This window comes from Magnolia sinica, chromosome 7 (assembly GCF_029962835.1).
Source record: "Magnolia sinica isolate HGM2019 chromosome 7, MsV1, whole genome shotgun sequence".
In the NCBI taxonomy this organism is placed as follows: Eukaryota; Viridiplantae; Streptophyta; class Magnoliopsida; order Magnoliales; family Magnoliaceae; genus Magnolia; species Magnolia sinica.
In genome coordinates this window covers 63,863,084-63,935,172 of record NC_080579.1, presented here as the reverse complement: position 1 = coordinate 63,935,172, position 72,089 = coordinate 63,863,084, and the positions used below count along the sequence as shown (strand labels likewise).

General features: G+C 40.7%; 1 protein-coding gene, 1 long non-coding RNA gene and 1 other non-coding gene across 3 annotated transcripts; 2 read left to right on the top strand and 1 right to left on the bottom strand.

The window, feature by feature from the left end:
* Positions 1-30,099: 30,099 nt before the first annotated feature.
* On the bottom strand, positions 30,100-30,206 carry LOC131252480 (small nucleolar RNA R71). Its single transcript, XR_009174499.1, has one exon. It is a non-coding gene; the product is annotated as a small nucleolar RNA R71 (small nucleolar RNA).
* A 13,478-nt stretch (positions 30,207-43,684) lies between these two features.
* Positions 43,685-53,617, top strand: LOC131252101 (uncharacterized). Its single transcript, XR_009174181.1, has 4 exons — positions 43,685-43,809; positions 46,970-47,031; positions 52,720-52,791; positions 53,351-53,617. It is a non-coding gene; the product is annotated as an uncharacterized LOC131252101 (long non-coding RNA).
* An 8,254-nt stretch (positions 53,618-61,871) lies between these two features.
* On the top strand, positions 61,872-69,753 carry LOC131250648 (uncharacterized). The gene is made up of 6 exons (XM_058250932.1): positions 61,872-61,928; positions 68,332-68,535; positions 68,647-68,751; positions 68,845-68,916; positions 69,000-69,263; positions 69,357-69,753. The coding sequence occupies exons 1-5, from the start codon at positions 61,872-61,874 to the stop codon at positions 69,114-69,116; spliced, it is 555 nt and encodes a 184-aa protein (XP_058106915.1). The 3' UTR covers positions 69,117-69,263; positions 69,357-69,753.
* Positions 69,754-72,089: the final 2,336 nt, after the last annotated feature.

Below are 72,089 nucleotides of genomic sequence, written 5' to 3'. Positions count from 1 at the left end.
CAAGGTGGGCATTAACAATGGGCCTTAAATTATCTCCAAAATAGTTGGACAGTTGGATGAAACACATGCATCATGATGGAGCCCACACTAATGGAGGGTGTGGATTTCAATACATACATAGGTGGGTTCTAACTAGGACTCACCATAATGTTTATTCTCCACCCAGCCTAGGGCCCAATATGATGTTTATTTTCCACCCAACTTAGGGCCCAACATAATGTTTATTTTCCACCCAACTGTTCATAAAACCATGTGGACCAAGGTAGGGCCCACTGTAATCTTTATTTGCTACCCAACCTTTTGATAAGATCACACGTGACCTGGCCCCACTCTAATATTTATTTGCCACACCACCCATTCAAAGGGTCACGTGGACCTGGGGTAGGGCCCACTGGACTGGGGCCCACTGCAATGTTTACTTTTCACCCAAGCTGTTTATAAGGTCACACGGCCAGGGGAGCCCACGGTGATGTTTATTTGCATCCAACCTTTTTAAAAGGCCAAGTGGACTTGGGAAAAATGGGCCCACCAAATGTGGTTCCCAAATCCAGCCCACTCATTATGTGGGTCCCACTTGGCTGAAGGTTCAGACCAAGTTTCAGTGGCATCCAAATTTTAGGTAGGCCCCATCAAGTATTTTTATATGTTTAGGCAGGTCTTCACACGATTTTAGATGGTGTGGCCCACCTGAGTTCTGTATATGGCTGATTTTTGGGATGGACGGTTGGTCCGAGGGGACCCATCAAATGCACGGTGCTGATGGGCGAAACGCATCAAGGTGGGGCCCACAGTTGGGGCCGTGAGCCCAGCTCGGTCCGTCCATCAGGTGGTCCAGCGTAGGCACTGCCTGCGCCTACTGTCAGTGGCGGTAGCAGTTGCTGCTAATGTCTATTTTTTTAAAAAAATATCATTTTTCTGTGGTTTTCCATAGGCGGGGCCCACATCAGTAAGATCCACACCAGTCATTGGCCCCTGTGGCTCGATACAAATCTATCGAGACCAATATTGAATAGTTTTTTGATGTACAGCAGCATCGGGGTGTATTTCAATGGTAGGAAACTTGTTCACTATGTTATGGCCCACCATAAGTTCAGATTGAGATCATTTTTCGGCTCAATGCCTAAAATGATCTGAGGAAGAGGATGGACGGCTTGGATCTGACTTATACATCAACGTGGGGCTTGCATGAGAGGCCCACCACTTCTTTCTCTTTTTTTTTTAAAGTACACACCGATGGCAGTTAACACTTCACTGTTTGCCAACGTCCAGCGTCCAGGGACGCTGGACGACTTACAGAATAACATCATTGTGGTGGGTCCCACATGGACGTGGCCCACCAATATATATGCATATACATATAATATATATCTTATATTATATATATATATATAAATACATATTATATTATATATATATTATATAAAATATAACACACACACACATATATATATATATATATACATATATATAAAAAGATGCATTGGGCCCATCCAAACAGTGGATGGTGCGGATCATCACCTGTAATAGAGTGGGCCACACCGTCTGATGTAGATGGACGGGGTAGATGTAACACATATTGGTGGGATCCACACCATCACAACGAAAGAGAGAGAGAAATATACGGTAAGATAGAGAGGAGGGACCCTGCCACTATGGGCCCTCCATTGATACAACACATACATCAAAATGGGTCCCACAACAAGTGGGCCCTAAAGATCAAGATTTCAATGGTGGATCACCCACCTTTAAGCCTCCTCCTTGCTCCCTTGACCTCAAATGCTCCTTGCCTTTGCCTTGGACGGTGGATGATGGGAGATTAATGGTGTGGATGAGAGATGAGAGGGTGTAGATGGAAGATGAGAAGGTGGACCACACTTGGGAGGGAGAGGGAAGCTTGGACATGTGAGGCTTGAGTTTCTTGGGAGATTTGAGAAATGAGAGGGAGAGAGAGATGATATGGATGGGTGAGGTGTGATGGGTGATGGGTTGGGTTGAAAATTTATAAAAGTGGTATGGTTGAGGTTGAAATTTGGAAAAAGAGGAGTGGTGAGGTGGAAAGAGAGTGGACTATTGAAAAAGAGGGAATGGGTTGTTGTACTTAGGGTAAGGGATGCATTTATGGTTGATTGATGTGACTAATTATAGAGATTCCCTTGAAATCCGCAATGCTTGGTGTTTCTTCGGAATAAACGCAGATCGACATCTTCTTGCCTGGGTATCGGTTCGGTGCGCGAGTCACGGCGTTAGAACCGAGGCGACGACGCGGTCGCCAAGACATAAGTTTAGGATTGAGCCGACGTCGGTGTGCGGGACTTGGCTTAAGATTGCGCGCAAACGTTGGATATGGTGCGAAGGTTGCCGGAATTTGACCGGAAGGACCGCGGAAGCCAACGGAACCATACGGACTAGGACACGAGTCTTACAGCTAAATTCTACTACCCGGTACATTTTATCGTCCTAGATACTCAACCCATCATAGACATGAGCACTTAAATTTTAGTTATTCTTGGTTGCCCATTCATCGCTACATCAAACGCAATTATTAATTGTAAGAATGGAGTCATGAGTTTGTCTTTTGAAATTATGACATTGGAGTTGAATATCTTTTTCAATATTGGGAAAAGTTAGAGGAAGATGATGATTTCCACGACACTAACATTATTGACTCTTTCGTGGAAGATAGAACACTTCTGACCTTATCCTCTGATCCTTTAGAGATGTGCCTGGCCCACTCCCATGACTTTGATGATGACATGATTAGGGAGATGGGGACCATGCTGGATAATGTGCCAGTACTTGAAGTTAACCGGTGAAGGCCACAATTCATAGAATTACCCCAAACTGATATAGTGCCTCTACCATCTGACCTCAAGGCACCGAAGCTTGACCTCAAACTTTTACCCACTGATTTGAAATATGTCTATTTAAGTCAAGATGAGACATATTCGATGGTGATTTCTTTCCACCTTGAGTAAGAACAGGAGAGTATACTCATCTCTACTCTCATTAAGCACAAGGGAGCCCTTAGATGGTCAATTACGGAACTCAAGGGAATTAACCTTTTAATTTGTACTCACCGCATTCATCTTGAGGATAATATGAAAACCTCACGACAACCATAACGTAAAATAAATCCAAACATGAAGGAAGTGGTTAAGGCCAAGGTTCTTAAGTTATTGGATGTAGGTATCATATACCTAATATCCGATAACCAATGAGTGAGTCCAACTCAGGTGATTCTTAAGACGTCTGGAATCACCATCGTAACCAATGCCAACAACGAACTCGTGTCAACTAGGGTAACTATTGAAAATTGAATACCGTGATTAGGAAAGACCACTTTCCTCTACCCTTCATTGATCAAATCTCGGAAATACTAGTTGGTCACTCTTACTGTTGCTTCCTTGATGGGTATTCAGGCTACAACCAAATAGAGATAGCCCTTGAAGATCAGGAAAAGTCGACGTTCACATGTCCTTTTAGCACCTTTGCTTACTGAAGGATGTTATTCGGACTGTGTAATGCCCCTGTCACTTTTTAGCGATGCATGATGATTATTTTTTCTGACATGGTGGGGCAATATTTAGAGGTCTTCATGGATGATTTCTCAATCTTTGGTCCATCCTTCAGCAAATGTTTGGAAATTTTAAAAAATGTTCTGAAGCAATGTGAGGAAAAGAACTTGGTACTGAATTGGAAAAAGTGTCACTTCATGGTTCGTACAGGAACTTTCCTTAAACACATCATCTTGTCCCAGGGAATTAAGGTAGATAAGGCTAAAATTGATCTTATCTCTAACCTACCTCCACCCAAGATCATATGAGACGTGTGATCCTTCTTAGGACACGCTGGTTTTTACAGAAGATTCATAAAGGACTTTAGTCACCTATCTCTTTCTCTATGTAATATACTTTAAAAGGATGCACCATACGAGTGTACTGAGCAATGCCAAGCTTTTACTAAGCTCAAGGGCAAGTTAACCACTACACCTATCATGTAACCACCTGACTGAAGCCTTCCTTTTGAACTTATGTGCGACGCATATGACTATGCTCTCAGGGCGATTTTAAGCTAGAAAAAAGAAAAAAATCCCTACGTTATTCATTACGCAAGTATAACTCTAAATCTTGCCCAAGTAAACTACTCTACTACAAAAAAAGGAACTCTTAGCAGTAATGTTCGCTTTAGACAAATTTAGGTCCTACTTGATCGGATCTAAGATCGTCATTTACACAGATTATGTGGCACTCAAGTATGTTCTTTCTATGAACGATGTTAAGCCCTGCCTGATAAGATGGATCCTCCTACTCCAAGAATTTAATTTGGAGATAAAAGATAAAAAGGGAGTAGAGAACGTAGTGACTGACCATCTTTCCTGCCTTGATCTCTCTGATTCCCTTGAGACAACACTTATAAATGGCATGTTCCCTGACGAGCAATTGGTCAAGGTCTCTCATTCACCTTAGTTTCCTAATATTGCTAATTATCTTGCCATAGGTTTCACGGCGACCTAGACTGCACAAGATAATAAAAAATTCTTCGCTGAGGTTCGTAAGTTCTTCTAGGATGATTCGTATTCGTTTAAATATTGCCTAGACCAAATCTTAAGGAAATGTGTACCAGACAATGAATACCAAAGTGTCATCTCCTTTTATGATTCTCATGCTTGTGGCGGTCACTTTTCTGCCAAAAAAGACCATGGCCAAAATTCTATAATGCGGCTTTTATTGGCCCACTATCTTCAAGGACACTCATGAGTTTTGAAAAGCTTGTGAGCATTGTCTCATCGAAACTTAATGCCTTTGTACCCCATTCTAATCATTGAAGCATTTGATTACTGGGGCATCGATTTCGGGGATCATTCCCCAATCTTTTGGAAATATGTATATTTTGCTCGCTGTAGACTAAGTCAGTAAATGGGTCGTAGCGGTTCCATGCCGGAACAATGATCATCCAACAATCATTAAATTCTTAAAAGAAAACATCCTTTTCTGGTTCGGAACACCTCGAGCCATCATTAGTGATGGGGGCTCACATTTTTGTAATAGGCCATTCATGAGCTTAATAAAGAAATATGGCATCTCTCATAAGGTGAGGACTCCAAACCACCCACAAACAAGTGGGCAAGATGAGATTTCCAATAGGGAAATTAAACACATCTTGGAAAAGACGATTAACCCTGACCATAAGGATTGGTCAAATCGATTGACAGATGCTTTATGGGCTTACCGTACTACATTCAAGACTCCTACTGGAATGTCTCCCTTTAGACTTGTCTATGGGAAGGCTTCCCACTTGCCTTTGGAGTTGGAACATAGACCCTATTGGGCTATTAAAAATCTAAATTTCAATTTGGACAACGCTAGCTTACTACGCAAACTTCAATTAAATGAACTTGAAGAAATCCAGAACAATGTGTACAAGAACTCGAGAAATTACAAGGACATGATGAAGGTGTTTCATGATTAACATTATTTAAAAATCATTCACACCAGGTCAGAAAGTCCTCTTGTACAATTCTCGGTTGCATCTCTTTCCGGGTAAGCTCCAATCTCATTGGACCGACCTTTTCACTATTACTAATGTTTATCCTCATGGGGTTGTTGAGATAAAGAATCTAGACAATGGCAATGAATTCAACATGAATGGACATCGTTTAAAGTTATTTATTAAAAAAATTGATTGAGAGGGCATATCCATGCCTCTGAATGATCCTGTTTACCAGGGTTGACCTCCTAGTTTGACGGAGGTGTAGTTAGATTTACTACTTTCTACTATTTAGGATAGTTGCTTTCCATCATTTTAGGATAGTTTGTTTTCCATTATTTTAGGATAGTTTTCTTATAATCTATTGAGTTTTGTTTTTGCTAACCCATTTTTGTGCTGAGATTCTTTTGAAAAAGCCTCAAAATTCCTTCATCAGGTACTATCTTTTCATCCCTTCTCCTTCAATTACGTTGTCTCTTTTACAAATCATGCTTATTTCTTTTAAAGAGATTTTAGGTTGGGGATACGAGATTAGCAAACTAATCAGTGTTTTCTTAGTTTTGAGCAAATTTTGTAAAATTTTTCAATGTTTATCTGTTCGAAAGCAATGAATTGTGTATTTAAGATTGTTTGGAGTATGATGATAAGATATAGATTGAATTTTCAATTGTTAGAGTTTGATTAATTAAGTAATATATCAATTACAGTTCTTATGCTCAATTGATTAAGAGAATGTTTGAATATCATGTTAATCTAAATCACAAGACATAGTCGATTTGTCTTCTGTAGAATAGTACTAGATCTTCTTATTGTTAGTATGATGATCATTAAAAGATATTGAGAATCGAGTCTAGAGAATTTTATCCACCTTAAAAGAAGAAAAAGACCAGTTAAAAAAATAAGAGATCGACAAAAAGAACAGGAATAGTGAAAAGACTGAAAAAGTTTGAAAAAGAATGAAAAATATGAAAGTAAAGAGAAGACTGAAAAGACTAAATAAATACAAATGACCATCGATATAAAATAAAAAACTGGAAAAAGAAGGAAAGGGGTATAAGTTTGGAATTGGTACTTGAGTTTTCCACCAATCTTGAATTGATGAACATGACTAACATTATGAAAAGATAGTATTTTTATGAGAAGTAAGTTGATTTCCACTGAGCACATTGAAAAACTTGATATACGAACTATGCTCTGACTTAATGGATAAAGAACCTATTAAATTGATTGCTTATGTGATTCGACTCTAAGTTTTCAAAATCTCACTTTCTCGTCTTGAGTCTACTCATTCATACTTGATTACACAAAAGATTGTTTTCTGAAAAAGGCTTAAACATTGCGCATTAAAGTTCATTTTTTGCATACTTTGCTAGGGACTAGCAAAATGCTAGTTGTGGATTGTGTTGAGGGTCAAATATTTCATATTATCCCCCATTTATTAATTGGTTTTATGAACATGATAATGCTTAATGTTTTATTTTAATCATGTTTGTGTTGCAAGGTGAATTTAAGAGCTTGTATTGAAAAGGATGCCAAAAGCATGGATTTTACGCTAAAGAAACACCAAAGCGAAGGATGGATCTTATGAGTCCAAAAATGAAGAATTCACATGCCAAAGATCCAAGAAAACCAAGTAAAGAATGAAGAGAATTGAAGACTTGAAGTGAAGAAAAGGGACCTTAAAAAGTTATCTGCTTCGACTAGTCTAAGCCCTCCTTCGAACAGTCGAGGCTCCTGCTCAACTTGTCAGAGCTTCCTCGACTTGAACTCCAGCAACAAAATCCTCTAATTTCCCTTCATCCTCAACCAGTAGAAGGTGACCCTTGATCGGTCGAAGGTTGTCCTCAATAGTCAAGGGTAACGCAAATGTTGCGCGGACTGCTTAAATTTGAGGCAGTTTCTGAAATTTTCCAACTCGGTGCGAAAGGAGGTGATGCACAAGTATAAATTTGAGGATGTTCCTAGGCATCTTCTAGGGTTTGAGGAGTGGAGCAAAAGCGTGGAGAAGCCAACGTTGAGAGTTTTTCTTCATTTTCCTTAGTAATTTTTATGCTTTTCTTAAGAGATTTTAGTTCAATCATGTTTATGGTCGTTTAAACCTCTTAGCTATGGCTAAGAGGTGAAGCTTGTAGCATGATGGGATGTTTTCTCTTACCTTGATTCATGTTTAAGTTGAGCTATCTTTGATTCTATTTTGATATTTAAGAAATACTCTCAGTTTTTAATGGTTTATTGTGACTCAAATTACAATAGATCTGCGATAGCTTTGATTATGTTCTTTTCATGTATTGAGATTGTGAAATTAGGAAATCCTGTTGTTCACCATCGTCCCCTGGGCATGGTTGGGTGATGGAATCATGCCTAATCTTCCCAATTCTCTTATGATTGGTTGTGGGATTGGTAAATCTTGTTATTTACCTTGACTCCTAGGCATGGTTTTGTGATAGAATCACTTCCAGTTCTCACACCCTTCATCCATTGAGAATTAGGTCAAAGGAAGTTCATATTCGATTTTATTGAGATATCTTCCAATTGGATAAGATGAGACTCTGATTCTAGTTGTATCCTTGAATTAAGCATAGACCTCCCTAATCTCTACAAGTGGATCCTTGGAAACCCTAGTTACCACCTTTGAATTTGTTACTTTTACTCACTTTATTCATAATTACTCTCTTAATTAATTCAGATTTAGATTCACATCTTCTTCTAGTTCCAGTTCTAGTTACCTTCACAATACACACAAGATTAGTCCCTGTGGATTTAACCTCAGTCTCACGAAGATTATTACTACATTGCAACCTTACACTTGGGGTTGTGAACAACCAACTCAAATATATTTGATGTGGCAAGGGCAAGGCTTGTATCCAAGACCCCCCATAAATTCAGAAAGATCACTTGTAAGGAATATTATACTATAATCTCAAAGGAAAAATAATTGATGGTAAAACATATAATTGCAGGAAGAATTCAAAGTAACACGAAGGCATGTTAAAGGCAAGGTAGAAATAACACGAAAGCATGTAAAGGTAAGATAACACAACAGGATGGCATATAAGGGCAAGGTAAATATAATAACTTAAATTAATGTAAGCCTAAAGGATAAAACCCTCACCTGAATTCAGAAGGGTCACGTAAGAATCAGTCTCCACCCTAATCAATATCCCTAAAGGGTAAAGAATTGGTGCCAGTAGGTTAAGTATTATATTTGTAAGGAGAAAAGTTCAAAGCATGTGAGGGACCATAGTAGATTATGCTATCTTGAATTAATGTAAGCATTCAAGGGATCCCTCACCTTAAATGTAAGTGCATGTCAAGGAATTGAATCCCAGATTTAAGCTGGAAAAGAAGAAGGAAGAGGATGTGAGAGGAGGAAGACTCGGTATGCTCCTTTTCTCTCTCTTTCATTCTCTCTCTCTCTCTCTCTTTCCTTTTCCTTTTCCTTTCTTTCTTTCTTTCTCTCTTTCTCTTTCTCATTCCTTCTCTTTTTTTTCCCTTTCCTTTCCTTCTTTCTTTCTTTCTTTCTTTCTTTCTTTCTTTCCTTTTCTTTTCCTTTTCTAGGGTGGAATGTCCAGAAGTGCCTCACACACTCTCTCTCGTTCCCATTGTCTTTCTTTTCTTGTTTTTTGTCTTGCGGATGGTAGGTCCCCTTTTATAGGTTATTTGAACGAACAAATCTCCCTGCGTATCTTTGTTTACATAGTAAGAGAATCAGACACAACACCCTCGAGTTTCCCTTTACACAGAAGCTTCTTGCATAACTGGGAATCGGACATGGGCTTTCATTTGTCCACACGGTTGGGTCGGGTGTGGAAAGGTAGAGGTTCGGTCGGGTTTAACCCAGGGTTAAGATGAATGGCTCAGATCTCCCATCTTGATACTATTGGTGGCCCATGTCTTGTCCTAGTAGACAACCGTTCATGCGTTACAGTTCGCAACACGTTGTTGTGATCAATATTGCACACGTGTGACAGCTTGGAAGCACAGGGAGAGAGTTAGGGCCCAGTCGGTTTTGACCCATGGACAATGGATGGCCTAGATCACTCCATCGGATGACTGGGGTGGGCCACAATGTTCACAAATCGAACATTGTCCATTCGAGTTCTTGCAGGTGGGACTTCGTTGTGTGGTCCACTCGTTGTGTACCGCACAGCGGGCACCTCTAGTACTTGGGTCATCCTGAAGTCTAGATTCTTGTCTATTACTCTGGTGTTGTTCGAATGAATGAAATACAAAGGATAGTGGGGTATATATAGCCTTTCGCACATGTGAACCCCTCATAAGAGACCCATTGTGCGCACATATTCATTGTGCGGATATACCTTTTGTCCGCCGCACAATGCTATCTTAAATTATCTTTTATTCTGCACCACACAACGATACCTTTGTGGCAACTTCTGTTATGTGCTGCACAACATTATTCTTTAATTATCTTCTGTTGTGCACCACACAACTAAATGGTGTAGAATTTTGTCTTCTTTAGGAATCCCCTTTCTTCTTCTGATCGATTTTATGCCTCAACAGATGCCCCCTTGATCTTTCATTTTTGTCTGTCTTAAAGTGAAAATGTAGGATCAATGTTGATAAAATCTTACTTTATTCCCTAATGGTGCACAACTTCCAGTGCACAACAGAATTTTACGCACAACTCATTTCAGCGCACAACAGAACTTGCACACAACCCATTCTAGCACACAATAGAACTTCATGCACAACAAATTCCGCACAATCAAGACTTCTCGTCTAAAATTTCCTAAGTGTTCAAACTTCATCGAATTTTCTCTGACTCTTTAAAGGCTTATTCTAAAAGACCACATACTTCCCCTAATGAATATGCCGCTGGATCCTCACATCGTCTACCATTAGAAGACCATCCTCAGAAAAGAAGTATATCAACTGAAAATTGCTCTTCTTTCTTTAGGATACCAGATCCACCAATTATCAACCTTGCTGATCGAATCCAACGTCTTGTTGACCCTATTTGTCATGTCGTATTAATGAGAGAACTGGAGGGACCACCAACAGAGGGTCGAGAATCTGATTGGGAGAACTGGTTAAAGTCAGCTGCTAATTTTCAGACTAACAGTTCTCACTCTGCTCTTGCCGAATCTTCTCCTCTTCCCTCCATTTCAAAGAGTAAGAAGCAAAAGAGTAAAGATAAAATTTTCCAGGAGAATATAAGAGATCACAATAAGAGATGCTATCAGAATGTCTGGGATATGATCAAGTCTCAGGCAGATGTAATCAAATTCAAAAATCCTTATAAGGACAAGATTGTCATCATCCCCTTGAATCTTCAATGTCATCTTTTTATGATTCAAAGCGAACCTTCCGATCATATGATGCAAAACCAGTTATTATACGTAACAAATTAGGTCATAAAAGAACCGAAGATTTTAGAAGATTATCTCACAGAGAAAGGCTTAGTTCAGAAGAGCAGACAAATATCATACATGTGCTTCCTCACTCCATCCTATAATCCTCATACTCTGTATCCTACTCACTACTTTGAAATTGTTCAACAACTCATTTATGAACGAGATTCTTTATGGGGTAAAGGTAAGTTTAGAACATGTGGTCTCCTGTCTCATTATCAATTCTACAGCTCATGGGTCAAGGCCATCCTTCAGAAATATAAAGAAGTCCTTATCATAATGAATATATATGTTGTCATAGAAGCTACTCTGACTTTTTTTTTTTAAATAAAGATACCATGATTTATAAAGGATTCCTAAAACACTGGTCTTCTGCAACAAACTCCTTCCTTCTACCGATTGGTGAAGTAAGCATCACTTTATGGGATCTTCACCGAATTGTCGGTCTTCCCGTTACAGGCTCTTTTCTTGATGAATTTATCCCTACCAATGCGGAGTTTGCTTATGTTGCACCTGGAAGAGATCCTCACATCTCTGCCTCTATTATCAAGCTCTTTAGAGAGATGTCACTTTTTCCAAATGTTCACAAAATATCTCCACTTCAGTGGCTTGCACACTTCATAAGATATCTATGGTATATGATTTTGATATTCCTTCCCCTTTCCTCTTTCTCTTTCTTCTTAGGTTTTCTCGCAATCATTCTCCAGAGTTGGAATCTACTTGAAACTAAAGTAGCCTCTTTTCTCGCATATTGGCTAAGTTTAGTCGTCCTACCTAATTCGAAATGGTTAGATTCCATTCGTCCTACTTTATTTGTTGTTGCAGCAACTATGGCGGAAGGCAAGAAGAAGTATTTTCTAGCTCCTCCTATTTTATGCTCTTTGTATAGGGCTTTTGGAAATATTGCGGCACATTGCTCAAGCCCGACAGTTGGAGCCACATCTCATTCACCCCATGGCACTACTTTTCTGGCTGGTTTGGAATATATTTTCCATGGACATACAATGATCTTGAAAAGGCCTATGTCAATCCTGAGCATTCTTCCCTCTACTATTATCTCAAGCAAAAAATGGTGAAGAAAACATATGATTGGGTTGTTGACAAAATTGAATGCATGGAGTCTATCGACTTCTTTCCTTTCTCTCTGACTCATTGAACTGAAGATAGGCAAGTTGAAGACAATAATGACCTAGAACCCATTGAAAGAACTTTCTTGATTTGCATCAGGTCTTGTAGTTTACCTCTTCGAGAAGGAGTTGAATTTTGGAGAGAGCCCTACTACCCCAGTAGGTTCACAAGACAATTTGGCTATGACCAAATGGTGCGCTAGGCAAGAGAAGAAGTTACCCGTATAATGCAGAGCTATGAAGTTGATCCATGTGACTGGGCTTTGATATGGAAGTAACTCCTAGCTAAAAAATTTTGCTCTCACTTCGTTCTCCCTGGTTTCAATCATCAAGTGCAGGCTTCGTATGCTTGGATGCGTTGGTGGTTGCATCTATATTACTTGGTGCGCAATTGTCTTCCAGTTGACTGTCCTATTTGGATTCCTCCTCCTAGATTGAGGAATTATAGACCAGAGCAAGGAATAGGCTACTTTGTTGAGAAAGATCATGTCGCAACTCCTAGCCAAAATTTTCAGAGAATTTCTACAAAAGAGCCCATCAGGGAAATAAAGCCACCCAATACACTGGAGGGATGGATAACCTTTGGATCTCCCTTGGATCTAATAAAGCGAGTAGAGAGGCAAACTACTCATGTCGATGAATTTGAGACTCCTGGTGCTATTCTTTCTTCCCCTACTCGAGAAGCAGAAGGTCAAACTGTAATTATGACTTCTCCAATTGTGGATCTAACTACAACTGCAATTTCTACTATTGTGGTTCAGATTGCAGCTATGGCTTCTCCTATGATGGATCGAGCTACGACCAGAATTTCTCCTACTGTGGTTTAGACTATGGCTACGACTTCTCTTATGACCCATTCACGAGCCAAATCTTTATCTCCTCAAGCTTAAGCTTCACAAATTCCTTCTATCGTTGATGTTTACCTTTTTTCCTATATTCCTTCTACCGTTGATGTTTACCTTTTTCCTATCAAAACTAGCACTTTTCCTAAAGGTAAACAAGCAGTTTCTGAAGAGAGCTCATCGAAATATTTGGGAAAGGGTGAAACCTCTAGTACCTCTTCTTCCATAAGTTTAATTGATGAAGGAAATGTTTTAGAGGATGACAATCAAGAAGAGGATGTAGAAGTGGACATTAGCAAAGAAGGTGAGGTGAGGACTGATGTTTCATTTATTGAAATCTAGCCAGATCATCAAGATATTTCTTATCCGGTCAGGGCAGGTTCCCTTGAAGAGTAACGAATTGATTATGGCGGTTCCAGCTGTTCCCCGGGCATAAATATCTTCATTTCTTCTGATGCTTCATACTCTCCATATATTGTTGAAGCTACTGTTGTGATTGTGCAAGGTCCTACTACCCTTCCAACTATAGCGAAAGTCTCTGCATCCATAGAGGTAGAGATTCCCTTACCAGACAACCGCATAGAAGCAAAGAATTTATTTTCTCCTCAGAGTATAAAAGTGAATCAAGAAACTGTACAGGTCCCGTCAGTTGTCACTATAATTCACTGATGTTCTTATTCATATTGAGAAATCTCCCATCACACGTCCTTCTCCTATTCAACTAGTTGCTTCGATTTTGGAATTTCTTTTTGATCCTGTTGATGTCCCAACTCTAACAAACTTGGATTCAAGCACTGGAGTCTGCGAACTTTCTCTTAACGTTGCGATTGCTATTGCAGACATTCCTGTGTGTCTTTAGGAGCAAGAGTATCTTCTATACCAACCACTTCCTGAACTGCCCCTAGAGAGGGTATAATTTTTTTTTTACTCTTCCTGTTTTCACATATTCGACTTTTGACATTTCTAATCATGTTGTTTCTTTTCCTTTTCAACTACGATTGTGCCAACTCCAAGTGGATCTACAAGTTCTAATTCTGTAGCCACGACTTTTGATAAAATTTCTCTAGAAAAAATATCACCTCTTATGCTTGTGTTTTTCAAGAATGCTATTTTTGTCATTGTAAGTGCCCTCAAAGACCCTGTGTAATGGCCTTTCCTAGATAGTGCCTTAGCTGTTCTTGATCATCCGGGAAGGATGGCCAATATCAACGTTCTTCCTCTACACAATTATTTATCGCAATTCTATGATTATATAAATAATTAGGAATCAGCACAGAGCGTAGTTATTAGCCTAGATGTTTTGGATCGCCAAAGAGAATTGATGTCCCTTAATGAGAAGATTTCCTGAACTGATGACCTCATATCTGGTTAGGATGTTGAACATCAATCTCTTTACGATAGGCTGAAGGCTTCTGACTTGAATAGGATAATCAATGATAATCATATTGCCTTTCTCCAGAAACAGATTGCTTTGCTTGAAGTGAAGAGACAAGAAGAGGAATTGAATATTCATAAGATCAAGGAAGAAATTGAAGTTAATGTTCGTATTGCTGATATCAAAAGAGCTGGGCAAATGAAAAATAAAGAAGTTGCTGCCTCTGTGGAACAAGAATTGGCCGATATTCCTGATCAAGCCAAAATCATTCTCAAGGCTGAACAAATTAATATTGTGGCACAAGTTCAATTGAAAGAGGATTTACAAAGATACATGACAACTTTGGGCATGTTAGAAGATTTTTAAGAATTTTGCTTTTACATGTAATTTCTTTTGTCTTATAAAATTCCTGAATAAATTCTAATGTTTTGCTTAAAGCAAGTATATTTCAGAAATTTTACCAGTATAATCAATTTTGAACACATGCTTATACAATATTGCCTCTGTTAATTCACATAATCATGCATTAATTTATCATGTAATATAATGATAATCTATCATGATTGTTAGTACAACGTCCCCTATGTGGTATTTATTTTAATGGGCGGGGCTAATTTTGGTTTTAGTTAGTTTCACACACAGTTTTAGCTCATGAGTAGTAGAGAAATCATAATTTTTTAGATTCACAAGTAGTCGGAGTCGGGTCTCTCGTGAATGGCCTCTGTAACTCTTTAGAGTTCACTAGACTTACCACAGTTGGGGAGTTCACAGATAGTGATCCGTCAAAGGGGACCAGTGAAGCTACCGGGGTAGTGAACCCAGTGACTTTTACGCATAGGGTTGGCCATAGTAAATCTCTAGAGTTCACGGGGAGCGCAAGGCTACCTTAGGATACCAAATTCATGGCCACCGGTCCATCAATGAGGGGGTGATTTGTTTTAGAGACCTTATCCTCATTAGTTACTACTAAAATCAAGCTAGGAATATAGGGGGTCATACGTATGGTTTGACTATCTATGGACAATGGCCAAAGAGCATACACTGTAGCTCACTTTTTCTTCATCTACAAGATCGGACCCATTCACGACGAGCATTTTCTATCACCTTCTCTCGTGACACTGTTGAAAGCTATACAAATGGCATCGATCTCACGTGTGACTAGCCGTTGTGGACTTTTTAGCTACTTAGGGCTTTTAGTTGTTAGCTCCATCCGCTGCTTGCATGAGTCTAAGTATGCGATGGCCTATACGGGCTTTTTAAGGCCACTTGCTTCTCACTACTTGCCGGATAACTTTAAATACTTTGTCAGGAATAATAGATCTTGTCCATGGTTATCCTTTTGGGCTTATTCCATTGCTGTCATGAATGATAGATCGCCATCACTATCACACACGAGACTTGTGTGGTTGGTGATGTAGGCTTATTCCATTTGATGAATCAATAAATAATATATATTGCCATGTCGATAATAACATTTGTGATAGTGTCTTTAGAGTAGAGTATCAATTCTGGCAATAATATCGTTTTGACAATTAATGATGGCGATAATGATAATTGACGCTTGACAGTGATCAACGATAAGACTGATATGTTTTAATATGCTTGAGAATTTGCCTTTTATTCATTCATATACGGAAGAATACATGGCATTGCCTTTTGAAGCTGTTTCATCATTTTTCTTATTCTTGCGCCCTTTTGATATAAAAAAATTATACTGATAATCTTCTGGATCAAAACCATATCCATCTTTAGGGATGATATATTTTGATGAAGCGAGCATTGACTGGTATGCGAATACCTCGTCCATCTTAATCCACCACTCAGTATGCCCCATTGGAGTATACTTCGATTATTATGTACAACACATCCCACTTAAGGTTAAATTTGCCCCTTGTCTTGTGAAAAGGCCAAGCTATATGTCCTATAGGAGGGGAAGGGGGGGGGGGGGGGGGGGGTTAATAGGACTATGCCAAATTAAAATGATAATAACAGAATTTAAACAAATAAAGGAAAGATATCACTATAAACAATCCACAATACGAAAATGTAAAGCAACCTCAAAATTCTAGTTATGAGAGGTTGATATAAATGTTGTTCTAAGGACAACCTTGCACCATAAAAACCAAGGGTTTATAGCAAGACAACATTACTAGAACGGTTTGTGTATCAAAAACTTGAACTGAAGAGGAATAAAAAGGAAATAACTAGAAAGGAAATATAAGTTATTTCAACACTCCCCACAATGCTTAAAATGTAAAAGATTACAACATTCAAATCCACACATACATCCCACAATCTTGAATGATAAAAGATATAGAAAATAAACCACACATTCACAAAACATAAATAATTATAGTGGTTCGCCTATGTGTACACCAACTGTTAAACAACAGCCACACAGCTACTCCACTCCTAATATCCTCACATAGTGGATATTAGCCTTCGCTATGAAAATAGGTTTTTTCAGGTTCACCTAAAACCCTCACAATTGTGTCTTTCAAGTGGGCTTACACAATTCAAAAAACCCCACGCTCTGAGTTTTTTGGATCTCCTCAAATAACCAAAAGAATGAGATTTTTTGGCTTGATCTTAAAAGAAACCAAAAATAGAAGATTTACAAAAATGTAAAATACCTGGATATTCTCCTTTTGTAGTAGCCCGGAAGAACCAAATCGGTGTAGAAGTTCGAGTATAGAAGTTCAATGTCCACACTCACTTATGAAATGATTCTAGTTTCTAAATTGATTTTAAATTAAATCAAGTTGGGGAAGCTCTATTTGATTTTGATTCCAAGAAGTAGGAATATTACAATCCCTCTTTCAAATCAGATTGGAATGCAGAATACAAAATCAAATATAAAAAGCTAATAAAAGAGAATATTAAATGATCACAATATAGCTTTAAAAAAATGTCTAACTTATCTCTCAGAGTTTCGTATTGATTTAGCTTGAATTAAATTAAAAAACTCTAAAATTCGTCGTCTATTTATAGCTGAACAAATTACATTCACGACTGGTCCTGAGGTCTTCACGACTGGTCGTAGGACCAATAAATTTTTAAAATTTTGAGCGCGATAAGAGAAAGCAGTTTCACGACTGGTCATAGGACCTTCATGACCAGTCGAGGGAGCTCCACGAATGGTCCTGTGGAACCTAAAATAATTGTTGCAGTTTGAGTTGTAGATGCAGGACTAGTCGTGAACGCGTCGTGCAATGTTCACATGACCGGTTAAGCAGTCTCCAGGACTGGTCGTGGCTTAACCTAAAAATTTTAAAAATTTGCAACAACCTTAGGACTGGTCGCGAAATTTCTTAGACTAGTCGAGCCAGTGCTAGGACTAGTCGAACAGAGTCCAAGACTAGTTGAAGAACAGATCAAACACTGATAAAGTAATTCAATTTGAATTATGTATTCAAAATGACCTACCCTATGGTCAATCTAAGGTCTTTCATACCTTAAACAAGAAGTATGAACATTGAACCTTCTTTTCTTCAGATGATAGATGATCTTTAAAGTTCATGAAGCTTGAGATCTCAACACATGATGAAGCTTGAATTTGTGATCTTTTGAAGCTTGAATTTATAGTACTTGAGTTGTACTTCACTTTGAGTCTTGAGTATGAACAGTTGACTTGTCTTTCGATGTCACTTTAAAACATTGAACTTTGAAGCTTAAAGGAGTGAAAAATGTACTTGATATTGCATTTCTTTGAAGTAGATCTTGTTCTTGACTTGAAGCATTGGTAGATCTTGTTCTTGACTTGAAGCACTGTCCTTGTACATGAGATGCATTACCTTGAACATTTATATCAATGAGCTACACAAGACATAAATTGTGGTTTTGACACTACAAAATTTGACAATTAGAGTAGTAAGAAACCATAGCAGTTACATCTTGTGACTGACCACTATTAGTCTTTTTAGCATCAACACCATGTCACCTTTTTTGAAAGACAGATGCTTGACTTTTTTTATCGAAAGCGGCAAAGATTCTTGCTTGATACAATCTCTATTGACCTACTAGTCATTTTTCACCATGCAAATCCAATTCTGCTAGTCTTATTATCACATTTTCATCATCTGTTACTGATTGATGTACCGCTACTCTAAGTGATGCAACTTGTATTTTGATTGGGATGATGTCTTCAACACCATAAACGAATGAATACAGAGTAGCTTTAATTGTAGTCCGGTGAGTAGTCCTATAAGCCCATAGAGCTTCTTGTAACCTCTCATCCCAGTGACGCTTATTTCTTGTGACAGTTTTCTTCAATATTTTCACAATCATCTTATTGAAGGCCTTTGCTAACCCGTTGGCTGGCGGGTAGTAAGGTGTAGAAAACGAATGATAGATGCCAAATTTCTGGCACAATTTCTCCATGCCCCTCTTCTTGAAAAGAGTACCATTATTAGTGACAATTCTTTTTGGGATGCCATGGTGATATACTATCGCGTGTTAGATGAAATTCATGACATCTTTTTCTTTATCATTTCAAAGTGCAATTGCTTTAGTCCATTTGGAAAAATAATCTATCGCTGCCAATATATATTATTTTCCTTCAAATGATGGCGGATTTATGGGACCAATGACATCGAGTCCCCAGGCGAAGAAAGGCCAAGAAGCTATTGACTAATGAAGATCTTCAGGAGGCACATGTATGACATCACCATGGATCTGACGTTCATGACATCTTTTCGCATAATCTATAACATCTTTGAACATTGTGGGCCAATAATATCCCATTCGATGCACCCGATGGAATAGATTTCAACCCGCTTAATGTGCTCCGCACTCTCCAGAATGGGCTTCTCGTAACATTTGATTTGCTTCCTGTGTGTCCAAACATCGCAACAACATTTCGTTGTAAGATCTTTAATATAATATTTCGCTACATATAATGAATCTCTTCGATCTTTGTTTGATTTGTTGTCTTTGTGCTAAATCTTCTGGTAGAATATCATACTTAAGATAATCTACAAAAGGTTGGCGCCAATCGTCTATCGTAACCTCTAGACACGATATTGGAAGTACTTCAACTGCTTCATTAATAATTTCTGATGAGGGAAGGAACCTTCTTTCTTCTATTGTTACTTGAAGAGGACTTCGATCCAGACAAGATAAAGCTACTGCCAGGCTAGATAAAGCATCTTCCCTTGCATTCTCACTTTGCGGTGCATGTTTGATTCCAACATGATGGAACTGTTCTAGCAATTACTGCGCTCTTTAACAGTATGGTAAGAGCTTTGGTTTTCTTATTTTAAACTCCGTTGTCAGTTGATTTATGATCGACTTGTAGTCCCCAAAAACATGCAACATTTTTATTTTAATTTCTTGAGCTATCTCCATCTTAATGATGAGAGCCTTGTATTAAGCTTCATTATTTGTGCATGTAGTACTCAATGTGAAAGAGTAAGGCAATAAGCCACCCTAAGGAGTAATGAATATCACTCCAGCACCTGTTCCTGACATTCGGGAAGCACCATCGAAGTACATTTACCATGGGTTTGTCGATTCAATCATCATAATTTGTTTGTCAGGAAAGTCATCACTGATAACTTCATTGTCTGTTATTGGATGAGTTGCCAAGAAATCTGTTGTCATGCCCCAAACTTGAAAAACAGGTTCAAAAATTTCTCGATCGGTGAATCCTGCGCCGACAGCCTCCATAGTGCCCCATTGTCGGCTCCTAACAGTCATGTGCCAGATTCCGAACCTGGGATCCTACAAGGAGGATTTTTAGTATGATTTTTTTGTAATGGAGCATAACCACGAGCATAACCAAGTCACAAAACAACATCACCACATATCCACTAATATAAACATTTAAATACAATGCTGAGAGGGAAATACATATATATCGAAATTAAGCTCCAGAAAACCGTTGCACGCTCCACGCTACATTCTGGTGTGACCTAATGCCTACACGCATCTATCGTGCATAAGCTTATAGAAAGTTTAGAGGGTGGTGAAAGTGTGTGTGATGCACGTGCCAAGCATATAAATATCAGAGTAAGTGAAAATACAGGCAATCCATAACTCGTACAATATCAAAGTAATGCAAAAATAAACTGGTAAGTCCATGAGTCATATAATATCAGAGTATGCAATGCAGATCATAATGAACCAAATATCATATATTACGAATGTAATTTAATATACAGATCTTAGCAAGTCTGATTGTCGAGACCTATATGATGTATATGCGACCCGTAGTTGAGGCCCATTGTGATCCATTTGACGGCCAGGCGATGGAGTCCATTGTCATATATATATATATATGAGGCCCATATGATTAGGCTCATCTTGATGTATGAGGCCTGTTGTTGAGGCCCACCTTGATGTATATGAGGCTGACGTGATGCAGCCCATTCGATGTATTTGAGGCCCATGGGTTGAGGCCCAATGAGATATACATAGGGTCCTTTACAATATGTGCTTCCACCATGTTTTGTGTAATGGTATTTATGGCAGACCATGCCTTGGGAGCAATGATGGTTTGATGTCCACATTGTAAGAATAATATTGGTTAAACATTCGTATTATAACTCTCCTTAGGGCCCATTAATAGGCCCCTACTTGTTGTGTGTAGGCCGTCTAGGCCCATCTTCGTTATGAGGATAGTTCATTACGTTATAACATGCTTAGTGTAACTTAATGACTCATGCCCATACGCATCATATGTATGCTTGATATCAGTAGTGACCAATTATTGCATGTACCATTAGGCAAATTATTCATGGGACTCATTGATAGGAGTTACCCACATGAGCGCATGGTACGCGCAAGATTGCTGCATGACTGTATTGTGTGACTCATGCATCTTGTATATATGTGACTTGATCACTGTACACCCTAGCGGCATCAGGTCCGTGGCCTTCACAGGCACATCATGGATGGCCAGATGGGAACCGAAAATACTTGTTTCTAACATTGTGGGCACTTAGGATATCCTTGGGTGAAAGTCCCAAAACCTCTAAGGCCAGGAGACACCCTAACATCCAGACCGAGTGAATACATGAGCGCCCAAGTGCCGAATACCAGTAGGCCGCGTCTCCTACTGTGTCATGGTTGGTTGGGAGGGGGTGTGGCCTTATCCGCCTGAGTAAGGTGATGTAAGCCAGGCTAAGTTTGACCAGCTCACAAATGAGTCCTCTATTGATGAGCCGGGTAGGTATTAGCAGACTACTGGTCAAGCGGATAATATGGTCTCTTCCACTCATTGGGCGGCAATTAGTATGGAGTGTAATAGACCCCAGTGATTCCCCAGAGAGGAACCGTACTAATATGTGGACTTAATTTGAGGACTGACGTGATATTATGACACCCCGTCACTGTTGCACATGTGGGCGGGTGTGATGTGGGCGAGGCTGAGGCCTGGGCGAGCTACCAATGGTTGGCAGGCTACTGAGTAGGACTTGTGTACTCATTCATTCATCCATTCACTATCCACTCAGGCTGGTGGTGCACAAGAATTTATTACGTGTACTTTTGTTATGACTAGGATTTCGGTTGGGGCACGCAACTAACCTGAGATCAGGAGTTTACCACATTGTGTTTGACTATCTAAATTTAGGCACGAGACTGGTTTGGATAGAATTCCCTTGTGATGGACCCCATAGCCTGCAATACTATGTACTAGTATCCCGACTTCACTCCAGCTTAGTCATTTTATTCGCATCGCATATTGCATTGCATCTACAGCATATGACATTTTAGATTGTTACGCTTCTACACTTATATGGCTTAGAAGGACTTGGCAGGATCTATATATTGCATTTCATCCATAATATATAATATTTGGTTCATTATGATCTGCATTGTGTACTTTAATATTATATGACTCGTGGACTTACTAGTATATTTCCGCATTACTCTGATATTGTATGATTTATGGATTGCCTATATTTTTACTTACTCTAATATTTATATGATTGGCACGTGCATCGCACACACTTTCACCACCTTTTAAGCTTTCTATAAGCTTATGCACGGTTGATGCGTGCAGGAGGCGTTAGGTCACAGCAGAATGGAGCTTGTGCAGCGATCTTCTAGAGCTTAATTTCGATATATATGTATTTCCCTCTCTACATTGTATTCAAATGTTTATATTAGCGGATATGTGGTGATGTTGTTTTGTGACTTGGTCATGCTCGTGGTAATGCTCCATTACAAAAAAAAATCACAATGAAAATCCTCCTTGTAGGATCCCATGATCGGAATCTAGCACATGAGTGTTGAGAGCTAACAATGAGGCATTACGGAGGCTGTCGGTGCCGGATTCGGCGATAAGGAATTTTGTGAACCTGTTTTCCGAGTTTGGGGGTGACATAAGTTAGTGTTAGACCATAACTTGTGAATACATAAGGATAACATCACATGTCTTCTGATAGCTACTCTTCACTCTACGATTGCTAAGAACCTAAAATGGTTAGATCCCCGAGTTCGAATAACTTAGAAATTTTCTAATATATCTCCCCACCATTGAAATTGTGAGGTTGCATAATATTCCATTTTCAATCATTTTTTATTCGGGATTCGAAGATTAGTGGGGTCGTCATAATGCTGAGGAGGCATCTTGGGATTAAGAGGTTGAGATTTGTTGGCGTTATCCCTATCTCTTAAGTATATGAGTATGTTGATATGTTTTATTCTGATAGGATTTTCCTCCCTTGGTGAGCCCTGTATTGGTAGTATTATGATTTAAGTTTCGAGGATGAAATTTTTATTAGGTGGGGAGAGTTGTAAGACTCGTATCCTAGTCCGTACTGTTCCTTTGACTCTCGCGATCCTTCCCAATGAATTTTGATAACCTGCGACCGATAATCAATGTTCATGCATAAACCTAAGTCGTATCCTATAAATTTGAGTCAGCTTAATCTGAGACTTGTACCATTACCCGCGGTTCCAACGCCATGTGTTGCATACCGATCCGATACCCTGGCCAGGAGATGTGGGCTCGCGTTCAGTTCAAGGAAAACACCGCCCATTTGCAATCCCAAGAGAATCGTTACAATATGTCCCATCAATTAATCAATTAATCAATCACTCAATCAATCAATCAATCAATCACCTCATGTCAAGTACAAGACCAACCCATGCTTTCTTTCCCACAAGTCAAGCAATCTACCCCAAAAGTCAACAAATCTCTCACCTCACCCATCACTCACCTCACATCCACCACCCATCACTCTCTCTTCTTACAAGCCTCACTCTCATTTCTCAACTAAAAATTCCAAGCAAAGTGGTGGACATCCATGCATTTCTAAGGAGAGAAAGTGAGTGTGTGTGGCCCACTTCCCACCCCAAAATCATTCATCCTAGCCATTCATTTCTCATCATCTTCAATTAAAGTGAAGCACAAGGAGATCGGCGTTCCATCGGACCAAGAAGATCGAACAGTGGGTGCTTTATAGGCTAGATTTTCATATATTTATATGGGCCAAGTGGGGCCTACCGATTTATAGTATGGATCTCATTTTAGACCCAAGGTGTGGCCGATGGCCCACCTTGATTCTCATGATCATTCCATGATGGGGCCATTCTCCATGGACCCTATCATGATATTTACTTTCTAAGTTTGAAAGAGGTCATGTAGACCTTCCATTTCGGTGGAGAAAGGATCTCCACTGTTGATTTTGATCGGTGGACCCATATGAAATGGGACCCACTTGATGTATGTTGTAAATCATGCAAGGGAGGGCCCGTAGTGCCGGGGTCTCTCCATCATCACGTCTCTCTCACTCTCCTTCCTTTTTTCATTTTATGGCCCACATGATGAGTGTATGTGGTGTCCAAACCGTCCATCAAGTGGACCCCATGGCCATTTAAGCCATGCGGGCCCTACCCTTGGTGATGGGAAGACATAAATATCAGATTTATCCAAATCAGGTGGGCCACGAAATGAATAAAGGAAGGAGAGAGTGAGAGAGACACGTGATGATGGAGGGACCCTGGCACTACGAGCCCTCCCTTGTATGATTTACAACATACATCAAGTGGGTCCCATTTCATATGGGTCCACCGATCAAAATCAATAGTGGAGATCCTTTCTACACTGAAATGGAAGGTCTAAATGACCTCTTTCAAATTCAGAAAGTAAATATCATGATAGGGTCCATGGAGAATGGCCCCATCATGGAATGATCATGAGAATCAAGGTGGGCCATCGGCCACACCTAGGGTCCAAAATGAGATCCATACCATCAATCGGTAGGCCCCACTTAGCCCATCATAAATACATAAAAATCTAGCCTATAAAGCACCCACCGTTCGATCTTCTTGGTCCGATGGAACGTCGATCTCCTTGTGCTTCACTTTGATTAAAGATGATGAGAAGTGAATGGCTAGGATGAATGATTTTGGGGTGGGAAGTGGGCCACACGCACTCACTTTCTCTCCTTAGAAATGCATAGATGCCCACCACTTTGCTTAGAATTTTTGGTTGAGAAATGAGAGAGAGGGTTGTAAGGAGAGAGAGTGATGGGTGGTGGATGTGAGGTAAGTGATGGATGTGAGGTGAGTGATGGGTGAGGTGAGAGATTTGTTGACTTTTGGGGTAGATTGCTTGACTTGTGGGAAAAGAAAGCATGGGTTGCTCTTATACCTAACATGAGGTGATTGATTGATTGATTGATTAATTAATGGGACATATTGTATAGATTCTCTTGGGATTGCAAACATGCGGTATTTTCCTTGAACTGAATGCGGGCCCACATCTCCAGGCTAGGGTTTCAGATTGGTATGTAAGACGTGACATTGGAACAACGGCGACGGTGCAGTCGCAATGATATAAGTCTCGAATTAAGCCAACTCAAATCTACAGGACACGACTTAGGGTCATGTGCAAACATTGATTATCAGTCGCAGGTTGCTAAAATTCGTCAAGAATGATCGCGGGAGTCAACGGAACAGTATGAACTAGGATACAGGTCTTACATCTGTCACTGCTTACCCTTTCACTTTTTTTCACCGCTCGTAAGTGATTGCATATTTTGAAAGTAACAACATCCATTTAGTCAATCTTCCTAATAACATCGGCCTTGTCATTAAGAACTTTATGGGATCTGCTTGCGAGATTAAAATTATATCATGAGAAAGGTAATAATGTCTCAACTGCAAATATATATGATAGGCATACTTTCTCAATAGGAGAATAATTAAATTCTCCGCCTATTAGAGTTTGAGTCAAATAATAAAGCGTGATTTCCTTATCGTGTTCATTCACCTGTGCCGATAAAGCCCCTAATGAATTCTCAACTACAGATATGTATAAAATGAGTGGTTTACCCTTCACAGGAGTTGCCAATACTGGAGGCTATTTCAATAATTCTTTGATTGAATCGAATGCATTCTGACAGGATTCATCCCAAACAAATTCTATTCCTTTCTTCATCAGATGAGAAAATGGCTGACATCTTCCTACTAAGTTTGAGATAAAACGGTGAATATATACCAACTTTCCTTGCAAGCTTTTTAATTCCTCCAATGTTTTTGGTGGTGGCATTTCTTGGATGGCCTTGAATTTTCCCGGATTGATTTTGATTCTTTTATGCCTAATGACGAAGCCGAGGAATTTTCCTGATGATACTCCAAAGGCACATTTGGCCGGATTGATCTTCAACTGCTTCTTTCTGAGCTGATGGAAGACTAAGTCAGATGTTCATGATGTTCTTCATGGTAATTTGATCTAATTACCAAAACATCTACATAACATTCAACATGCTTATGCATCATGTCCTGAAAGATGTTCTGCATTGCTCTTTGATATGTCACATTGGCATTCTTAAGACCGAACGACATAACTTTATAGCAATAAATTCCCAATGAAGTTCTGAATGCCATGGCTTCTTCATCTTTAGGGGCCATTCTTATCTGATTATAGTTAGCATAATCATCCTTGAAGGACATGACAACATATTTTGTCTTATTGTCAATTAATAGTTTTGTTATTGCCAACGAAAAATCATCTTTTGGACAAGCCTCATTTAGATCTCTTAAGTCGACACATACCCTAATCTATTTGCTTTTCTTTTTTACCGAGACGATATTTGATATCCATTTAGGGTATTTAACCTCTCTAATGAACCCAACTTTTATCAACTTATTTATTTATTGTTCAATCAGAGGAATTAAATTTGGATGAAATCGCCTCTACACTTGTTTGATCAGTCTCTTATCTTTAGAGATTTCAGACAATGCATTGTTACTGACGGTTCTAGGCCTGGTATTTCTGTATATGTCAAGAAAAATACATCTTTGTTCTCTTTCAACATCTTAACATATTGATTGGCTTCTTGTTCAGAGAGGATGGCACTTATGAACGTATTTCACTGCTCTTCTTTTGTTCCCAGATTTATTTATCGCAAATTATCGATTGTCAGTTGCCCCCCGTCTTCCATCTGTTTTGGAGTTGTTTTAGGATGTTTTATTTTTTTAGAATCTATTTCTTTTGTCGAATTAGTTGTAATCATATTTCGCACTAAATTTGACATGAAATCTTTTTGGAATGGCTGGAAATGACTTGTTCCTTTCGGCTTATGGCAGTGGCATTATATAGTTTGACTGTAAAATTTCCAGTTGTTTGGGTGACAATAATGTTAACAGAGGTAGTCCTGGTTGTCTCAAGCATTTTAGTTTGAAATAAAATTTCCTTTTCTTATTCGTTGTCCCAGACAATTCGGCCCTTGCAGCTTCTTTTACCATCATCTCCATATGAGCATTTCTTGGGGCTTCATTTTCATCGTTCTCATTTTCTTCCTTTCTAGAGAATCCATCATAGTAACTAGCATCGGCGAAGAAAGCTTCGGCTTCCGTATACGGCTATGGATCAACCATTACTTTATACTGTATTCCATCCTTGCAATATTTGAAACATTGGTGGAGGGTAGATGGTATAATGTCATACTGATGCATCCATGGCCTTCCCAAGAGGAGGTTGTATGTTGTCACTGCATTGATAACATGACAAACAAAACTTTTAGTTAACTCTCCTATTTTCAGTGTTATTGTTATCTTACCAAGCACGCATTTCCCATCTTGATTAAAGCCCTGTATCATCATTCCACTGGGACATAAGTAAGAGCGCGATATCCCAATTCATTTGACATTGTCAATGACAACAAATTCACTACGGACCCATTATCCAGCATTATTCGTTTAGCTTGTTTGCCACGAATATGACCTACAATCATCAACTTATTGTGTTCTTTATCACAGGTTAAATCATCATCAGAGAAGGAAACCACTGACATGCAATCCTCCTGCTCTTTGCGTTCCACATCTTCCATTTCTGTAAGCAATGCTTTTCTAACATCACTGTCGGAAAGGGCTTGAATCAAGCTTTGTTGGGAGTCTTTCGACAACCTTAATGCATCATAAATGCTCAATCTAGCTGATGAGGGTCAAATATTACATATTGGACCCTATTTATTGCTTGATTTTATGAACATGATAATGCTTAATGTCCTATTTTAATCATGTTTGTCTTACGAGGTGAATTTAAGAGATTAGATTAAAAATGATGCTAAAAGCATGGATTTAATGCTCATGAATCACCAAAGCTAAGGATGGATCCTATAAGACCAAGAATGAAGAATTCACATGCCAAAGATGCAAGAAAACCAAGTGAGGAATGAAGAGCATTGAACACTTGAAGTGAAGAAAAGGAATCCTAAAAATCTGCCTCCTTCAACTAGTCCCTTGACTAGTCGAAGATTCCTTGACTCGAACTTCAGTGACAAAACCCTCAAAAATCCTGGCATCCTTGACCAGTCAAAGGAAACCCTCAACCAGTTGAAGGTTCCCTCGACCAATTGAAGAATTTCCTCGACTCGTCTAAGGTTACGCGGACAGCACACGGACTGTGTAAATTTGAGGCAGTTTTTGAATTTTTCTAACTCGATGCGAAAGTTGGAGTTACAAAACTATAAATAGGAGTCCCTAGGGTGTTCCTAGGCATCTTTTAGGGTTTGAGAAGTAGAGCAAAAGCATGGAGAAGCCTTCGCCAAGAGTTTTTGTTCCTTAGTTGTTTTTATGCTTTCTTAAGAGATTTGAGTTCAATCATGTCTATGGTTGACTAAACCTCTTAGCTAAAGCTAAGAGGTGAAGCTTGTAGTGTGATGGGATGTTTCTTTTACTTTGATTCATGCTTAAGTTGAACTATCTTTGATTCTAGTTTGATATTTAATAAATACTTTCAGTTTTTAATGGTTTCTTGTGACTCAAATTACAATAGATCTGCGATAGCTTTGAGTATGTTCTTTTCATGTATTGAGATTGTGAAATTAGGAAATCATGTTGTTCACTATTGTCCCATGGGCATGGTTGAGTGATGGAATCCTGCATAATCTTTTCAATTCTCTTATGATTGGTTGTGGGATTGGTAAATCTTGTTGTTTGTCTTGTCTCCTGGGTATGGTTTTGTGATGAAATCACTTCCAGTTCTCACTCCTCTCATCCATTAAGAATTAGGTCAAAGGAAGTTTAGATTTGGTTTTACTGAGTTATCTTCCAATTAGATAAAATGGGACTCTGATTCCAGTTGTGTCCTTGAATCAAGCATAGATCTCCTTAATCTCTACAAGTGGATCCTTGGAAACCCAGGTTATCACCTTTGAATTTGTTAGTTTTAATCACTTTAATCATAATTACTCTCTCAATTAATTCAGATCTAGCTTCACATCTTCTTCTAGTTCTAGTTTTACTTACTTTCAGAAGACGCACAAGTTCAGTCCCTGTGGATTCGACCTTGGTCTCACCAAGATTATTAGTACATCGCGACCCTACACTTGGGGTTGTGAACAAGTTTTTGGCACCATTGCCAGGGATTAACAGCTGTGTTTTTCTGAGATTGATTAGTTTTTGAAATAGATTAAGATTAAGATTTATTTACTTTCTATTTTTAGGATTAGGGTTTCTCTCTCCATATCTCTCTCTCTCTCTCTCTATATATATATATATTATAGAAACCAACCTAACTTTCCTATTTTGTAGGAATCTAATATAGAAACTTATAATTCGGTAGTGTCTTTCTAATTTTTCTTTCTTTCTATTTCTAGATTAGGGTTTGTTTTCTGCTTTTAGAAACTTTCTAATTCTAAGATTGTTTTTTTAAAAAAAAAAAACTAACTCATCTTGCTATTTCTGTTTTTCGGAACTTTCTAATTTTTGAATTTCTGTTTTTAGAAACTGATTTCTTTTGTTTTGTTTTGCAATATCTTAATTTAGGAACTTCTAATTTGGTAACTTCTTTCTAATTCCATCTCTCTTTCTATTTCTATATTTCTATTTCCCTTCTTTCTTTTAGGTTTGGGTTAGAGTCTGAAATTGAGGGCTAAGAGTGTTTTGTGCCCAAGTGAGTCCATAACAACACTTAACGTCTTTTGAGTGAAGGAGGATTTATTGAGGGGTTATCTATCCATCATAGGATTAGACACCACTCGAGATCCTCAGAGTCAGTTGAAGTGATGGCTTCCAATCATCTAGTCAATCAACAGGGTTGAGAAAGTTCAAGATGAGAATGAGGTGGATCAAACACCCCCGCCTCGTACTTTATGAAATTATCTACAATCAGCGGGGGTGAGCATGCCCTCATGCATGGTTTTTTAGAAAATACGGGACATATGGATATTAAGCCAGGGGTGATCCAACTCCTTCCAAAATTCCATAGTCTTAAATCTAAAAGTCCATATCTGCACTTGAAAGAGTTTGATGAGATTATAGCCACTTTATATTTTCTTAACATGTTTGAGGGCACGGTTAGACTGAAACTCTTTCCCTTTTATTTGAAATAGAAAGTTAAGACATGGTTGCATTCACTACATCCCCGATCTATTGGCACATGAAATGACATGATAAGGGAGTTCATAAAGAAGTTTTTTCTACACCATAAAATGAACACCCTCAGAAAGTCAATCATGAACTTTGCCCAAAAGAAAGATGAAACATTCTTCCAATGTTGGGAACGATTCAAGGATCTTGTCAGTTCATGCCCACAACATGGTTTTGAAACATGGCGCATTACACACTTTTTCTATGATGGATTGACATCTTTCATGCGCCAATTGGTCGAGACAATGTGCAATGGGGAATTCATAAATAAAAATGTCGATGATGTGTGGGACTACTTGGATAGACTTGTTAAAAACACACAATCATGGGACACCTCCCCAAAATCAAGCACCACTTCTAGGCCCACTCAATCAAAGAAAAGGGGCAGATTATACCTTATAAAAGAAGATGATGTTATCAATACTAAAGTGACTAATCTCATAAGAAAATTTGATGCCATGGAACTGAAGAAGGATAAGGTTTAAGGAAACGATTTGCGGTATTTGTGCTTGTAATGTTCACACAACTGAAAATTGTCCAACAATACCTACCTTTCAAGAGGTGTTGAATGAGCAATCTAATGTCGTGAACAATTACCAAAGACCTTTTAATGGACCTACCTCCAATACATATAATCCTAGTTGGAGAAATCATCCAAACTTCAATTGGAGGAATGAACAAATTGCTACCCCTCAAGATTTCTTCAATCAAATTCCAAATCAAGGGAAACCTCAAGAAGAACCGGTTTAAAATTTCACACAAACTCAGGAGCTTACTCAAGTAATACGAGAACTTACAAAATTTATGCAAAAGAAAGATTCACGTGTTACGGTTATAGAGAGGAAGATGCTTCCTGGTCAACTTTTCCCCAATCCTAAACCGTAATACGAAATAAGTGATCCAAGCTCTTCAAATCAAATTGAGCAAGCTAAGTCTATCACCACTCTTAGGAGTGGGAAGATAATTGACAAATCTATTCCGATAAGGACTGAGCAGTCTAAGGACTCAAAATTAGATGAAATTGATAGACCTAGAAACACTCCACAAGAGTTAGAACTAAAACTTCAAGGCAAGCCGATTACACCAAAACCTCTCTCTAACTCTTAGGACATTCTAGAGGTGCTGAAGCAAGTGAAGGTCAATATTCCTCTACTAGATGTTGTTAAAAAAATTCCTTCATATGTCAAATTTTTGAAAGACCTATGCATGACTAAGAGGCGACAAATTATACAAAAGAAAATCTTATTAACTAAAAAAAGTGAGTGCCACTTAAACAAGATGTGCCACAAAAGTACAAATATCTCGGTAGCCCAACCATCTCTTGTGTAATTGGGAGCTACCGAATTGAGCATTCACTTCTTAACTTAGGAGGGAGCATAAATTTGATTCCTCACTCGATCTACGAGTAACTAGGTCTGGGTGAATCGAAACCCACCCAAACCATATTATAACTTACTGATCACTCAGTTTGTTTACTGAGAGGGATAATCGAGGATGTGTTGGTCCAGGTTGACAAATTCTACTACCTAGTAGATTTTATTATCTTAGATATGCACAACCCATCAATGACATAAGTACTTAAATTCTAGTCATTCTTGGTCGCCCATTCCTTGTTACATTAAAGGCAATCATTAATTACAGGAATCAAGTCATGAGTCTGTCTTTTGAAAATATGACATTAGATGTAAATATCTTTTTTAACATAGGCAAATAGCTAGAGGATGAAGACGATTCCCATGATATTAACCTGATTAATTCTTTCGTGGAAGATAGAGCACTTCTAACCTTATCCTCTGACCCTCTAGAGACGTACCTAGCCCACTCCCATGATTTCGATAATGACATGATTAGGGATATGGGAACCATGCTAGATACTATGCTGTTACTTGAAGTTAATCAGTGGAGGTCACAATTCGAAGAATTGCCCCAAACTGATATAGCGCCTCTAACGTTGAACCTCAAGGCACCAAAGCTTGACCTAAAACCTTTACCCTTTGATTTGAAATATATTTATTTAGGTCAAGATGAGACATACTCGGTGGTAATTTCTTCTCACCTTGAGCAAGAACAGGAGAGTATGCACATCTCTACTCTCATTGAGCATAAAGGAACCCTTGGATGGTCGATTGCGGACCTCAAGGGAATTGACCCTTTGACATATACTCACCGCATTCATCTTGAGGATAATGCGAAGACCTCACAACAACCACAATGTAGACTAAATTAAAACATTAAGGAAGTGGTTAAGGCCGAGGTTCTTAAGTTATTGGATGTACATATCATATACCCAATATCCGATAGCCAATGGGTGAGTCGAACTCAGGTAGTTTCCATGAAGTCTGAAATCACCATCATAGCCAATGCCAATAATGAACTCGTGCCAATTAGGATCACTACTGGTTGGAGAATGTGCATTGATTATAGGAATTTGAATACCATCGCGAGGAAAGACTATTTTTCTTTACCCTTTATCGATCAAATTTTAGAAAGGCTAGCTGGTCACTCTTACTATTGCTTCCTTGATAGTTATTCGGGCTACAATCAGGTCAAGATAGCCCTTGAAGATCAGGAAAAGATCACATTTACATGTCCCTATGGCACCTTTTCTTACCGAAGGATGTCATTCGGGCTATGTAATACCCCTGCCACTTTTCAGAGATGCATGTTGAGTATTTTTTCTGACATGGTGTGGCAATATTTAGAGGTCTTCATGGATGACTTCTTGGTCTTTGGTCCATCCTTTAGTGAATGTTTGAAAAATTTTAAAAATGTGCTGAAGCGATGTGAGGAAAAGAATTTGGTACTGAATTGGGAAAAGTGTCACTTCATGGTTCGTAAGGGAATTGTCCTTAGACACATCATCTCATCCAAGGGAATTAAGGTAGATAAGGCTAAAACTGATCTTATCTCTAACCTACCTCCACCCAAGAACATACAAGATGTGCGATCCTTCCTATGACATGCCAAGTTTTACAGAAGATTCATAAAGGAATTTAGTCATCTCTCTCGTCCTTTATGTAATCTACTTCAAAAGGATACACCATACGAGTGGACTGAGCAATGCCAGGAAGCTTTTACTAAGCTCAAGGGCATGCTAACCAGTGCCCCTATCATGCAACCACCTAACTAGAGCCTTCCTTTTGAACTTATGTGCGACGCGTCTGACCATGCTCTTGGAGCTATTTTAGGACAGAGAAAAGAAAAGAAGCCCTACGTTATTCATTACGCAAGTAGAACTCTAAATCCTTCCCAAGTGAACTACTCTACTACGGAAAATGAACTTTTACCCATAGTGTTCGCTTTGGACAAATTTAAGTCCTACTTGATCGGATCAAAGATCGTCATTTACACAGATCATGAGGTGCTCAAGTATCTTCTTTCTAAGAAGGATTCCAAGCCCCGCCTGATAAGATGGATCCTCCTACTCCAAGAATTTGATTTGAAAATAAAAGATAAAAAAGGAGTAGAGAACGTAGTGGCTGACCATCTTTTCTACCTTAATCTCTCTAATTCCCTTAAGACGACACATATAAATGACATGTTCCCTGACGAACAATTGTTCAAAGTCTCCCATTTACCTTAGTTTGCTGATAGTGTTAATTATCTTGTTATAGGTTTCACACTGACACATTGGACTACGCAAGATAAGAAAAACTTCTTCATTGAGGTTCATAAGTCCTTCTTAATGATCCATATTTGTTTAAATATTGGCCAGACCAAATCTTAAGGAGATGTGTGCCAAAAAATGAACACCAAAGTATCATCTCCTTCTATTACTCTTAGGCTTGTGGTGGTCACTTTTCTGCTAAAAAGACCACGGCCAAGATTCTGCAGTGTGGCTTTTAATGACCCACTATGTTGAAGGACACTCATGAGTTTTGCAAAGCTTATGAGTGTTGTCAAAAATTGGAAGCATTATCCCATCGAAATATGATGCCCTTTAACCCCATTCTTATCATAGAAGCATTTGATTGTTGGGGCATCTATTTCATGGGACCAGTTCCCCAATCCTTTGAGAATTTATACATTCTACTAGCAGTAGACTGTCACTAAATGGGTCGAAGCGATTCCATGTCGGAAAAATGACCATCAAACGGTCATTAAATTCTTAAAAGAAAACATCCTTTCCCGGTTAGGAGCGCCTCAAGCCATCATTAGTGATGGGGGCTCAGACTTTTGTAATAGGCCATTTGCAAACTTAATGAAGAAATATGGCATCTCTCATAAGGTGAGCACTCCATATCACCCACAAGTAAGTGGGCAAGCTGAGATTTCCAATAGGGAGATCAAACACATTTTGGAGAAAATGGTTAACCCTGATAGAAAGGATTAGTCAATCCGATTGACTGATGCTTTATAGGCTTACCATACTACATTTAAAACCCCTATTGGAATGTCTCCCTTTAGACTTGTCTATGGGAAGGCTTGCCACTTACCTGTGGAGTTGGAACATAGGGCCTATTGGGCGATTAAAAATTTGAACTTCAATTTAGACAATGCTGGCTCACTCACAAACTACAATTGAATGAACTCGAGGAGATCCAGAATGAGGCATATGAGAACTCGAGAATTTACAAGGACAGGATGAATGTGTTTCATGGTAAGAATATCCTTTGGAAATCATTCTTAGTTGGTTAAAAAGTCCATTTGTACAATTCTCGATTACATCTCTTTCCGGGTAAGCGCCAATCTCGTTGGATCGGCGTGTTGAGGGTCAAATATTGTAGATTGGACCCCATTTATTACTTGGTTTTGTGCACATGATAATGCTTAATGTTCCATTTTATTCATGTTTGTATTGCAGGGCGAATTCAAGAGCTTAGATTGAAAAGGATGTTAGAGGCATGGATTTAACGCTCAAGAATCACCAAAGCCAGTGGACAGATCACTAATCAGCCGTTAATCACTAATTTGAGGTCCACCTGATCTATGAATAGGCCTCGATTTTGGACTCAGCCCCTTAAATTAGATGGGAAGACAGATGGACCATCCCTTTCACTGTTACCAATGTTTATCCTCATTGGGCTGTCGAGATTCGGAATCCAACCAATGGCAATGAATTCAAAGTGAATGGACATCAATTAAATCCATTTGTTGAGTAATTTGATTGAGAGGACATGTCCATACCTCTGAATGAACCTGTTTATTAGGATTAATCTCCTAATCTGATGGAGGTATAGTTAGGGTTTTTTATTTTCCATTCGAGGATAGTCGGCTTTATGCTGTTTAGGATAGTTTGTTTTCTGTTTGTTTTAGGATAGTTTGTTTTTGTTTGATAAAATCTTGTACTAACCCACCTTCATGCAGAGATCCTTTGAAAAAAGCTATAAAATCTCTTCATTAGGCATTATCTCTTCTTCACTTTTCTTTTAATTACATTGTCTCTTTTGCAAATCTTGTGTATTTCTTTTACATTGAGGATAATGTAGATTTTAGGTTGGGGATGGGAGATTAGGTTCCCTAATCAGTGTTTTCTCAGTTTTGAGCAAAATTTACAAAAAACATTTTATTTGTTTAGAAAGCGATAAGTTGTGTATTTAAGACTGTTTTGAGTATGACAATAAGATGGAAATTGATTTTTGAATTGTTGGAGTTGGAACAACCAAGTAATCTATCACTAATGGTTCTTACATTCACTCGGTTAAGAGTATGTTCGAGTATTATTTTATTCAAATTGTTCTCTGTGAATAGTATTAGATTTTCTATATGGTGATCATTGAAAGATATTAAGAACCGAGTCTAGAGAATCTTGTCCACCTTAAAAGAAGAAAAGAACCAGTTAAAAAATAGGAGATCGACGAAAAGGTCATAAGGAATGAAGAATGGTAACATCCTTGAGGGGAATGAAAAATGTCTTTGAAAAGGCTGTAATGTTTAAAAAATAAAAAAAAATAAGGGATGAAAAGATTGAATGAATACAAATTACCGTCGATATGAAATCAAAAAACTAGAAAAAGAAGGAAAAGGGGATAAGTTCAGAATCAGTACTTGGGTTTTCAACTAATCTTGAAGTGATGAGCATGGCTAACATTATGAAAAAAATAGTATTTTCACCAAGCACATTGGAAAACTTGATATGCGAACTATGCTCTGGCCTAATGGATAAAAGATTTATTTAATCAGTTTCTCATGTGGTTCGGCTCCAGGTTTTCAAACACTCACCTTCTCATCTTGAGTATACTCATGCATACTTAATACACGAAAGATTGTTTTCTAAAAAAGGTTGAACATTACGCATTAAACTTATTTTTCACATACTTTGCTCAGGACCAGGAAAATGATGGTTGGGCATTGTGTTGAGGGTCAAATATTGCATATTGGATCCCATTTATTACTTGGTTTTGTGCACATGATAATACTTAATGTTCCATTTTAATTATGTTTGTGTTACAGGGCGAATTCAAGAGCTTGAAATGAAAAGGATTCTAGAGGCATGGATTTAACGCTCAAGAATCAACAAAGCCAGTGGAAAGATCAACTAATCAGCCATTAATCACTAATTTGGGGTCCACCTGATCTATTGATAAGCCTCAGTTTTAGAATCAACCCCTTAAATTAGATGGGAAGACGGATGGATGATGTGGATTTGCTAAAAACGTCACAGCGAGCCACACTCTGCATTGTGCACATGCACAATAGGGGCTACCCACTGTGCACCAAACCGGTAAGATCAGTCAAAAGACCACTGACCGTAAGAATTCGAAATGAACCGTCCGAGAATAGGGACCTGCAGACGGTCCTTGTGGGCCACCATCTTAATTCATCAGTCCAATCCAGACCATCCAGTAAACTCCAATAGTCCAACTGATCCAGACCTAGAAGAGGAAATTGTAAGAGGACAGTTAGATCTATTTTCAATTGTTCAAACGCAGGACGGACGGCAGCAAGAAAAATCCCGTGGGCCACACCAAATCCGAGTTATACCACATCATCTCTAACCGAAATTTCACCACGAATCCAATGGACGAAGTGGATTTCTCCGCCAGCACTGATCATGGGCCCACCAATCATCACAGTGTAAGAATTTGTGAAGGGCCTGCGTCCGAGAAAACTAGACAATCCGGCGCGATAGGCAATCAAATATGGGATCAAAACAATGATCCAGGCCGTCCAAGCTTCGAAATAGTGGATTTAGACCCTTCCTATGTAGTCAGAAATCGTGGACTAGAGGATCTTTCCTCTCAATCTCAGTCCAAATGCAACTAATCTTTGCATTTTTGCTACACAGAAACAAGGGTACGCAAGTCAATTTTGCGTAAGGTTTTACACATCGCCTTGTTACCTAATGATGGATCGGTAAATTCTATTATTTACTGTCTCATAGGCATGGTTTCGTGATGGAATTAATTCTAGTTCTCATTCATCTCATCCATTGAGAACTAGATCAAAGGAAGTTCAGATTTGATTTTTAATGAAACATCTTCCAATTGGATGAACATGAGACTCTTATTCCAGTTGTGTTCATGAATCAAGCATAGATCTCCCTGATCTCTATAAGTGGATCCTTGGGAACCTTAGTTTCCCACTTTTGAATTTCACAAGTTTTTAAGTTTTTCACAATTATTATCTCACTTATTCCAGATTTAGAAATACATCTTTTTCTAGTTCTAGTTCTAGTTGATTTCAGAATACACACGAGATTAGTTCTTGTGGATTTGACCTCGGTCTCACCGAGATTATTACTGTATTGTGACCCTACACTTGGGGTTGTGAACACGACACTTTCACTATTACTAATGTTTAACCTCATGGGGCTGTCGAGATTAGGAATCCAAACAATGGCAATGACTTTAAAGTGAATGGACATCGTTTAAAGTCATTTGTTGAAAAATTTGATTCAGAGGACATGTCCTTACCTCTGAACGATCTTGTTTACCAAGATTGACCTCCTAGTCTGGCGGAGGTGTAGTTAGGTTTACCGCTTTCTGCTGTTTAGGATAGTTTTCTTTCCATTATTTAATGCTAGTTTGGCAATGCGGATTGACTATGTAAGTGAGGAATCATAGAGAGCCAAATATCAGATGTTGATGATGCAATACAATGTGAAAATCCTGAAGAGTCCCAAATACCATTAACCTCATCTAGGCCAAACATCAAACCTGTGCATATTGCGCAATCAAGTGGGGATAACTCCGTCTCACAAGGAGTCCCATAAACATCTCAACCCAATGACATTTGCTTTAATCAATCATCCATCACTACATGCATATGAATGATGGGGGTCCACAGAAGGACGGTGGATATCATCCAAATATCAAGATAGGCTCACTAATTTAAAATTGTGTGATGATAGTTAAGGAAAGAATCTAACTTATAGCCACCACAACATTGGACGATTCTCCTGATGTGAGATAAATTTCTGCCTTCACTATGTGCACAGTATCCTACCAATCACTGGTAGCTCCCTCAGGTCCTCATGCCCCCCCATTCAGTGTCTACCAACGTGTGCTCGTCCACATGTGATCACAATGATGGAGCATCACAATATCCCCCACAGAGGATAGATCTGAGTCTAAGTGCAATAAGTGGGCTTATTTACCCTCTCCATCGCATGCCCCCAAGTAATATTTTAGTTGCTAGAATGCTTACTCACAGTCCGGAGTCCACTCCGCTTCTTATTACCCTTCAATTATTGGAAAAAGGGGAGGCACCGGTCAATTGCTCTGGAGACAAAGCGGCTATTCTCCCGGTGAGGCATTGAATATCTTTCAAAGTCTGAGGAGACCTCATGTCCAGTAGGGCCTTGATCTTGTCAGGGTTTGCCTTGATCCCTCTTTAATTGACTTGGAAGCTGAGAAATTTTCTTGAGCCCACACTGAATGCACACTTGATTAGATTTAATTTCATTTGGTATTTCCCCAAGATGGAGAAAGTCTCGCCGAGGTCAGTCAGGTGGTCAGTTACCTTGACACTCTTCACTAGCATATCGTCGACATAAACCTCCATGAATCGTCAGATCTGTTGAGTAAATATTTTGTTACTAACCACTGATATGTTAATCCTATGTTCTTTAACCCAAAAGGCATGACTTTGTAGCTGTAGAGGCCTTTATCCGTAACAAAGGTTGTCTTCTACTTGTCTGAGGAGTGCATTGCTATTTGATTATATCCTGAGTATGCATCCATGAATGTAAGGAGTTCATGCCCGACCGTGCTGTTGACCAGTTAATCGATCCTGGGGAGGGAAAAGTTATCCTTAAGGCAAGCTTTGTTTAAATCAGTGTAGTCGACGCAGACTCCCCATTTCCCATTAGATTTCTTTACCAATACCACATTGGCAATCCAATCGGGATAGTACACTTCCTTGATGAACCCTGCGTCTAGGAGTTTGTCAACCTCTTCAGTGATTGCGGCATACCACTCTGGTTCGAACATTCTTCTTTTTTCTTGATCGGCCTGCAACTTGGTTCCACATTCAACTTATGAACGATCCTATGGGGACTGATAATTAGGGTCAACCCACTTAGAAAATGATGAGAATGGGCCTAACTAGGTCTAAGGGCAGGTCATAATGAGGACATTTAACCATCATTTCCCATCAATGTGAACATTTAACCAACATTGCTCCCAAGGAGTGGCCCACATATAGCCTAACATATAGTGGGCCCATGGCCTCACACAAGGGCCTAATATACATCATTTGGGCCTTGTACAAGGACTAACATATACATCACTATGGGCCTCATCACATGGGCCAAATACACACCATAATGGGCCATATCACACAAGCCATATATACATCAAGTGGGCCACATTACACGGGCCTCGAATACATCACAATGGGCCACATCATATGGGTTGAAAATTCATCATAATGGGCCATGTGACATGGGCCATAAATACACCACAATGGGCCTCACCAAATGGGTCATGAATACACAACAATGGGGCCTAATATATATCATAATGGGCCACATCACATAGGCCTTGAATGCATCTTAATGGGCCTCATCGCACAGGCCTCAAATACACAATAAGTGGGCCCTGCACATGGCCCTCAAATACATCACAATGGGCCACCTTACATGGGCCAAAAATATGTCACAATGGGCCACGGCATATGGGCTGTAAATACATAATAGATGGGCCCCATCACATGGGCCGGGTATAATCACTTTAGGCCTCAAACATAGGCCTCATGTACATCACAATGGGCCGCATCAATGGGCCTCACCAATAGGCCCTTTTAAACATCAAGAAGGCCGCATACATGGGCTACATATACATCACAGGTGGGCCTCAAATACCCAATAGGTGGGCCTCAAATATACATCACAGGTGGGCCTTGCACATGTAACAAGTGGGCCTACTCATCACATCTAGGCCTACCAGCGGTCCAGCCAAAGGACAGCCTAGATAACATAGGCATCACAGTGGGTCCCACTATGATGTGGGTTGCCTGAAATCATTTCAATAGTTGCAGGTGCAACATGTGTATCATTGTACACTATCATTCTATTGGGCGCATGGTACACGGTGACGATCAGCACCTCCCAAACATTGTCCATGCAAATCAGCACTTTCCAAACATCATCCATGAAAATCAGCACTGTCCAAACATCATCCATCACCGTCCAACACAATCTGGATGGTGTGGATGAAATAAATACATCACGGTGGTCCCATGCTGGTAAAACAGATGGATGACTTGAATAGATCACATACATTCAAGGTGGGTCCCAACAAAAATAAATTGACGATGGGGATATAAAACATTTACATCCAGGTGTGGCCATCATCCAAAAGATATGGACAGTGCAGATATAATAAATAAGTCAATGTGGATCCCACCGACACGTGTGGGCTAGGCCATATCCTGGACGGACAGTGAATAAAATACATACATCATGCTGGCCCCATAGCACTTGCTAACGTAAAAGCAGCAGCAGCTGCGTGTGGGGCCCATAGATGAATGGTGTTGATATAACAAATGCCCATGGTTAGACAGATCCACAGAACATGCTGACATCATACAGTGGGACCCACTGTCCAGACTTGCTGGATGGTGCGGATGACACGCACATCACGGTGGCCTTCACAGCTGCTGGACATTCGTCCAACAGCGTCTAGATGGACGTCTGATGATGAAATACATACTTCATGGTGCGTCCCACTCAGATGGATGGACGGATGAAACATATGCATCAATGGTGGGGTCTACGACCACGTCCAGGTGGCTGGACGGTCAAGATAAAACCCATACATCTTGGTGTACCTCACAGTACCGTCCAACAATGGACGGTGTGGATGCAAAATACACACATCAGGTGGGCTCCACCATCCTAGCTGGACGGCTAGATGAAACACATAAATCAGGTGGGCCACTTGCTAGATAGTGTGGATGCAAAATACACACATCAGGTGGGCTCCACCATCCCAATTGGATGACTGGATGAAACACAAAAATTATGTGGGCCACACAGCATCACAAGAGGGAGAGAGAAAGAGAAAAAGAGAGAGAGAGGGACATCGGATGGTGAAGGGACCCCGCCACTATGGGCCCCTCTATACAATGCATACATCAAGATGGGTCTCACCACAAGTGGGCCCTCAATACACAACAATCAACAGTTGAAAAATAAAAAAATCACCCACTTTTGATCTTCTCGGACTTCTCCTCATCTTTAACTCCAAAGGAACAAGGTTTAAGGGTTAAGATGAAGCTTGGATGGTGGAGATAAGAGATAGGAAGTGGGCCACACAAAGTTCTCTCATAGAGCTTAGATGGTTGCTTGGGAGGAAATGAGAGAGAGATGAGAGAGAGAGGTGATGTAAGGAGAGAGAGGGATGGTGAGTGATGGATGGAGTGAGTGATGGGTGTACTTGACTAGGTATGGGTTATAAGAGAGAGAGTTAACTTTGGGGTTGTTCTTGTACTTGACATGATGGGATGTGGTGTGATTGATTGATGGGACATGTTCTCTTAGGTTTGCAAATGTGTGGGATTTTTCCTCGAACTGAACGTAGGCCCACATCTCTTGGCCTGGGTATCACCTGGCGTCAAAACCACGGTGATGGTGCGGTCACAAGGATACAATCTCGGGTTGAGCCGACTCTGGAATATGGGATATGACTCAAGGTTGCTCGTAAATTTGATTACAAGTCGCAGGTTGTCGAAATTCGACCGGGTGGACTGTGGAATCTTATGGAACGGTACGGTCTAGGATACGGGCCTTATAGATCATCTAAGTAATTTATTACCTAAGTACTTACGCTCAATTGACACTACCAAAAAAAGGGGCAAAGCCAATGGACTTTGGGGGGTTTTGGATATGGCCAAAATCCGTCGGTATCACCGACGGCTTTTAGCCGTCGGAGAAAATTAATAATCCGTCAGGGAAACCTCAGTTTTGGATGGTGGACGTCCAACCGTCTACCGTTTTCCCATTTTGTGGTCGCCCCGAGACTTATTTAATTATCATTTTTGGTGATCTATCCCAAAATGATGTTGAGAAATGTATAGACGGCGTGGATGAAATATATCCATCATGGTGGGGCCCATAGATCCCTCCCCTTTCCAAAGGTATGTTTACCGTTTTTTGCTTTCTGTAAAAACTGTGAGTTTTAAGCAGAATTTAAAATAGTGGTGATTCCTTTATAAAAATAATGATAATGATATAGAGTTATCCAGACCATTCAAATAATCCTTTTGGTTGTAAGTGATTAATATTTATAATGTTGTTATATAATACAATTTTAGGCATCCAGAAAATGGTCCCTCTTGCATGTACGACTATTAACAGATGTTTTGTTATAAACAATGGTAGACACACAGAATATCGAATTTGAACTGTTTATCCGATTTAGAAGAGGAATTCCAAAATATCGAGCGCTCATTTGCTCTTTTTGCCATTTTCATCGAGTGGGTCCCTCTTAGAGCTGCTTGCGTTTCTATCTTCCAAATGTGATCTGAATCTCAGCAATGGAAGCGTTAGATCAAAGATTGAAGATCTAAACTGGGATCCGTGCGGGAGTTGCCGGGAGATTCACGGACCGATGCGATTCCCCGGCAAGTTTTTGCTTTTCACCCATGGACTTCTTTGATAGGTTTCTAATTTCATCAGGAAGTGGGCTTCCTGACATGGAGGGCTTGTGTTTGAGCTTGTTGGCTGTATTTCTAGCTTAGTGTAGTCTTTTCTCTTTTCAATTGCTTTTGTTTTTTGTTTTTTGTTGCCTTTTGGCTATTGTCTAATAAAATCGTCACCTTTCAAAAAAAAAAAAAACTATCATGTGGGCCAGAATGTTAGAAAGTAGCAGACAGCGTAGAAAAACTTGCCAAGTTTTTTTTCCCCGTGACTTTCCATTTGTTTCATAAACTGTAGCCCACATGATCAATCTAGTAGCCTTGAATTTGGGTGAGGGCATCATATCTTGTGGGATCCACCTGATGGTCGACTTGAAATTGGGTGGTGCACATATACATCAAAAACAGGCTGTTGGTTGGCCCCTTTTAATCGTCCACTGTCTTGTACACATGCTGCTTGATGATCAGTAGGCAAAAATATGAGCTACTAAACATTCATCATGGGGCCGGCATGATGAATAGCGTGGAACTACATGTAGGTGCTGTTGTAGGCATGGGTGGGATAGTTGTGCATATGCCAATCTGCGGCTAGGAATATTTATCCTCAACGACCTGACTTGAGAAACCTGACTGATGTGTTGGTGTTATTTTATTTTGGTTTGCAGGTGAATCTTGCCTTCTGCTAAACTGGAGAACCCTGAACTTGTGGCACGGTCAGAACTAGTTGCCGAGTTGCTTGATTTGGATCTGAAAGAGTGACTTCACTTGTGCTCCTGGATAGTGTTGCTAGCCTTTTGGTGCCATGTACAAAGCAATTTAAATTGCTAAAACCTTCAGAATCTCTCTCAACTTGTTTACGCAGAGGCCAGAGCTTCTATGTGATTAACCAAAACTCTGTGACCTCACCTTTTTGCACCATTGTTTACTTTACTTTTGATTTGATGGAACATGGGCTTTTCCATCTTTGGGAAATTGGGTCTCTCTATAGATGTGGTTGCAACTAGTGAAGTCAGTATTTTGTTGGCATTGGAACCCTCAAAGAATTTGCACAGAGAATAAATTCAGTAGCAAGCAAGCATAGGAGCTTAAGATCGTGACATTTCATTGAGCTGGTTACGTTCTGTCATCACTTATTGCTGTGTCCAGTATTTGGTATATTTACATTCTGTGAATAGATTCCGGCGCCGATGCTGTAATTCACTAGTATGCAGCCAAGTTTGCTATCATTAGCTAAATATAGCTGTGAGGTTTGTTGAATGAGGAAAATATGCAGGCCTCACCATGGATGGCCCATGGGATAAAAATCCGTACAGATTGGGAGATCCCAGAACTATGTTATTTGGCCCTTTTTGTGGTTGAATGTGAAGGATAGTAGTAATTCTTTCTTGACTGCCTATTTGTTGGCAACTACTACAAGGGTTGGGATTTCTCCAATCTGGGAGATTTGCTGAATGGGGCATCCATAGTGCAGCCCCTGATTTCGACTATTGGGATCAATGAACTAGGGACCACATTTTATCACTCCTACAATCTGAAAACTTGAAACAGTTTTGCAACACTCGGCCTGCCACTTCAGAAATGTTGTAATCTTAATGTTGTTTCAACCATGTGTCTTTTCCTTTGGGATTAGATTGCTACAGTATGAGGATGTATTAGATGTTAAACGCCGAATACGGAATTAGTTATTCAACCTTTAATCACCACACACATGGTAGGCATATAAAAGATTCTGAATCTTGACTGTTCATCTTTTTTAGAATATGTGTAAATTTATTTTTATTTTTATTTTTTTGAGTAGGCAACAACATAGCCATTAGCCAGAGCATGGCATTTGTGTAGGAAGGTGGACAACCATGGAAAAGAAAATGATTTCCCCTGATATGACAGTTTCCCTGTTTGGGAAACCAAAAAAAAGGGGGTAATCAATTTTGTTTCCTAGATTTTCTAAAAAAAATGAGTAAAATCATTTCCACACACAAGCGAAAAAAGAAAAAAAGAAACCATTAAATGTAGATTTTCAAATGTCATATTGACTTAGAGAAACATCAAGGAAACATGGAGAAAATGGTGGAATTTTTCAATGATAGTTTAGGAGATGCTAACATACACATTTGCATATTTAAGAGTTGAATAATAGCAAAAAATAAGTAAATTTGTATATTTAGGGATCAAATGATAAATTTCCCTTTAATGGGGGGAGTAAAAGCATGCGTCTTTGATTCGAGGAAACATTGGGGAAACATGGGAAAATTGGTGGATCCATCCATACATCCAACGATGCATGCACATGCATAGATACAAACACACATTCATGATTAATCCATCCATCCATACAATCATTCATCCATGCATGCATACATACAATGACACATACATATATATACACATGCATAATCCATTCATCCATGCATACACACATACACACATCTATACACATGCATGATCCATTCTTTTCTATGGTTAGCATGAATTTTATTTAAAGAAAAAGAAGAAAAATATCATACAACATCCATCAAGTAAATAGAGAAGAATGCCTAGATGAACATAGTTGAGATGCACCTTATTTTGCTACCCTATTTGCCTGATCATTAGCCTCCCAGGGAATGAGGTTAAATTTGGTGCTTACCTAAGCTATCAATTCTCTAATCTTCTTTGGCTGTTCTTCTTTTTTCTTTCATGCTGAGGAAATTGCACTCCTTGAATCACCTTCTACAATCAGTTGATGGTTCTCAATCATTCTCCTGATGTGTTTAATGAATTATCCTTTCTCTTCAACATATTAGTAGAGTTTGACTCTTTTCTTGGCAAAAAAAATTTCTGCTAACAAAACTTCTAGAAATATAATTTTCCAGTGTTAAAGAAAGGGCAACTTGGATGACCAAGCTGCTTTTTTTTCTTTGGGTTCAAATAAGAACCCATATTGAGTTACAAAAAGGAAAAAAGGTAAATCAAGAAAGGAAAATGCAAATATGGTACCCAAAAACCTTTAGGGGTTATAATTATTCTTCGACATCATGGTTTTGTTTGATACTTGGAAATTGTAACAAGGTTTTCCTAATATCTGTTCACATGTTAACACAGACAGCTCTCCTTTTTTTTGGTATATGGTACACATGTATTTGATTATTTCCATTTAACATTCGTCTATAATAAGACTTGGATGATTTGTTAAGTGGACAATTTGAGTTGATCTTTTAACATTTCCATACAAAACAACCAAACAATGGAATTAGTATTGGAAACTGTTAAATGTAAATTTTCACTTGTTATATAATTTGAGTTGACCTTTTGACACTTTCATAGAAAACAACCAAACAATGAAATTATTGATAGATTTTGCAATTTTCTATTTCTTGAAGATTTCATAGGGGTTTTCAACAACCATATTTTGAATTCTCTCTACCTAAACAGGTTTGGATAAACCAATTTTCCCCAGTTGGTATTTAAAATTTTACTTCCTTTTGGAAGGCTGACTTGGGTCCCTTGGGGTCTTTTCCACAGTAGAGGTTTTCAAATCATTGTACCAACAACATGTGATCTTAGAAAAGGCTAGTGTGCCTTTTCCATTTTCCTTCATTAAAGTCCATGTGCATTGGTTGAAATTAAAAGGGAAATGCTTTGCTAGAGGGATTCATACAAACTTTCTCACTGGGTAGGATGGTAAAAGGGAAAAATATCAATGGACCTCATTTAAATGCATGGTTCTTGAATCATAGAGGGACTTTTTGGCATCAAATCTTATTTCAATCATGACATGTACATTTATATTGCTGAAAAACATGTTCATTCAAGAAATTCATGCTAAGGGAGAGAACCCTTCCTCCAAGAGTATTACATCCTATTTTTGTTTGAGGCCTTTTGTTTTAAGGTGTCTAAGATGTAGTGGTTTTCTTTTTTATTTTTTATTTTTTACAGGGGTTGTCGGCTGGATTGCTTAGGCAAGCTACATACACAATAGCACGACTTGGGTCATTTAGGTGAAGCTCTTACACATGAAGTACAAATATGTTAGATTGTGTATGGTGTTTTTGAGATAAATATGTTTTCTGTACTTATTTATAGTTATGCTTCAAATAATGTTGAAATAATTGATTGTGTTTCATTATAACCCATTTCTTCTTAGATGTTCCATCATGATACAATTACAATTAGTATTTATGCCACCTAGTGGTATACAATGTATCCCCCCCGTTTAGGAATTTATATTGAACCAGTATATTCATTTGACTGAAAATGCTTGTTTTTTATGGATTCCTAAATTGTCCCATTTTGGACAGTTCGGTACCATACCTTGTACTTAGGTTGTCATCATTTTCAGTTTACATGTAGTTGGAAATTTGGTAGTATCTCCCTATATTTTCTCCGGATATGTGGTTCTTTACTAATCAGTTTTCTCTATCCATGTGTAATGGATTACAGGTGGCAACTAGTTAGTATTGAATTTTACATATATCTAGAGAATATGGGGAGGTGCTGCCGAAATTTTGACTCGCATGTAAACTGTATGAGGACAGTACATGGTATGTTACCAAATGGGATAGAGACAATTAGCACCTATAAATAGAGACAATTAGCTCGTCTAGGTAGAAGCGAGTATGATAAGCAATTTATTGATATTCACAAAAAGATAGGGAGAGTGCAAACTTCTTTTCTAACTTGAGAAGATAACAGAAATATGTATTTTTTTACTCAATGCCCTTATGACTAGTATTTATTCTATGATTGTATTTCCTTTAGCTACAAAAAGAAACCATCCCTACCATTTCTCTTCTTTACCAGGTTGGTTGATCTCGCCAATTCCTAACCTGTGTGTCAAAGGTTCGAGTCTTGGTGCTAACTTCTTTAAAAAAAAGAAATCATCCCTAATTCTTTTCTTTTTAGTGAAGTGGTCAACTTATTTCAAATATTAATGATGCATTTTGACAACGTAATGGATTCTGTGGTGCATTAAATGCTTCCATAGAATGCTAAATGCCTTTTTAATCAAATCAACCATATATCTGTGATGTTTTGATATAGCTTGAATTGAAAGATGGTGATTGTTTTGTTTCAGGAATATAATCTTATTTGTTAGACGTTCACTTCTCTTACTGCAGATAAGAACTTGCTTCATTAGGTATAATTTGTATTAATTCAACTTGTAACTCCTCAGAACCCGCTCTGCTGTAAGATATTACAGTGTATGACGGTTCCCAGTAGGTTAAGTTGTAAGTTGTTACATAAAGTTGGTTGGATATCTTTTATTTTTATAAATGTTGTCAATAGTTAGTTGGATGATGAATTAGGTGTATAAATGTGTGCTTACCTACAGTCTTGCTTAATTTATATTTATATTTCTTCATTTATATTCTTTTGTATTAATTCAACTTATAACTCCTCAGAACCTGCTCTGCCGTAAGATATTACGGTGCATGACGGTTCCTAGTAGGTTAAGTTGCAAGTTGTTACATAAAGTTGGTTGAATATCTTTTATTTTTATAAATGTTGTCAATAGTTAATTGGATGATGAATTAGGTGTATAAATGTGTGCCTACCTACAGGTGATATCTAATGGACTCTAGGGAGTGGATTACTCTACATTACCCGGACCCACAATTTATAGATGGTATGATGAGCTTTGTGAAGTTCGTAAAAGAACATCTTCCTGGTAGAGAAACAATTCATTGTCCATGTACCAGATGCAGATGTTTACGTTTACCCTGCACAATCGATGATGTGGTGATAGATTTGATTAAATATGGATTTAATCCAACATATAGGGTGTGGAACATGCACGGTGAGCCTGAATCACCCAAGTGTACCGAACGCACTTCTCACCAGTATCATAGTGTGGCAGACATAAATAACATTGTCAATGCGGTTGTTGAAGACCTCGATTGTAATAACCTTGACCAAGTTATTCAAGATGAACCCAATGTAGCCCTCAAAGCTGAAGACATTGTCGGAGATGCTTTAACCAATGAGTTTGAAGCAAATGTACAAGATGCGATGACTGAGCTCTATCCTAGTTGTCACAATTTCATTGTGCTAACTTTCATTGTACAACTTTTTAAATTAAAGGTGAACCATGGATGGAGTGAACAAAGCTTTACAGCTCTTCTTCAACTACTCCAGAATGTCTTGCCATCCGGTAATAAGACCCCAACTAATACCTACCAAGCGAAGAAGATCATTACAAAGTTGGGTCTTGATTACCAGAAGATTCATGCATGTCCAAATGACTGCATGTTATACTAGAGAGAGCATGAGACGAAGATTAGTTATCCAAACTGTGGTACTTCTAGGTACAAGACCCATGTTAATTCCAAGTTGAAACGAGCTGAAGTACTTGCTAAGGTGCTAAGGTATTTTCCATTAACACCAAGGCTACAAAGAATGTACAGTGTGCCATGGGTGGCAAAGGAGATGACCTGGCACTCAACCGGAAAAATGAAGAGTGGAAAGATGGGGCATCCAGTGGACTCCAGCACATGGAAGTTTCTTGACAACAAGTATAAGGATTTTTCAGCTGAGTCTCGTAATATTCGATTGGGTCTAGCTACAGATGGGTTTAACCCCTTTCGCACTCTCAGCACGTCGTACAGTTCCTGGCCTGTTATGTGTGTGACATATAACCTTCCACCAAAGTTATGTACGAAACCGCAGTTTGCTATGCTCACTTTGCTCATTGAGGGACCACGACAGCCCGGGAAGGATATCGATGTTTATTTGGAGCCATTGATTGCTGAGTTACAAGACTTGTGGCGGAAAGGGATCACGACATTTGACGCATACCATGGAAACATGTTTAACATGCGTGCCATCTTGCTGTGGATAATTCATGACTTTCCTGCATATGGTAATGTTTCTAGTTGTAGGACTAAGGGTAAGTATGGTTATCCTCCATGTGGTCTCCACACAGATTCCTTACGATTACACCATGGAAAGAAACACGTTTATATGGGTCACAGACGGTGGTTACCTCTAAACGATAAGGCCAGAAAAGATACAAGTGCAGGAACCTTCAATAAGAAGGGGGAGTTGCGACCACAACCGATTCGTCTGACTGGGATTGAGGTGGAAAGCATCATTTTGAAACTAAATGTGCAGTGGGGCAAGATCGGAAAGAGGAAACAAAGTGCTACAGGAGGACGGGAACAAAATGATGATGCAGAATCAACATGCTTCTTGAAGCGATCCATATTATACGATCTAGAGTACTGGAAGGATATTCCCATACGCCATAACCTTGATGTTATGCACAATGAGAAGAATGTATGTGAAATCCTTATTGCATTAATGTTGAACACAATGGGCAAAACCAAGGACGACGCTAATACACGCAGAGACTTGAAGCGGCTAGGAATTAAGAAGCGTTTATGGTTAGAAAATACTGATGGCAAAGTGATTCAAAAACGAGGTCCTTTCTTCCTTCGAAAAGAAGAAAAAAAACATTTCATCCAGACTTTACGTGAGCTTCGTGTTCCGGTTGGTTTTAGTGGGAATTGGAAGAACAACGTAAAGGAAGATAGTGTTGATTTAAAGGGAATGAAGTCTTATGATTACCACGTATTGATGCAACATCTGCTTCCAATTTTGATCCAACATGCATTCAAGGATAGTAAGCCTATGTGCACTATAATTAGAAGCTTTAGTACATTTTTCAATGCCCTATGCTCGCGAACCATAGATATTGAAATGTTAATGGCTCTCAAGAAGGGCATGGCTAGGACTTTATGTGAGCTCGAGATTACATGTCCTCCTTCAAATTTTGTTGTGATGATGCATCTGCCTATCCACTTGGCTTACGAGGCTCGCGTATGTGGTCCTGTCTACTATCGATGGATGTATCCATTCGAAAGGTATAATATGATTTTAATATGAATAAACTGATCCAACATCTGCAATTACATTTTCTAATGTGTTGTTAACTCTTTTAGGTTCATGAAGACGTTTAAGGCGTACGTCCGCAATATGACATGACCTGAAGGTTGTATAGCAGAACGATACATTCAAGAGGAGACACTTATATACTGCAACCAGTATAGAGGGAAAAATAACACGAGCCTCTTGGAGAAATTGGAAAAGCGGTTAGACGGATCAATTTCATTCATGCCGAAGTTACAAGATATTGTTGACGACTTCGATGTTGACGTGGTTGGCCCAGTTGGCCCTGGTCAAAGTGTCGTTTTAGAAGGTATTGAGTACGAACAGGCTCGCACCTGGGTACCGAAGAGTCATCCTAACTGTGAGACATGGCAAGCGTACGAACTAGACTTAGCTTGTATGTATGTCTTTTTTTTTCTTTTTTTTTTAATTTCAAATTTGATTCAACAACATTGTAACAACATTTATGAAAAAAATTGTCAATTTTGTAACAACCTTCTTAACTTACAGGAGATATGCAAATTTCTTAAAGCAACGCAATATAGTTGTTGGGACTAGGACTAAGGTAGCGAGTGATGATGAGTTCATACCTTAGTTGAAGAAACAGCTAGACCTGAGTGAATCAAGTAATGAAGTCTTCAGAGATATAGTTAGGGGACCAAAGGCTTTTGCGATGCAGTACAATAAGTATTGTATCAATGGTTTCCTCTTCGTCACCAAGGAATACGTAGAGAATAAAATGAACCAGAATAGTGGTGTTAGCACAAAGAGTATGACCACCTTCCGATCTAGTGTTAAGGATAAGAATCCAGTGGATGAATCCGTACCTTATTACGGAGTCCTCCGCAAAATCATCCAACTAGAGTACCGAGAAGGGTACAAGCCAGTTCTACTAAAGTGCGATTGGGTGAAGGTGACGCACCAAGGTGTTTCTTTCGATGCGGTAGGGAATTTGAGACTGGTGAATTTGTCTAATCTTCTCAGTTTAGACCAAGTGGGTGATGAACCATTTATTCTTGCGGAGCATGCCGTGCAAGTTTTCTATTCTAGAGATCCAAAAAATCCTAATTGGCATGTGGTCTAGGAGGTTCCAAGAAAGATTTTCGTTGAAGATGAGACAAGCATTTTATCAGAAACACGGGTTGTAATTGAGGCTGAAGTAGGACCTGATCTCACCGAAGTAGACATGGGTGGCGAGTTGTTATTCAATGACATTGAAGATATTTGTGTGGTTGTTGAAAAGAAAAAGAAAAGAAAGAGAGCAGGGAAAAAATCCTGATTTGTTGGTTATATTATGCATGTAACGAAACGATTTTGATTTATGCCCTTTTTGATTTTTCCATTATCATATTAATGTGATAGAAAAAATTTATGAATTAATTTACTCGTCTCTTTATTATGCCTGGTACTTTGCTATTTGGATAGAAAATTTTATAGTAATTACGTTACAAATTAGATCTTGAAGATGGATCTAGAGGCAGAGCCGCTCGGGGATGCATCCTATAAAGATGCCAAGGGTAATAACATAGCTCTCGTTATTCGTTTAGATCTAACATTTCTTTTAAAATGATCTTTCACTTAGAGGCACTGTCATTGGGCGCAGAGTCGCTAGGGGATGCAGCCCCTGAAGATGCTAGAGGTAATAAGATAGCCTTTAATAATTGTTTAGATTTAAAATTTCTTCTATATTGGCGATGATGAAACATGTGTGTAGCTATTTTTTTTATGTCAGGGGTAATAACATAGCTCTCGTTAGCTGTTTAGATTTAACAATTCTTTTAAAATGATCTTTCACTTAGAGGCAGAGTCATTCGGCGCAGAGCCGCTAGGGGATGCAGCCCCTGCAGATGCAGACCCTGAAGATGCTAGAGGTAATAAGATAGCTTTCCTTAATTGTCTAGATTTAAAATATCTTTTATATTGGCGATGATGAAACATGTGTAGCTATTTTTCTTTTTATGCTAGGGGTAATAACATAGCTCTCGTTAGTTGTTTAGATTTAACATTTCTTTTAAAATGATCTTTCACTCAGAGGCAGAGTCATTCGGCGCAGAGCCGCTAGGGGATGCAGCCCCTGCAGATGTAGACCCTGAAGATGTTAGAGGTAATAAGATAGCTTTCCTTAATTGTCTAGATTTAAAATATCTTTTATATTGGTGATGATGAAACACGTGTAGCTATTTTTCTTTTTATGCCAGGGGTAATAACATAGCTCTCGTTAGCTGTTTAGATTTAACATTTCTTTTAAAATGATCTTTCGCTCAGAGGCAGAGTCATTCGGCGCAAAGCCGCTAGGGGATGCAGCCCCTGCAGATGCAGACCCTGAAGATGCTAGAGGTAATAAGATATCTTTCCTTAATTGTCTAGATTTAAAATATCTTTTATATTGGCGATGATGAAACATGTGTAGCTATTTTTCTTTTTATGCAGGCAGGTCGTCATCTTCATCTTCTAAGAAGAGAGGTCCTACGCGAGGTTCAGAATTACATGAGAGAACTTCAGTGAAAAGGGTCATTGGAATTAATGAATTTGGGCAACCGAATATAGGGGATGCAAATCAGATCGCATTCAATTCAAGCATTGGTGTTTTCACCCATGCACACATTCCGATCACCTACACAGACTTTCTGTTGGTGCCTCCACAATACATTCAGAGGGTCAGTGATATCCTGGCATGTACTTATGAATTTCAGGATAACCAAGAAGCGTGGTCACCATACGTTCGTGTCACGCCCCAGACTCGGTATCCGGACTCACAAGGAACCCGATGGCCGGTTCTGGCCGCAACAGCCTCCGTAGTACCCCATTCTCGGCTCCTGAGGTAGGTTCCGATCCTGGGATCCTACAAGGAGGATTTTCATAACAATATAATCACTTCCAATGCGAGCATACTCAAGATCACAGCAAGTACATCTGAGAATAACAAAGGCACACATCACAAAATCCACTAAAAATTTAAACTTTTACAATCATCCAAAAGGTCCAAAAGGACATACATGAGAATAAAAGGAAAAGAGAGAGAAATCAGCAACACTGGAGTCCTCACTGCTCAACTCTACTCCATGCTCTGCTGCTACGGCGCCTACCTAGAGTCTCCTGCACGTATCAATCGTGCATAAGCTTATAGAAGCTTAGAGGGTGGTGTAAGTGTGTGACAATGGTGCACAAAAGAATAGTAGGAGGTATAAGGAGAGAAGCATAATCAATGAACATATCACTAGTCTTACCAAGGCTTACCATGAATGCGATGCAATAAGTAATGAGTGTCATACCAAGGCAATGTATGAAAGGGGGGCTTGTACAGCCAATGCTAATGCGATGTAAGTGATGTCAATGCTCATAACCATAAGTCAAGTACATTTTCAATCATAGGAAAATCACCGGGGTCCATTACACTGCTGAATGACTGCCGCTCTGCAGATCCCGCACAGTCAAACGAGCGTAAGAGACCTCACTACCTGCCTGTGGACAACTAATCACCAACAAGGCCTGAAGGTAGCGGACCCATTTACGAGCTGGTCAGACTCAGCCTAGCAATGCCTCCTCACACCAGGCAGGTAAGGCCACACCCCTATCCAACCGACTACACGACAGTGGGAGTCGCGGCCTAACGGTATAAGGCCCTCGTGCGCTCATGTATTCCACCCGGTCACGGCGTTGGAGCAGATCCTTGGTACCATGGAAGTTTTGGGAATCTCACCCATGGGCATCCTACGCACCCAGTATGCTCAAGTAATATTTCCGGTGTCCACATATGCGGCCATCCACAAATGTCCCTGTGAAGGCAAGGCCCTGATGAAGCAAGGGCGGTATCCTCATGAAATGCGATGCCAATGCATGAGTCGCACACACAAATCATGCACAAGTTTCAGGCACTCAATGTGCAAAAAGGGAAGAAACTCCATCCCTGAATGACCACTATACAATGCAATCAATTCATACAGATGATGCATATGGGTTGCAACGATGTAAGTGTGCTACCTGAGGAATATGAAATCGTCTGTCCCAAGGAGGGTCAAGACCTAGGCACATCGACAGGTATTCTAAGAAGAAGAGAAGTCCTCTAGTGGGAGCCCAGTACTTTGGGATGACCCACAAACTAAGAGAGTCAAAATGCTAAGGAGGAACGGTCCTAGCCAGGCCCAAGGTGGGCCTTTAACCACCTATAAGGGCCTCTATGGGCCTACCTTAGGGCCACCAAGGAGGACATCCAACCTCAACTGGGTCCCAAAAGGTAGCCTACTATATAAGCAAAGAAAGGTCCAAGGCACAATCAACCCATGGCCTAGTGGGCCATACACTAAGCCCAAAAATAAAGGCAACCTGGTGGGCCCTTAAGCAAGGTTAGGGCCCAACCATAAGGGTCATAGGTTCATTCATTGTGGTAGGCCTAATGGGCAGCCCATTATCCCAACATATGGAAAATTCTTAAATTTTTAACACATGTAAGTTGGGCCTCACATCTCGGCCCAAGTATGGATTTATTATAGTGGGCAAACAAGGGCCCAACTACTTGAGTATTTAGCCCATAAGGCCCATTACAATGACATGGTAAATATAGGACCCAAGGGTTCAATGAGCCTATCAAAAGTTCCACCAACCAAGGCTATAAGGCCCTTACTTAACTAAGAGACTAGCCCAAGAAGAATCCTATTTGGGATGGGCCTTTAATCATACACTAATTAAGCCCAAAAAATAAAAATTAAGATGATAAGATACTGACATAAATCCTCCTCAAATCTAGTGGGCCATATTGCCCCAAAGAACATCTATAGGCAACAATTATTGGGCTCAATGCCAAATTCCAGCCCACCCAAATTTCTGGGTTGGTTGGAGTTCAGCATTAGAAGTATTTCTTAGTATAATTAATTCTGGATGACTCACACACATCACTGTGGGCCCCACCAGATGAGAGAGGATATACAATACATATATGAAATGGGCCAGATCGTTAGAATGCAAGCCCAGCAGTAGCCTAAGGCAGGGATGTCCCATGTGTAGGCAATCCTATGGGCCTGGGGTATATGGCCCAAAAATCCACCTAATGTGTTCTAATTGAATAAAAAGGGGGCAAGTATGATCAATCCCCTAAGGACCCTACATGGATGGGTGGTGGGACATTCAACACATCGAGGTGGGCCCACGAAGCAGGCTAGATGCCCCAGCCTGGGCGTCCCTGCCTAGCAGACCACTTCCAGCCATACCACGGGCAACTCAAATGTATTTTGGATCTGAAATTTTACAAAGTGATACTTCCATAGGTGACCTACACCCCCACAAAATTTCAAGATTTTTGGACACTTATAAATATTTTAATTTATTTAAATAAAATAGACTGTCCAGAAAATCGGACTGACCTGGACGTCCCAACGTGGTGGGCTAGTCCGGCCCTTGCCACGGTGTACACAGAGGTCCATTGGCCCTGAAATTTGGTAAGTGGGTCCTAGAATGGGTGGAACATATCTCCACAAAATTTTATAATTTTTAGACATATATAAATATTTTAATTTATTTAAAGAAGTCAATCTGTCCTAAAAATCGGACTGATCTGGACACCGTATTGTAATGGGCCAGTCCAGCCACCACCATGGTGTGTACAGGTGTCCATTGGCCCCAAAATTTTGTAGGTGGGTCCTACTATAAGTGAACCACCTCTCTGTAAAATTTTATGATTTTTGGATACTCATAAATATTTTAATTAAATTAGGAATTTCAATCTGTCCAGGAAGGGATGTTGCTGTCCATGCATTGTTTACCCAATAAGGTGGGCCCAACCTTCATCCAAGAGGGGAAAAATGGAGGTTTAGTATTTTCTTCATAAAATAAAGTAAGGTGGGGTCCATAAAAGTGGCCCATCCTTCAGAGAAACCAAGCTGAAGTGTATGTTTTCCCTCCATACATGTGGGTTGGACAGCCCAACAAGGTGGACCGCCCACCCCTATGGGCCTCCTTTTTGGGTACCATATCATGGACCATCTGAGGTATGACCCATCACACCTCATGGTGGGGTCCACACCTTCTCATTATACTCCATACTTGTAAAGAAAATAATGACAATCATGATCCAAAAATCCATGCCAAAGATTGAACATGACAATCCATGCAACAGTCCAAGTTTTTGGACAGCAATACATGGCTGGACACATCAGCTTATATCTCAATAATCCCAGCCATAAAAAGGGTGTGTAGCCTTCCTCAGTGGGCCCCACATAAGTCCACATCACATACTAGAACTAGGACACTTGCATGCATTTGATTAAGGTGTCCGATGATCATGGAGTTAGGTGATAAGAGCATCCCACCTTGCTGGATTTTTATTTTTATTTATTTTGGGACATCCAAGGCCCACTATAAATGGGCCACACACACACTATCATCCATACATCAGAGAAAGAAAAGAAGGAAAGAGAGTAATCCGGCCATGGGGGTAGGGCCCCGCCACTAGTGGGCCCTCCCAAGAGTGAATCATACCCATACAACTACATTGATTTTACATGCAACATAAAATCACTACATGCATGATATATAATTGTTATGGATGGTTGGGATGCCATCCCAACATGATCCTTAGGGTCTAGATGACCTTAAGATGGAGTGGATTATAAAATACATCATGATGGGGTCCATGGAGAATGGCCTCATCATGGATCATGACATGCATGTAGGATGGGCCAAAGGGCCACATCCATGGGATCAAATGGGATCCCCACCATGGATTGGTGGGTCCCATATGATCCATCTAGAAAGAAAAAGATCAAAGGTTAGAAAATAAGATCAACAATTATAATCACCCACCTTGAATCTTCAAGCTACCACCAACACTAGGTACTCCAAGCTCCAAGCTTAAAGGTTCAATGGTCAAGATGAGTTTGTGATGGCTAGATGGAGGAAGAAAGGAAGGGAAAGTTGCTGGAAATTGGGAGAGGGAGGGCTGGAAATTCTTCCATGGAAGAGGAAAATGAGAGAATGAAGGAGGAGAGAGAGGAAGGGAAGGTTGTAGGGGAGTCATCATTACTCTCCCTCCTTGGTTAGAGAAAGAAATCATAACCTATGGTGATACAAACAATGCTTGCTAGGGTAGGTTAGGTGTGGGTAGTGTTTAGGATGGGTAGTGTTTATTCCATGAGAATTATAGTGTGTGTGGGTGGTGTGCATGGGAACTTGTGCCTGAGAGTGGTCCATATGCTTTTGTACAAAAAGTGGGCCACATGATGAAATGCTCACAACTTTTGATCTATAAGTCGGATGAATGCACAAGACGCGTCGTTGGAATCGCAACGACGATGCGGTCACAATGGTATAGGTCTCAACTCGATCTGAGTCGGGTCTTCATGAATGGGCTCACGGATGACCGCAAACACTATCCAAGGGTCACGGGTCGCCGGGATTCGACCGGTAGGACCGCGGGATCAAGATGGACGGAATGCATACTCACACACACACATGCACACATGCGAACTCGGGTCGGGTCTCACAACCCTCCCCACCAACAAAGAAATTTCGTCCTCGAAATTAAACAATCTTAGACAAAATAAAAGACAAAACACCACCATCATATAGCAATCATCATATAAGGAAGGCAATACAAACAATCATATATCAATCAATCATCAAACAAATGGGGATAACGCTCTCTAATCTCGGCCTCACGTTCCCAAGACGCCTCGGCCTCAGAATGATGACCCCATTGCACCTTCACTAAGGGAATGACCTTGGTCCTGAAGACCTGCTCCTTCCGATCAAGGATACGAATCGGCTGCTCAATATAAGAAGCATCCTCACAGACCTCAAGTGGTTGCCAATCAATCACAGGAATAGTGTCCGACCCACATCTCCGCAACATAGAAACATGAAACACGTCGTGGATTGCAGACAACTCAGGAGGTAAGGCAAGCCTATAGGCCACAGCGCCCACGCGCTCGGTAATCTCAAAAGGTCCGATGAATCTTGGGGCAAGCTTGCCCTTCACACCAAAGCGAACCACGCCCTTCATAGGCGAGACCTTGAGATACACCATGTCCCTGACTGCGAACTCGAGGGGTCGACGCCGACGATCAGCAAAACTCTTCTACCGGTTCTGAGCTGTGCGCATCCTCTGCCTGATAACATCAATAACCTCTGACGTCTGCAGCACAAGCTCGGGACCTAAGAGACGACGCTCTCCAACCTCGGTCCAACAACTAGGAGATCTGCACGGTCTGCCATAAAGTGCTTCAAAAGGAGCCATGCCGATAGTCGCCTGATACTACGGAGGTTGTTGCGGCCAGCACCGGCCATATGCTCATCTCAACTGCCCACAAAGTCGATCACACAAGCCCCGAGCATATCCTCAAGGATTTGGTTGAGCCTTTTGGTCTGCCCATCCGTCTGCGGATGATAAACGGTGCTGAGATGCAAGGTGGCCCCCATCACTACTGGAAACTCCTCCAAAATTGAGACGTAAATCTGGAGTCTCGGTCTGAAACGATCGAAACTGGGATGCCGTGCAGTCTCACTATCTCCTCAATGAATATCCTCGCTAACCGGTCCATAGACCAGGAAGCACGTACTGGAATGAAATGAGCCGACTTCGTCAGACGATCGACGATAACCCAGATGGTATCGTGACCGCGCTGAGTCCTCGGTAAACCTGCGATGAAGTCCATCGATACATGCTCCCACTTCCACTCTGGAACGCTCAACGGCTGCAAGGGACCAGGGGGTCTCTGATGATCGGCCTTGACACGTTGGCATGTGTCACACTCGGCCACAAAACTCGCAATCTGGCGTTTCATCCCCTGCCAGAAGTACTGCCTCCTCATATCACGATACATCTTCGTGGAGCCCGGGTGGATAGTAAGTCTCGATCGGTGTGCCTCGGTCATCAAATCATGACGCAACTCTGGCACATCTGGGACACACAACCGGCCTCTAAAGCGTAATCCACCATCAGAACCAATCTGCCAGTCTGACTGCTCCATGGATGCGGCCTCTACTCGGTACTCCTAAAGTGACTCGTCCGTCTACTGAGCCTCGATCACCCTAGCCACCAAAGAGGGTTGAATCGACAAGCTCGAAAGCTGAACAATGGAAGACTGCAGACCGAACTCAAAGTCAAACTCTGATACATCCTCGAGCATCTGCCACTCACGCACCATCATCTGTGCCACCAGGCCTCGTGGCTGACGGCTGAGCGCATCCGCCACCACATTTGCCTTACCCGGGTGGTACTGAAGGTCAAAATCATAATCTTTCAGCAACTCCATCCATCGCCTCTGTCGCAGGTTCAACTCGGACTGAGAAAATAGATACTTCAAGCTCTTATGATCCGAGAAGAGCTCGAACCTAGCCCCATATAGATAATGCCTCCACACCTTCAGTGCGAAGACGACTGCTGCGAGCTCCAAATCATGAGTGGGGTAGTTCAGCTCATGGACCTTGAGCTGGCGCGAGGCATACGCCACTGGCTTCCCATGCTGCATCAGTACAGCACCCAAGCCAACTCTGGAGGCATCAGTAAAAACAACAAAACCCTCACTCCCATCAGGAATAGTGAGAACAGGAGCGGACGTGAGGCGATCCTTCAATTCTGTAAATGCCTTCTCGCAAGCGTCACTCCAGATGAACTCGACGCCCTTCCGCGTCAACCGGGTTAGCGGTGCTGCAATACGGGAAAAACTCTCGATAAACCGTCGGTAATATCCCGCTAGACCAAGGAAGCTGCGAATCTCGGACGCGTTCTTGGGCTGGCCCCACCGACGCACTGCATCAACCTTCGAGGGGTCCACAGCGACACCCTCCCTCGTCACCACGTGACCGAGGAACTTCATCTCCTCCTGCCAAAACTCACACTTCTCCAGCTTCGCATACAGCTGGTGGGCACGGAGGGTCTCAAGCACAATCCGCAGGTGCTCAGCATGGTCCTCTCAGGTCCTCGAATATACAAGAATATCATCAATGAATACCACCACAAACTGATCCAGGAACGGCTGAAAAACCTCATTCATCAGCTGCATAAACACGGCGGGTGCGTTGGTCAATCCAAACAACATGACCAGGAACTCGAAGTGACCATAGCGTGTCTGGAAAGCCGTCTTCGGAATGTCCTCCTCTCGGACCCGAATCTGATGGTAACCAGAACGCAAGTCTATCTTAGAAAAATACTGTGCACCCTGCAACTGATCGAACAAGTCATCAATACGGGGAAGCGGGTATCGGTTCTTAATGGTGACTCTATTGAGCTCACGATAATCTACACAGAGTCGCAACGAACCATCCTTCTTCTTCACAAACAATACCGGGGCTCCCCAAGGTGAACTACTAGGACGAATGAAACCTAACTCCCGGAGCTCATCCAACTGCTCCTGCAGTTCCCTCAACTCCAATGGTGCCATCCGGTAGGGGGCCTTCGAGATGGGCGCAGTACCGGGTACCAAATCAATCTGGAACTCCACCTGCCGACGCGGCGGTAACCCCGGTATCTCCTGAAACACATCCGGGTACTCACAAACAACTGGCAACTGCTCAATACTCTCTGCCACAGAATCCTCAATGACCGAGGCTAAGAAACTAGATAATGGCTCTTCTCTGGGCTCGGCGACGAACTGGAACATTGGCAAGCCTGGAATGTGAAACGTAACCTTCCTCGCGGCACAGTCTAAGACGGCACCATACTCTGCAAGCCAGTCCATACCCAGAATCACATCAAAACCTGACATCGGCATCACGAACAGATCGGCAGGAAGGAATATCTCGCCTACTAACACCGGGCAAGAAGGACAACTACGGGTCAACATAATAGACTTCCCCATGGGAGTCGAAACGGTCAAAGCTTCAGACATGGACTCCGATGGAATACCGGTCAATCGACAAAACTGCTCATCCATAAAAGAATGGGAGGCACCAGAATCAAATAAAACATGAGCAATGCAAGAAGAAACAAGAAGAATACCCTCGACTACTCCACCGGTCGATGACTGCGGGTCCTGGCCTGACGCCTGCTGTGCAGAATAGAAGCGGCCCTGAGCTGGTAGGGGAAGCAACCCGGAAGACTGAGGGTCCTGAGTCTGTGCCTGCTGGGCTGCGATACATACGGGACCCAGGGACCGGACATGCGGATATCCCCTCTGCTGGTGCTGCGGCTGCTGCTGTCTTTGTTGCTGCTGTCGCTGCTGAGGAGGTCTGCCTGGCTGCCTCTGCTGCTGAGGAGGAGCCCTAGGAGCGGCGGGTGGAAGCTGAGCTCTCTGCTGCTGCTGAGAAGGACGAGGAGGAGGCAACTGCGGTGGCCTCTGCTGCTGAATGGGGAGAGGACACTCACGCCTCCGATGCCCGACCTGTCCACAGCCGAAGCATACACCAGAAAAGGGGCCGGAAGATAAAGCGGCTGGCGGTGCTGATGATGATGAAGAAGCTACTAACTGAACCGCAGGCTGCCGAAATCCTGATCTGCCCCTCCTCCTCTGCTGACGGAGCTGCCTGGAGCTGCTGGCTGGTGCCCTCCTCTTCCGGTCTCCACCAGAACTCTGCTCTCTCGACCTCTGGGTCATAGCCCAGTCCTCCTCATAAACCAGTGCCCGATGAACGACCTGGTCAAACGTCTCTAAACAATGCCCTACCACACGACTGCGAAGGGTAGGACGTAAACCGGTCACAAAACGACGAGCCCTCATCTTCTCATCGCTGGTGAGATGAGGAGCAAATCTAGATAAGGCTAAGAAACGGGCCTCATACTGAGATACGGTCATATCACCCTGTACTAGAGTCTCAAACTCGATCGCCCGCTGGATCTGAACCTGCTCAGGGAAGAACTTCTGGTCGAAACGGACCACGAACTCCTCCCATGTCCAAGAAAACTAAGGCCCGACCATCCTAGATACGGATGACCACCAGTGACGGGCCTCACCCTGAAGAAGATATGTCGCAAGGGATACTCTCTGACCCGCAGGACACTGAATAGTGTCAAAAATCCTCGCAACCTCAGTGCGCCAAGCCTCGGCAGCAGAAGGGTCAGGGTCACCACTAAACCTCGGGGGATCATGCTGCCGGAACTCTTGAGCTATCACACTAGCTCATGGTAAATCAGACTGCCCAGAAACCTCAGCGGTAGCTGGCTGAAAGGTCTGCAATGCGGTGGCAACAAGGTGCATCAACTGCTAAAAATGCTCGGCTCCTATAGGTACTGTTGGAAAGGCAGGGGTGGCACTCGCCTCAGGCGGAGGCACGGGTGCGATCGGCGGAACAGGAGTCTCCGAAGCCAGAACTGCAGGCTGAGGAGGGGGAATAGGTGGGGGAACCGGAGCAACTGGAGGTATGGGCGCTCGGGCTCAACTAGAGGAACAGGCCGGATCGGGACCTCAGGAATCAGATCCTCAACAACGGGAGCAGGATGTGCTCGAGTAGAAGGGGTAACTCGAGCGCCTCATCCACTGGCACCACGACCACGGGAGCCACGTCCATGTGGCATCGTCTACAAAATAATGATGACTCAAGGAATCAAGACAATTACAGGCTCAATACGGAGCGAAAGGAAGGATCTCGGGACACTACTTGTCCCAAGTTCTTAGCAGACCTGCGATGTCACCATTAGTCATTCCAGAATTACCTGCTATGCTCTAATACCAACTCCTGTCACATCCCAGACTCGGTAACCAGACTCACAAGGAACTCGATGGCCGGTTCTGGCCGCAACAGCCTCCGTAGTACCCCATTCTCGGCTCCTGAGGCAGGTTCCGATCCTGGGATCCTACAAGGAGAATTTTCATAACAGTATAATCATTTCCAATGCGAGCATACCCAAGATCACAGCAAGTACATCTGAGAATAACAAAGGCACACATCACAAAATCCACTAAAAATTTAAACTTTTACAATCATCCAAAAGGTCCAAAAGGACATACATGAGAATAAAAGGAAAAGAGAGAGAAATCAGCAACACTGGAGTCCTCACTGCTCAACTCTACTCCACGCTCTGCTGCTACGGCGCCTACCTAGAGTCTCCTGCACGTATCAATCGTGCATAAGCTTATAGAAGCTTAGAGGGTGGTGTAAGTGTGTGACAATGGTGCACAGAAGAATAGTAGGAGGTATAAGGAGAGAAGCATAATCAATGAACATATCACTAGTCTTACCAAGGCTTACCATGAATGCGATGCAATAAGTAATGGGTGCCATACCAAGGCAATGTATGAAAGGGGGGCTTGTACAGCCAATGCTAATGCGATGTAAGTGATGTCAATGCTCATAACCATAAGTCAAGTACATTTTCAATCATAGGGAAATCACCGGGGTCCATTACACTGCTGAATGACTGCCGCTCTGCAGATCCCGCACAGTCAAACGAGCGTAAGAGACCTCACTACCCGCCTGTGGACAACTAATCACCAACAAGGCCTGAAGGTAGCGGACCCATTTACGAGCTGGTCAGACTCAGCCTAGCAATGCCTCCTCACACCAGGCAGGTAAGGCCACACCCCTATCCAACCGACTACACGACAGTGGGAGTCGCGGCCTAACGGTATAAGGCCCTCGTGCGCTCATGTATTCCACCCGGTCACGGCGTTGGAGCAGATCCTTGGTACCATGGAAGTTTTGGGAATCTCACCCATGGGCATCCTACGCACCCAGTATGCTCAAGTAATATTTCCGGTGTCCACATATGCGGCCATCCACAAATGTCCCTGTGGAGGCAAGGCCCTGATGAAGCAAGGGCGGTATCCTCATGAAATGCGATGCCAATGCATGAGTCGCACACACAAATCATGCACAAGTTTCAGGCACTCAATGTGCAAAAGGGAAGAAACTCCATCCCTGAATGACCACTATACAATGCAATCAATTCATACAGATGATGCATATGGGTTGCAACGATGTAAGTGTGCTACCTGAGGAATATGAAATCGTCTGTCCCAAGGAGGGTCAAGATCTAGGCACATCGATAGGTATTCTAAGAAGAAGAGAAGTCCTCTAGTGGGAGCCCAGTACTTTGGGATGACCCACAAACTAAGAGAGTCAAAATGCTAAGGAGGAACGGTCCTAGCCAGGCCCAAGGTGGGCCTTTAACCACCTATAAGGGCCTCTATGGGCCTACCTTAGGGCCACCAAGGAGGACATCCAACCTCAACTGGGTCCCAAAAGGTAGCCTACTATATAAGCAAAGAAAGGTCCAAGGCACAATCAACCCATGGCCTAGTGGGCCATACACTAAGCCCAAAAATAAAGGCAACCTGGTGGGCCCTTAAGCAAGGTTAGGGCCCAACCATAAGGGTCATAGGTTCATTCATTGTGGTAGGCCTAATGGGCAGCCCATTATCCCAACATATGGAAAATTCTTAAATTTTTAACACATGTAAGTTGGGCCTCACATCTCGGCCCAAGTATGGATTTATTATAGTGGGCAAACAAGGGCCCAACTACTTGAGTATTTAGCCCATAAGGCCCATTACAATGACATGGTAAATATAGGACCCAAGGGTTCAATGAGCCTATCAAAAGTTCCAGCCCAACCAAGGCTATAAGGCCCTTACTTAACTAAGAGACTAGCCCAAGAAGAATCCTATTTGGGATGGGCCTTTAATCATACACTAATTAAGCCCAAAAAATAAAAATTAAGATGATAAGATACTGACATAAATCCTCCTCAAATCTAGTGGGCCATATTGCCCCAAAGAACATCTATAGGCAACAATTATTGGGCTCAATGCCAAATTCCAGCCCACCCAAATTTCTGGGTTGGTTGGAGTTCAGCATTAGAAGTATTTCTTAGTATAATTAATTCTGGATGACTCACACACATCACTGTGGGCCCCACCAGATGAGAGAGGATATACAATACATATATGAAATGGGCCAGACTGTTAGAATGCAAGCCCAGCAGTAGCCTAAGGTAGGGATGTCCCATGTGTAGGCAGTCCTATGGGCCTGGGGTATATGGCCCAAAAATCCACCTAATGTGTTCTAATTGAATAAAAAGGGGGCAAGTATGATCAATCCCCTAAGGACCCTACATGGATGGGTGGTGGGACATTCAACACATCGAGGTGGGCCCACGAAGCAGGCTAGATGCCCCAGCCTGGGCGTCCCTGCCTAGCAGACCACTTCCAGCCATACCACGGGCAACTCAAATGTATTTTGGATCTGAAATTTTACAAAGTGATACTTCCATAGGTGACCTACACCCCACAAAATTTCAAGATTTTTGGACACTTATAAATATTTTAATTTATTTAAATAAAATAGACTGTCCAGAAAATCGGACTGACCTGGACGTCCCAACGTGGTGGGCTAGTCCGGCCCTTGCCACGGTGTACACAGAGGTCCATTGGCCCTGAAATTTGGTAAGTGGGTCCTAGAATGGGTGGAACATATCTCCACAAAATTTTATAATTTTTAGACATATATAAATATTTTAATTTATTTAAAGAAATCAATCTGTCCTAAAAATCGGACTGATCTGGACACCGTATTGTAATGGGCCAGTCCAGCCACCACCATGGTGTGTACAGGTGTCCATTGGCCCCAAAATTTTGTAGGTGGGTCCTACTATAAGTGAACCACCTCTCTGTAAAATTTTATGATTTTGGATACTCATAAATATTTTAATTAAATTAGGAATTTCAATCTGTCCAGGAAGGGATGTTGCTGTCCATGCATTGTTTACCCAATAAGGTGGGCCCAACCTTCATCCAAGAGGGGAAAAATGGAGGTTTAGTATTTTCTTCATAAAATAAAGTAAGGTGGGGTCCATAAAAGTGGCCCATCCTTTAGAGAAACCAAGCTGAAGTGTATGTTTTCCCTCCATACATGTGGGTTGGACAGCCCAACAAGGTGGACCGCCCACCCCTATGGGCCTCCTTTTTGGGTACCATATCATGGACCATCTGAGGTATGACCCATCACACCTCATGGTGGGGTCCACACCTTCTCATTATACTCCATACTTGTAAAGAAAATAATGACAATCATGATCCAAAAATCCATGCCAAAGATTGAACATGACAATCCATGCAACAGTCCAAGTTTTTGGACAGCAATACATGGCTGGACACATCAGCTTATATCTCAATAATCCCAGCCATAAAAAGGGTGTGTAGCCTTCCTCAGTGGGCCCCACATAAGTCCACATCACATACTAGAACTAGGACACTTGCATGCATTTGATTAAGGTGTCCGATGATCATGGAGTTAGGTGATAAGAGCATCCCACCTTGCTGGATTTTTATTTTTATTTATTTTGGGACATCCAAGGCCCACTATAAATGGGCCACACACACACTATCATCCATACATCAGAGAAAGAAAAGAAGGAAAGAGAGTAATCCGGCCATGGGGGTAGGGCCCCGCCACTAGTGGGCCCTCCCAAGAGTGAATCATACCCATACAACTACATTGATTTTACATGCAACATAAAATCACTACATGCATGATATATAATTGTTATGGATGGTTGGGATGCCATCCCAACATGATCCTTAGGGTCTAGATGACCTTAAGATGGAGTGGATTATAAAATACATCATGATGGGGTCCATGGAGAATGGCCTCATCATGGATCATGACATGCATGTAGGATGGGCCAAAGGGCCACATCCATGGGATCAAATGGGATCCCCACCATGGATTGGTGGGTCCCATATGATCCATCTAGAAAGAAAAAGATCAAAGGTTAGAAAATAAGATCAACAATTATAATCACCCACCTTGAATCTTCAAGCTACCACCAACACTAGGTACTCCAAGCTCCAAGCTTAAAGGTTCAATGGTCAAGATGAGTTTGTGATGGCTAGATGGAGGAAGAAAGGAAGGGAAAGTTGCTGGAAATTGGGAGAGGGAGGGCTGGAAATTCTTCCATGGAAGAGGAAAATGAGAGAATGAAGGAGGAGAGAGAGGAAGGGAAGGTTGTAGGGGAGTCATCATTACTCTCCCTCCTTGGTTAGAGAAAGAAATCATAACCTATGGTGATACGAACAATGCTTGCTAGGGTAGGTTAGGTGTGGGTAGTGTTTAGGATGGGTAGTGTTTATTCCATGAGAATTATAGTGTGTGTGGGTGGTGTGCATGGGAACTTGTGCCTGAGAGTGGTCCATATGCTTTTGTACAAAAAGTGGGCCACATGATGAAATGCTCACAACTTTTGATCTATAAGTCGGATGAATGCACAAGACGCGTCGTTGGAATCGCAACGACGATGCGGTCACAATGGTATAGGTCTCAACTCGATCTGAGTCGGGTCTTCATGAATGGGCTCACGGATGACCGCAAACACTATCCAAGGGTCACGGGTCGCCGGGATTCGACCGGTAGGACCGCGGGATCAAGATGGACGGAATGCATACTCACACACACACATGCACACATGCGAATTCGGGTCGGGTCTCACAGTTCGCGATCGATGTAAGGCTGCTTGGAGAAATTTCAAGAACACTTTGCATGCAAAGTATATTAAGGACAAGGATCCTGTAGTTGTGAAATCTTATCCTGCCCCTATTGGTGTCTCTATTGAGGATTGGATGATCTTCATGGATTATTGCAATACTGATAAATTCAAGGAATCAAGTGTAAGAAATGCATCCAATCGGGCCAAACAAGTTGGCCCTTCTACACTTGGTCGGCGTAGCATGGCTGCCACACGTCATGAGATGGTACATGTCCTAAATTAACAAAGTTCTACTTTATTTATGATGATTATTTCAATTTATTAGTCATTTAATTCCATTATTTATGTGTTTTGGCATGGATGTTATGGGGAAAAGGCAATTGAGAGGAATCTTACTACTGATGCCGAGGTTGGTAGGGCTGAGGTGTACATCCGAGCCCATACAACAAAGGATAACAAAGTGCAGTTTCCAGAAACCTTTGTAAGTGCAACCCTCGTACATCCTTTCATTATCCATGTGAATTTTAAATGCTTCTTTCCCGCACTATAATTTTTCTTTTGGATGTTGTCATAGGAAAAAATAAAATCGATTCAAAGTAGTAATCCCGCATCTCGGATGACCAGTGTAAATGATGCCCTTACACAGGTATATATTCATGTCCTTCAAATACTTGAGTTTATTTAGACTTATGCATTCTCTGATAAATCTAATTGCAATTCTGTTTACAGTCAATTGGGAGTGATAGTAGAGGGCGCATGCGGGGGATAGGTGGGAATGTAGGCAAGATTACATTGAAGAAGACAATGCCTATTGTACATAAGCTCGGTGTGGTGTCGCGGGAATGAGATAATTTGGTAGATAAATTAGATGAAATGCAGAAAAGCCTAGGAGATCTCCACCAGAAGTTTCAATGCTTTGTAGATAAGCAAGGGGAACAAGGGGATGTGGCTCCACCGACAATTCCTCCATTTAAATCTAGTCATGCATCGTCGGTATGTATGCATTTCTCTAATACTAATTTAAGCTTATGATTATATGCACTTCCATTTAAAAATACTAACGACATGTTATATGTGTACATGTAGCCTGATTTGGTAAATCTTGGCAAGAGATGCGATCTCTGTGATTGGAAGAAATGGGTAATTGCTCGTGGTGAGGTGCATGCAGTGGATCCAAAAACCCGTGTCCATGGAGCAGAAATGGGCGATGGAAATTTTAGTGTTGTCCTGATGGAGATTATAGCTCCGCAATCAGAGCTATGGAAGGAAGATGGTTATCATGATACGCTTGGAGAGGTCGGTGTAGGAGGATTTGTCGTATGGCCCAAGCTATTTCTAACCATCTATCCATGATGTTTATGAATATTAGACATTACAATAACTAACACAATTAACTTTTGTTTTTAAACTATATCGTAACATAGACAGATGCATGCATATTATGGAATCGAATGAATTTAACACTCACTTCAGATTACACCCACATATATTGAATGGAATGGATTTAACACCCACATTTATACATTGATATATTTGGTTGGCATTTCAATTTTCAGCATCCATTTGAGGAATTGAAAGATTTGTAATAATTTTCACTTCTTTAAGTGTAATTTGCACTTGTGGGAGAGAGAGAGAGAGAGAGAGAGAGAGAGAGAGAGAGAGAGAAGTGTAGGGAATTTTCATCATCCATGGTAGCTGTTGCAGAGAATGCGCCACCAGCAGGTGTACAGAAATTACACCTCAAACAGAGTATCATCTGCTGTAAGTTACTTTAAGGGTAAATGGTTTTACTCTGGATATCTTAAAATCATTTAAATAGCAAGATGTTGATGCTAGAGGTACTCTTATTTGTAGGATCTGGTTTTGAGTGTTGCAGGATCATCTGCTGAAGTTGCACTAGCTGGTTCTCACCCAAAAGGTACTCTTACATTTTTTTGAAGCCTCGATTGCTAAGTACACATTAGGGACTGATCTAGTTTTCGTTGTTGCAGGTTGGTGTAGGCGTCACTTCAGGGGGAGTTAACCAGATAAGTTTATATTTTTCTTTTTGGTTGCATTTAAGTGTCTAATTACCTGCTTGCTTTTTTCTTTTCTTCTTTCTTTCTTTCTTTTAATTGTAATTCTCTTTAAATGTTTTAGATCAATAAGGGACGTCCCTGTATTCAAGGAACGGTTTCAACATGACAATGAAGGTAAACTTAACTCTAAATATCACCTTTATAATCAGAATTTGTGCTCTTTATTGTCTGTTTTTGAATTATAATTTTTTATATAATTGACACCTTTTATCTCGAAATATGATCTATGAAGTAAGATATGAACGCAATCCTTATCAAAATCCACACCTAGGGGAGCGCAAATAAGAGGATTGATCTTAACAGTATGGTCGTCATGCACAAAGGCAGAAAATGCTTGCAAAGAATGTTTATGAGTACTCGGTAATTTTGGAGTCCTTAGTTAGGGTTTGGGCTGAAAGTACGAGTGTTGGAGCCGACGCTTTCGGAGTCCGAGCTCATTCTTTTGAAGAATAGAAAAATGGGAAAATTGGTAAATATGGATTTTCTTGTTAAGAAGAAAATGGAAGATGGATTGAAAAAACATCCAGTAGATTTTTTCTTCTTCTTCTTCTTTTTTGCTTCAAGTGAGAGAGACGGAGAGGTGAGAGTGGGAAAATCGAGGGAGAGAGTGGGGGAATGAAGTGGTCTTATATTTTTTGACAAAACCAGATGGTTATTGGTCTTGTACTTTTAATCTATGTCTTGTTATTGATTGCATTTTCTTTGTTATGTTTTGCTTTGTTTTGCCATTGAAAGTAACTGAATAGTTCTTGTGCCTTGGTCTTTAACCTACACAGAGTATTGGAATACTATCCAGCACATTTTTTAGGGGTACTCTGGAAGGAAGATATTGTAGTTCCTATTTGAAGTAAATTATTTTCCAGCAGGCTTATTACTATATTTATGTTGAATGAAAGTAAATTGATTGGATAATCATTTAGGGGTGGTTATGGGCCAGGTTTGGGCCATGTCAATGTCATCCTGAATCTAACCTATTTACTAATTGAGCCAAAATCAGACTTCACATACATTATTTTAATGCAAGCCGAGGTTAAACATCTTATGCTAGAAGTAAGATTCATTTTTCTCTACTTGTTACTTTATTAAAAGCATGCCACCATTTTTCTCTAGTCCAATCTGTTGATATGATGGACTCCCTGTAGATGGGAGATGCACCAAAAATTTGCCAAATTGGAGGATCCTAACAATTATTCTTAAGAGCAGTAACAACCCATATTCTGAGATTTGTTTTGGGAGATGAGTGTTTGATGATGCAGGGTGAAGTGTATCATTCGTACATGGAAGTGTTACAAAAAAGTTTATGACTCTCTGACTCGATTTGAAACTGGTAAAATTCAAATCTTAAGAGTGGCTAGGCTCTGATACGATTGAGTCGCGGACCTCTGTCACAGGTGCACACTCAACCAGCAAGCTATGCAATTGTTAATTATTAATTGTTAAATCAATAGTCATTTTAGACCTTTTTCCATATAGTAAAAGAAACATCATCAGAACAGGAAAGAGTTGGCTTATTTATCATTTGGATGTAAAACACCAAAACAGTGGTAGGGCCGGACTTCCCACCCAACTGCTATTTTTTGCATTTGGGGTGGTGTGAAAAACTGAACCCATACGAAATGATTTTAAACCCATTTTCTTCATGGTAAAAGAAATGGTATTTCGGCAAAAGTTGATTATTAATCATTTGGATAGTGTCGAAATAGTGATTGGCGGGACTTCTGATCAAACTAGATGCAATTTT

Coding starts and splice junctions, on each gene's coding strand:
- LOC131250648 (XM_058250932.1), top strand. CDS start 61,872: ATGACTGCGGGTCCTGGCCTGACGCCTGCTGTGCAGAATAGAAGCGGC. Junction 68,536..68,646: donor CTGCCACACGTCATGAGATG/GTACATGTCCTA, acceptor TATGGGGAAAAG/GCAATTGAGAGGAATCTTAC. Junction 68,752..68,844: donor TGCAGTTTCCAGAAACCTTT/GTAAGTGCAACC, acceptor ATGTTGTCATAG/GAAAAAATAAAATCGATTCA.